This window comes from Equus przewalskii, chromosome 21 (genome assembly GCF_037783145.1).
Source record: "Equus przewalskii isolate Varuska chromosome 21, EquPr2, whole genome shotgun sequence".
Taxonomy (NCBI): Eukaryota; Metazoa; Chordata; class Mammalia; order Perissodactyla; family Equidae; genus Equus; species Equus przewalskii.
The window spans coordinates 12,029,576-12,101,664 of record NC_091851.1 but is presented as its reverse complement, the minus strand read 5'-3'; the positions used below and the strand labels follow the sequence as shown (position 1 = coordinate 12,101,664).

At 40.0% G+C, this 72,089-nt stretch overlaps 1 protein-coding gene across 2 annotated transcripts; it reads left to right on the top strand.

Annotated features, from left to right (window-relative positions):
* The first annotated feature begins 24,438 nt into the window (after nt 1–24,438).
* On the top strand, nt 24,439–58,848 carry BTBD3 (BTB domain containing 3). Of its 2 annotated transcripts, XM_070588819.1 has the most exons (5): nt 24,439–24,649; nt 50,215–50,485; nt 50,973–51,063; nt 51,626–51,744; nt 54,827–58,848. In XM_070588819.1, exons 2-5 carry the CDS (start codon nt 50,343–50,345, stop codon nt 55,857–55,859), a joined length of 1,386 nt encoding a protein of 461 aa, XP_070444920.1. In that variant the 5' UTR covers nt 24,439–24,649; nt 50,215–50,342; the 3' UTR covers nt 55,860–58,848. The 2 variants fall into 2 exon arrangements, with proteins under 2 accessions (XP_070444920.1, XP_008522861.1); XM_008524639.2 differs by lacking the exon at nt 24,439–24,649 and having other exon boundaries at nt 25,546–50,485.
* Nucleotides 58,849–72,089: the final 13,241 nt, after the last annotated feature.

Genomic DNA, 72,089 nt, shown 5'->3' with positions numbered 1-72,089 from the left:
GCTGTCACCACTTCTATGTAATATTATCCAGTAAAGTAAAGAAAGAAAGAAAACTAGAAAGCATAAGGGTTGGAAGGAAAGAAAATTAAGCTGCCATAATTTAGAGCTGACATGATTGTCTACAGAAAATTTCCCCAAAATCTATAGCGTATCATTATAATGAATAAGAAGATTTAGCAAGTTTGCTGGAACGAAATCAACATAGAGAATTTAATTGCATTTCTATAAACCATCAATAGTAGATAGAAAGCATGATTGGTCAAAAAAACATCTAAAATAAAAATTAGTACTAGCTTGTGACTTTTCACAAAACAGATAGCTGCAATATTGATTGAATTTTTTTTGAATATATAGATCTAACTGGGAAGAATTGATGTCTTAAGAATATTACATGCTCGGGGCCAGCCCCCTTGTGTAGTGGTTGACTTTTGCACAGTCTGTTCTGGTGGCCCACACTCGCAGGTTCGGATGCTGGGCATGAATCTACACCACTCGTCAGTGCTGCTGAGGCAGCAACCCACATATAATGTGGAGGAAGACTGACACAGATATTAGCTCAAAGCTAATCCCCCTCAAGCAAAAAAAGAGGAAGATTGGCAAAAATGGTATATCCCTTCTTTTATTTAGGTCTTCTCTGATTTCCCTCAGCAATGTTTAGAGATTTAATTGTACAGTTCGATCACATATTATCAAGTTAAAGTTGTCCTTAAGTATTTCATGTTTTTATGCTATTGTATATGGTAGATTTTCCATTTCATTTTCCAGTTGTTCATTACTAAATTCACTTATTTCCAGTAGCTTTTATTCTTTGGTTATTACAGAGATGACACTATACATCAGCAGAGAAAGATTAAGATTTTAACAATTGGTTATCCTTACGGGAAAAAATGCTTCACACACACACAATTCTCAAGGAATTAAAAATTCGAGTGTGAGAGGCAAAACTATAAAATTTTCAGGAGACAGTCCAGAAAACCATATGTATGATATCACGATAAGGAAGAATTTCTTAAATAAGATACAGAAAGTTCAATCAATGAAGAAAAAGATTAATAAACTTGGATACATTAAAATTTCCTCCTGATAGAATAGGGGTCAGGATCTCACACTCTAGAGACTAATTGCTCTACGTGTGAATCCTGGCTCTTCCACTTACTACCAGTGTGAACTTAGGCAAATTACTTATACTCTCTGCCTCTCCTTCCTCAAAAGAAAGTAAGGTTGATAACAATACCTACATCATAGAGTTGATACGAAGATTAAATGGGTTATGATAGGATTGTGTTATGTAATTATGTAAATGTCTATAAAATAAAATTTTTAAAAAGATGTCAATGAGAGTAAAAAGTCAATCAAAAAACTAGGAGAAGATACAGTCATGCATCACTTAACATCAGGAACAGTTCTAAGAAATGCATCGTTAGGTGATTTTGGCATTGTGCAAACATCATAGAGTATACTTACACAAGTTTTGATAGGATAGCCTACTGCACACCTAGACTATATGGTACTAATTTTATGGGACCATTGTTGTATATGTGGTCTATCATTGGCCAAAATGTCCTTATGCAGTGAGTGACTGTATTTGCAACACATGTAACTGACCCAAAGTGTTAGAATATCTATCTATCTATCTATCTATCTATCTATCTATCTATCTATCTATCTCTCTGTCTATCCATCTCCATTCATCCATCCATCCACCCATCCATCCTCTTCGTATAACTCAAAATTAAAAGACCATGAGCAAGAGAGATAACAGGCACTTCACATAGAAGGAAACAAAGACTTTGAGGACAATTAGTCATTGTTTAGGAAAGCCAAAGATGCTCATACCTTATAACCCAGCAACTTCACTCTTAGGAATATACCCTGGAGGAACCATTATCCCTGCACTTCAGGAGATTTTTACAAGAATGTTTATCAGCAGTGCCACACAAAACAAAACAAAACAAAAAAACAAGACAAATTTCCCTCAATAGTAGATTGGATAAATAAGTTCTATAGTTCAATTTTTAGTAAAAATGAACAGCTAAATATATCAACCTGGATGAATCTCAAAGCATAATATTAAGCCAAAAAAAGCAAGTCACAGAAATATACATGCAGTTTGATTCCATTGATCTAAAGTTAAAAATATGCAATATGAAACAACGTGCTGTTTAGACGTACAAACATATGCGATAAGATGAAAAATAAAAACAGAAGAATGATATAACACAACACTCAAGCCAGTTACCTCTGAGGAAAATGGGAGGAATGGGATTAGCACGGGGAATGGGGGACTTTACTTTTAATAGAAATGTTCTATCAATCAAATTGGGTGACTGGTACTAGGGTGAGCATTGCATTATTATTCTTTATCTCCTCATGTTTTATGTTATTTTTTTTGAGTCAACCAAATGTTTGATAAAAACAATGATAACCAAATGTTAAAGTCATCACTGATAGAAGAGAATTATGATGTATAACTTTCACATGATGATAGAAAGAAAAAAAGGAACAAATTTTGATCACCATAGCAAAGGGCAAGGAAAAGAAAATAGAGAAATCCCAAAAAACCTAGACGTTCTAAAGTTAAAATTGAAAGTGGCATAAACAAAATTAGACAAAACAATTATAACAACTACTTTTAGGTAAATTTGGTAATTATAAGGCAATGATTCTCAGATTGTTTCAAGAAACAAAATAAAACAAAATTCAGCTGTCTGGAGAAGTACCTTCCAGGAAAATACAAACCACAAACAAGCAAATGAACAAAACAAAACGAATAAAGAATAGCAATATAACCACTAGCCAAAATAGAATTTGAGACAGAAAGCTTTAATTTGGGCAAAGGGGTTCATTTTATTTTCCAAAATTATAAAAACATTGAAAATAACATAGTTATGAATCAGCCAATTAATAATCTCACAGTATACAATTGTTCCTTATTATTCACAGAGTCCAGATTTGTGAATTTGCCTACTGGCTAAAACATATTTATAACCCTAAAATCAGTACTCGGGGCACTTTTGCAGTCATTCACAGACATGGGCTGAGTGGCAAAAAATTTGAGTCACCTGATGTGCAATGACCAGCTGAGGTCAACCCAGGCAAAGCTCTGCCTTCCTGTTCAGCTCTCAGACTGCAAACAAGTGTTCTTGTCATGGTCCAGTGAGCACCATGTTTTTCACATTTTTGTGATTTTCGTCGGTGATTTCACTCTTTAAAATGGCTCCCAAGTGTAGTGCTGAAGTGCCACTAGTGTTCCAAAGTGCAAGAAGGCTGAATGTGCCTTGTGGAGAAAATCTGTGCTAAATAAGCTTAATTCAGACGTGAGTGTTCGTGCTGTTGGCCCTGAGCTCAGAGTTAATGAATCAACAATATATATTAAATAAGATGTGTTTAAACAGAAACACATATAAAGCAAGATTGTATATTGGTGGGTTGATGACAATGTTGTGACCAGAGGCTTGTAGGAACCTAACTTACCATTTCCCCTGGGTGCAATAACTCAGTATCTGCTAATTTAGTCTTCCAGGTGAGTTTTAGAACATAATTCCAGAAATAATGAGAATCAGCCGTGTAAAACACAACATCACAATCACAGTAGGAGAACTGAACATGTCTCTGAGAATTCAACAAATCAATTAGATTAAATTTAACTGAAATATAGAGGATCTGAATAATGTGTACAATAAGCTTGTTTGGGCCTCTAGTTCTCCTCTTTGCCCAAAGTCCTAAAGCAAACAACCAGTCATAGATGAACTTTCCAACACTCCAGACTCCTAGATACTTACCCCTTCACCACTATTGTCATCTTCTCCAGTCCAGCTTAACCACCCACTCCCCTGGTCACACTGTAGACACTGTCATCACCAAAAACTGCACTATCTCTGAAATCTTGAGTTTAAAAATCCCACTATTTGTCTGCCACCCTGGTCCTACCCAACTCACTAACTCACACACTCCCACTGCACACGTCTTAAGCTCTTTGGAGACTGCCAAAATACTGACCTGGTAACCTTCTGCCTGTTTATTCCTCCCTTCCCTGTCCAACTCTGGGTCCGTGAATTCTCGAAATAATCACTCGCTTGCAATTACCCCCAGCTCCCTTGTTTCTCTCTTAGTCTCACTCCAGGGAATGCTCTCCCTCCAACCTTTACTTGGCCGATAGTTTGTAATCCTTTCAGACTCTGCCTGAGTATGAGTTCCTCTGGGTAGCCTTTCCTGATCATATTTCCAAACTGAGGGCAGCCTGGAATCTCTCTCTCAATTCCTCGCTTTTTTCATAGCACTTATAGCAACTTATAACTCTTTCTATTTGATGTGTGGTGCCCTTCCCCCCCACCAACTCTTGCACTAGAACATAAGTTCCAACAGGACAGGAATCCTGACTATCTTGTTCTCCCTACATTCTCAGTACCTAATGCAATGCCTTCTACATGTTAGAAATTCGGTAAGTACTTGCCATACAAAAGATGGTTATCAAATCGCCTACCCTATCAACAATACACATTATTTTCAAATGTCTGTCTGTGGAGTGATTACAAATTTAATCACAGATAAGGACGTAACCTTAATTAATTCTATAACGTAGAAATTACACCACCTACATTCTTTTACCATAGTGTAATAAAACCAAAAATATAATAAGGCAAAAATAATTAAAATGGATCCTAACTGGTTGGAAATCTAAAAATTCCACTTTCAATAACTCTTGGGAGGAAAAAAAAGAGACAATTAAAGGTTACAATTACAGAGATTTTAGAAATTAAAGAACATTATATTTCAAAATCAATTGCACGGATCCAAAGCTAACCTCAGGAAAATGTATAGTCTTAAGTGCTTTCTAATTTTAAGCAAGAAAAATAAAAATAAATTAACTAGGTATTCACGAAAAGAAGCTGAGGGAAAAAAGCATTGAAATGACAAAAATAAATGAGAGTTAAACAAATTAATCAAGACAAAAACAGTATATTGGAGATAAGAAGGAAAGAAAAAATTATTTGAACATATCCATAAAATAGATAATCTTTTGTCAACAGCACTCAAGGAAAAGGAGATCAAACATGAGCAAGTATTAGAAATGAAATTGGGCACATCATACGCACAGGGAGGAAAATAAATTTAATTGTAAGAGTCTTTTTAGCTGAACCTTCCTCTTTGCTTTCTCTAGACCTCTGCCTGGGAGCCAAGCTCCACAGGAGAGAGTTGCATAACAGTTCACACAATGGTTTTCCCATAAAGGCATAGTATGTGTCAACTTCAAAAGGGCCTCAACAATGCCCCCAAACAGAGCAAGTTTCTATGTCTTGCCCTCAACGACAAGCTTACTGTACATAGTATCAGATGCTCTATATTCTAATGAAATTTAATCTAACTGATCTGTTGAATTCTCAGAGACATGTTAAATTCTCCAATATTCTCTAAAACTGTAAATTCTCTAAGATTGCTGGTTTTCCTTTGGGCCTCCCCAACTCCCTGCCAACTTCCTCATATCAATAGCCTGACCTTTGACTTCTCAAGAAAATTTCAGCCACATTACCCTTTAACGTGTAAACTCGTTAAGATCTTTGTCTGTGTCATTCACTGATGCATCTCAAGCACTAAGACAGCGCCTGGCTCAGGCTGTTGCTCCCATGGAGCAAATGTATGCCAGATATACATACCTACACCCATCTGCACTCATTTTCTCTCCACCCTCTTTCAGTTCCGTGGAAGGAGTATCCCTCTTCCCAAACAAAACCAAAGCTTCAACCCATGCTTGAATTCCAATGCCCTCTCAGCTTCTCTGGAGTCTTACATTATCAGTTACTCTTTTCCTCTTTCTGACTCATACTTTAAACCACTTTCTTCCCAACTGCTTTTACCAATGCTCAAGTCTGTCCCGTTCAAAACATAACTCTCCTTAAACCAACATCTCCCCTCCAGCTTCCATATCTCTCCCTTTTGTCTGCTTCTTAGAATTCTTTGAGAAATTGTTTATATTCGCCTCTGTATGCCTTGGAGAGTCTCCATCTTACTAGCATCTCGTTTTGAAGCCCACAGCCTTCACTCATTCCAATTTGGCTTTCTTCACGACTTCACTGAAATGGTTCTTGTGTCAGGGATGCCATACTTGAGCATAAACCCAATGATTATTTTTTTAACACCTCATCCAACATAACCCTAGAGCCATCCGGAGCTCTGGACTGTTCCCGCCTTCTTCAAATACTATGTCCTCCACGCTTTTCCGGGTTTCCAGCTACCTCTTCTGATTCTCCTTTTCTGACTTTGTGCAGGTTATTCTCTTTAACTCAGTCAGTAAATGTGGTGGTCTACAAGCTTCTGTCCTGTTCCACTTTAGTCCTACTCAAACCTTACACTCACAGTTTTAATGACTAACTACAAGCAAATGATTCACAGAGAGTTTTAGCACCACCTCAGGTCATCTCTCTGACACCCAGACGTAAATATGCAAGTGCCTTCCTCCTTCCTTGCATGCCTGCTTGAATATCTCCAAACCCCCTCAAACTCTAAAGTCTTTGAGAATTTTGTCTTAGTCAAGTCTGTTCTAAATTAAATAACTTACGGTGAAAGTAGACAAACCTAACCTTTCTCAGAGTACATTCAAATTTGCCTACAAAATGTTGCACAGGCCTTCAGGCAGATTGCACACTAGCAATCTTAGGGGAAATTGAACTGATATTAGCGGGATTGATAAATTAATAACAGCAGATTTCTTAGTAACAAAGCAGATCCCACTGACATCAAGTTTGGGAAGTATCTCCATCAGGAGCATGAAAAACTTGGTGGAAATCTATGTAACCTGCACTCCCATGTTTTATCCATCACCAAGTCCTATAGCCTATTCTACTTGCATCGGCTCCTTGCTCCTCAAATCTCCAGCACACAGCTCACTTCTTTCAGTTTCAAAATTGAAGGACCCTGAGGCACTCACCCCACCATATCAACGAATCTAGAAGCTAAGGGGCCTATGTATCCTGCTCTCCTTTCTGTTAATTGCGTATAATGTTTCTCTCACTTCTGCCGAAGGTAAACCCTCTGCTTACTCACCGGGTGCCCATAATTTTCACTCTCTCTCCTGTCTCCTGTCTTTCTTCTCCTCTCTATTGAATCACTCTTTTCGGCATTCAAACATGTTGTAATTTCTCCCATCTGAAAAACATTTTCTTAGCCCTATTTCCCTCCCTAGGTAGCACTTCGGTTTTGTTTCCCTTAACAGCAAAACTTTGTGAAAAAATTGTCTACTCTTCCTTTTCACTGCCTCCAATTTCTTTCTCTCTTGAACCATCGGAATTAGACACTCTCCCCCACCATGCCAACACCACTGATCTTATAAATGTCACCTCTGATGTGAAGTTTAGGAAGCAGAGCCACACACAGCAAAGGAGAATGAAAAGGACATGGCAATGAAGTAGGAAGAAAACTAGGATCATGTGCTGTCCTAGAAACTAAGGAAAGAAAGAATTCAAAAGGGAGAAAATGATGACTTGATTCAAAATCTGCGGAGAGGTAAAAATGACCTTTGGACTGCACAACTTGGAAGTCATGGGGGACGTTGACAAGAGTGGATTCCATGCAGACAGTTAAATGAAAACCTAATGGAGGGGGTTCAAAAGAGAATGGGAATGAGGCGAGTGATGGAGAGTCCCCCAAACCACCCCCAGGTTCAACAATTTGCTGAGAGTACTCATAGAACTCAGCATATAGTGTACTCACATCTATGATTTATTGCAGTGAAAGGATACAAAACAAAATCAGCAAAGGGAAAAGGTGCAAGGGGTGAAGTCTGAGGGAAACCAGGCCCAAGCATTCAAGGATCCTCGCCCAGTAGAGTCACATGGAATGTGTTTAATTCTGTGAGCACTGAGTTGTAACAACACGTGTGAAGTTGTGCCAACCAGAGAAGCTTATTAGAGACTCTGAACCCAAGGTTTTTGTTGGAGCCTGGACATGTAGGCAGCCTCTACTGGCATGTACCAAAATTCCAGATGCCCAGGTGAAAGCAGGTATTCAGCATAAACCACTTTGTTTATGCAAACAGTTTAGACACATTCAGTCAGTCTTATAACTAACAGTGGTGGGAGCCCTCCCAAAATCCAGGTTCCCTCGTAAGCAGGCCTTTCAAAGTCAGGCCTGCTTATATTAACTCTTTTCTTCGCAAGGAGAGAGAGTCAGGAAGCAGAGACTACTCCTGTCATGAATTTTGCTGTAAAGAGGATAAGAGAAATCAGATGGCAGCTGAGGGAATATAGGATGTCAAAGGGTTTTATTTTATCTTAGTTTTAATGGGTAAAATTATAGGATGTTTGAAGGCTAAAGAGAATGATCCAGTAAGGAGAGAAGATTTGATGATGTGGGAGACAGAGGAATACTTAAGTAGAAAAGAAGAATGGGATTCAGCACACAACTGAAACATAAGCCTTATAATGGAATATGGGAAGTTCACCCATCACTTGAGTGATTATGATAACAAATATATGTCTGTCTTAGTTATAAATTTTATTAACAAGAGAGGTCAGTATGATGACAACTTATATGACTAACTATACAAAATCAATAGCTGTCCTATATCAAAAAACTAATGAGGAAAGAAAATCCCCATTCACAGTCCCAAAAGAAAAATACATGTGGATAGAAACAGATACAATGTATGAAGGACTTTTATGAAAAACAGTATAAAATGTTACTGAAGGGCATAAAAACAGACAAGAAAAAATGGGGAGACATAATCAATGTTCTTGGAAAGAAAGACTAAATATTATAAGAGACTATTTTATCGTCAAATTAATTTAATCAGTTTTATTCATTCAAATCAAAACCAATTTCAGAGGGAAGAAATTTAAAAGAATAATTTAAAAACTTTTATGGACAAAATTATCCTCAAGTTATCTGAATCAAATTAATTTTGATTCACGTCAAAACTTAATTGGATTTTATAGGAGTAAAAAGTAAGTAGTACATTTTTTTCTTAATAATGTTTATTTTTGTATTATACAAATAATATATATTAAGTGTAGGAAAATTTAGAATACACATAAGGACATAGTCTTTAGAGTAAAATAAAACCATCTGCAAATGCAAGACCCAGAGACAGCCACTCTCTCTTTTTTCTTTTTTTTTAGATTGGCTCCTGAGCGTTAGCATCTGGCAACATCTGTTGCCAATCTTCTTTTTTTGCTTCTTCTTCTCCTCAAAGCTCCCCAGTACATAGTTGTATATTCTACTAGTCATAGGTCCTTCTGGTTCTGCTATGTGAGACATCATCTCAGCATGGTTTGATGAGCAATGCCATGTCCTCGCCCAGGATCTGAACTGGCAAAACGCTGGGCCACTGAAGTGGAGAGCATGAACTTAACCACTTGGCCACGGGGCTGGCCCTGCCACTCGCTCAACATTTTGTTGCATGCTCTTCCAGGCTTTTTCTGTTTGCAATCCTTGATTTGCATAGTACTAATATGCAAAAATTTCAGTTCAGTTATATCTCAGTCTCCCAACAAAAAGGTTTGAATTTCAGTTTCTTTGTTATATTAACTGTGAGTAACTGCACAAAGTACAAACTTTGCTTCTAGCTCTTCGGTCCACCAATCACTTCATAAATAACAGATGCACGTCAGGATGGGTGACCAATAGTATTATTTCTATCAAAGTCTGTCAGTGATTGGTCACTGCACATTTGTTATTCCATTTACACACAGACAGCAAAGATTGTAGCTGTGTTGCCTCCTTGTCTCCCAGTGATAAACCCACATGACATTTTAGAAAACTGAATAAATTGAAAGAGGAAATTGGCCAACAAAGTGAAAGCTCAGCAAAAAGTAGTAATGTTAGAAGTGAAATTTGAATAGAATGTAAATGGAGTTATAGAAGAAATGGCTGACTTTCAGAATGCTGACACTGCCCCTGGAGGGAAACTTAGTGAAGGCAAACCGACAGACACAAATGAGAAACACAGTTGTGACAAAATAATGAAGATGTCCCAGAGGAAGTGATGCTAGCAAAAGTCTTTCCATTAAAGAAACTCTCAGAGATATTTCCTGACTTTGACAGTGGAAAGGGTAAAATGTTGGAAAATGACCCAAACTGAAAAAGGAGTATGACAATTAGCCATAGCATAGAAAAGATGCTTGCTCCCTATTGTAAGTTGTAAAACAAGAAGGCAAGCACTATTCAAACTACTCTTGATAATTTTTTATTAAGAAATAAAACACTTTAATTCCCAATGCTTCTAATGTTTTATATTGTTTACTAAATAGATATTAATTTTACTATTTTTTCATTTCTCTATACACTTATTACAGATAGTAAAAAGGAGCTTGCAGTGTCAGTTTTACAGTTCCACCATGCAAAGCAAGTGCTGCCTGTATTTCTTTCTTGCATTCATTCTCTCTCTTTCTCTCTTCTCTATCTCTGTCTCATATCAGTACTTTAACAAAAATGGCACCATAATAGAAATGTTTTAAATTGTTTTTGCTTCACATATGTGATTTCCACGTCAACAAATATAAATATACACCATTTTGCATTTACTGAATGCAAACTATTCCACTGACTGGTTGTGCCAACATTTATACAACGATTCTCCTATTAAAAACATTTGAGTTGCTGCTTCTGCTTTCTGATTATCAACAGTGCTACAATACACTTCCTAAAAGCAGAATTGCTAAGTCAAAGGGTAGGTATGTCTATTTTTTAGTTGATAATATATAACTCAACTGAGTTTCCAAAACTTACACCAATTTACACTTCCTCCTGGAGTGAAAGAGAATCCAATACTCAGAATCCACATCAAAAGTGGGTGTTTTTAATCTTTCTAATCTTTGTTAATCCAAGAAGTAAAACACTTTATTGTTTTTTTTATTGAATTGTTGAACTGAATTGAACTTGTATTGGCACAAAATAAGAGATCATGGCAAATTTTATTTTACATTAGGAAGTGTAAATTTTTAGGTCAGATAGTTTAGAGGTAGTCATATGCAAAGAGGGTTTTCTTGTAGTTCTCCAAGGACTTTAACTGTTGTTGTATAGCAATCAATGTCACCTCCATCTTCACGGACTAGAAAATAGAGGTTACACAGAAACAGAATACAAGTTTTGGATTTTGTTTTGGTTCTTTTCATTGGCCCGCTGGCCACAGATGTTTAGATCTTCATAGTGGTCCTCATGGACATCTTCATATGCTAAAGATGCTTCTAACATTGGAATCCCAAGAAAATGGAGCAGGGATTAACAAATATTGGTTAAGGAATAGGTTTTATATCAAGAACATAAACAAAACACTGAGAAAGAAGAGAGCTGAGAAAAAAAGTAAATATGAGTTAAAGCTAAGCAATAAATCAAATTTATTTCAACATGAAAGGTTAATTATAAACTTTAAGTTAAGCAACAACTTCATGGTTTATTCTGTTGTGAAATGATGTCCTTGCTATTTATGAGATTTGGCTAGCATAGCAGTTTTTTAATAAATGACAAAATTTTAATACTGGAAATGTTCAAATTTCCAATTTTTCTTGAATCCTCAGAAGGGCTGATAACATGAGACCTCTCATTCCCACAAGGAAACTGTAGACAGACGCTGAAAAGTAAGCTGCTTCCTTTACAAAGGGGAAAATTTCATAGTCTCCAGCTCACCTTCTTTATTCGTTTATATTGCCTGCCTACCTTTTGCTCAAGAAAGTAAATCAATCTTGAATTTCCTTATAAATTTATATTACTAGGGGAAAGAAATGAAATCTTATTATGGACTCTGATTAACATATCAATTATACTTGAAAGGGACAGGAAATAAGTTTATTATTCTCTTTAGACATTTTATTTCAGAAAATGATTTTTTTTCTTTAATATTGTTCTGCTAAGTTCTTTCTGACTACCTGCCCGAACAGATGACCTAATGCTAAAACACTGTGAGTTAACTCACCATTTGGGGGTTACATAGATTTCCACTGAATTTTCCATGGTCCCAATGGAAGCACTTACAGGACTTGATGCCAGTGTGACCTGCTTTTTAGCTGAGAAACCTAGTCCTTTCATTTATCATCCCCATGATACTGGTCCACTTTTCTGTAAGAAAAGTGTATAATCCTCCTGAAGTCACTCTCAGTATTTTGTGGGCCATTTCAGCATCCTCCGAGATGGGTTATGCTTTTCTATTCCAACTGTAAATGATTCGCTTCAGAATTGACTTGGCTATGAAAAAAATTCTCAAAATATGTGTTTCAGATAAGTAAGTGAATTTACATACTTACTTATATGTCCTTTAAAACAACCAGCAAAGATAGGCACTGGGCTGGCTCAGCCATTCTATAAAAAAATTCTCCACTTTTGAGTCTTATTTATTGTCAAACATTAGAAAGAGAGAATGAACGGCATTTAGCTGGTTTGCCATGAAGGGAACAGAATCCATTATGGTAATGAACAGAGACACGAACAGTCAAGTCTTAGCATGGTACTTCCCAGCTCTCTAAAATTAGCTGATTAAGCTGGGTCATCCACCACTTTCTTGATGGTCTCATAGCACACTGACTCCTCCCTGATAGAAGCTCTTTTCTACTCCGTGACTTACTACAGCTGCTTGTTTACTATTTGTCAGAGGTCTGTATCCTCATCATTTTTATAGACATGCCAGTGACTAGCTCCTTGGTCTGCCCAAAGGAAGCGCTCAGTAAATGTCAGTCCATTGACTGACTCAGACAGTGCCTGACTGAATACTCTTCATACTCCTATTGTGGGCAGGTATATCTCTTTCGTCCATCACGTCAATCACAATGTCCCATTAGCACCAGTGACTTTATGTCATATCCATCCTTTTCTCTTCATCCCTTCTTCCAAGATCCAGTATCAGGGACAGGTTATCTCTTACTTGGACTCTTGCGGTATCATCCTATTGTCTTCCCTGCCTGTCTTTCTAACACTACGTTCTAAGCATACCAATCCTCTTTTAACTCTTTAGTGCCCTCCCCTCCTTACAAAATGAAAACTCTTGGGATAATACAAAAGGCCCGTCAGGAACGCTCTAACCCCTGCCCAGCTGTCTAACTTCATTTCCTATTACACCCAGGATCCTATTATAAATTCCAGTTATCACTGAATAATATGTTCAGAAGCCCTGGACTTTGGAAGCACTTGGAGTGCTGGGCAAAATCCCTCTTGGTGGAGACATAGTACTCACTAAGAGAATTTGGAATCCACAGTTCTGATTAAACCACTTGCCACCTACCTCGTGAGCACCAAACGCTAAAAAATGGTTAGAGACAAAATCCAGAAGAAGTTTTCTCTGGGCTAAATGGATAGTTAGAAATGGCTTTGAAGTGGATGTTAAGGCCCTGTATTTACGTAGGCAGGGACTAAGGACAACAAAGTAAATTTTAGTGCTGAAATCAGTGTTTAATCTAAAGGCTAACGATGACAAGAGGCTTGGTTTCTAACTGTTAAAATTAAAATTGAAATTTAGTATCTCCATGATGTGATACCACACCTAATAGAATGAATAAGATGGAAAAGACAAATAATATGAAGTGCTGGCAAGAATAAGACACAAGAACTCTCACGCAGTGCTGATGGCAGTGTAAATTTGTACAACCAATCTTGGGAGATGTCTACTAAAGCTGAATATATGCAAATCCTCTGACTCAACAATCCTACTTCTAGGCATAAGTCCAACAAAAATAAGTACCATGTTCACCAAAAGACACGTATAAGGATGTTCACAGCATCACTATTTGTAATTGGAAAAAAACTGGAAATGACCAAAATGCCCATCAATGATCATGTGGATGATTAAATTTTGAAATGTTCACACATGGGACACGATACAACAAGAATGAACAACCCACAACCACAATAATCTGAATGGAGCTCACGACCTTAATATTGCGCAAAGAAGACACAAAAGATACATACTGTATGATTTTATTCAGATAAAGATCGAAAATAGGCAAAATGAATCAATGCTGTCAGAAGTGAGGATAGCGTTATCCTGGAGGAATTGGGCAGTAGTGTCCAAAAGGGGCAAGAGGTGGGCTTTTGGGATTATGGTCATGCCCTCCTTCTTCATCTGAGTACTGGTTACATGGATGTTTTTAGATTGTGAGAAACCATTGAGTTGCACACTTACGATTTGTATACTTTTCTACGTATATTTTATACTTTGATAAAATTTTTTAAAATTGATATTAAACATCAAGTTGAAGTAATATAATGTGATAAAAAAGTTGGTTACCTTATAAATAACAGACACCCTGTCTTCATAGCTGAATCAATAAATTATGATCTGAGTTACAGCTTCCTCGTTTTAAAAATGGGGGAAATGATATCTGTTCTGTCTATTCATAGCATTGATTTGAAAATCAAGTAAGTTAATGGGCATAAAAAAAGAAACTTTGTAAACTGAAAATGCATACACATGGAAGGAACTGTTGGAACAAAGCAAGAGGGAGCTTTAATTTTAATTTTTAAATGATTTTGCACTGTTAAGAAATAACTCCCTTTGGCAAATGATAGTAATTGTAAGTGTTTTGGATCAAGTTTTAAAAAGCAGGTTTGTCAATTATATAATGGTCTTTAATGTACTCAGATTGTTGCTTTTGTTTCAGAAAACAGAAAATTACATGATAGCTTGTAAATGGCACATTCAATTTCACACACTGAGAATGCTTGAAAAGTGAAAGGTCCACATGTAATGCAGGAACTCAAATTTAATGGCATCAAATGATACATAATTTGATTCGTTCAACCACATTTCCAGAAATTAATCACCAAGGGTCAGTATCTTTCTGTCCTTCGTGACTTGGTTTGTCAAAAGAAAACTGCCCTCTGCCATAGCACTGCTAATCAGCAGTAGGTGGTTCTTTGGATTTAGCATTTTAATCCAGTGATCAGCATCTGGAAACATTTTAAAAGGTCAGGCTGCTACTCCCTTACTCAATTTAGTAAAGTTTCACAAAACATAATGAGCTTTCTTTCTGTGCCTCCAGATATGCTTTAGAAACACCTTTAGAAATCAATGGAAACTTTGTTAGAGTAAAAATTGGGAGTAAGGATTAGGAGAGGAAATTGGAACATACAACCTGTAGCTTCTTCCTCTCCCACTGATGTTTCTCTAGATCTGAGTGTCTGAACAGTGTCACAAGTGAACTTTCAGGATGGCTACTTCTCTGCGGGGTGGGAGGGTAGTGTCCTGCGCATTGTAAGATGTTCAGCAGCATCCCTGATCTCTAACCACCTGATGCCAATAGTACCTTCCCCCCAAGTTGTGACAGTCAAAAATGTCTCCAGCCATTGCCAAATATGTCCGAGGAGGGGAGAGAGGGTTAAAATTTCATCCAGTTGAGAACAACTGCTCTAGATGGTTATCTGCTAACATCTTTGTCTTCAGATCTTCTCTAAGACGTCTACACTTTTGTACAATATCTTCCAAACTTTCTGGAAACAGTCTGGATTGAAGGTGCCCCGCTCAGAGGGTGTGCAAGTAGCCTAGTGGTTTGGCAAAGTCATGTTGTCCTCTGGGCATAGTGGGTCACTCTCTGGTGTGTATATCTTTAGAGCATATCTCCACTGAGAGTATCGAATTTTGAAAGGATCAGAGAGAACAAGAATAGAAAACATGGGAAAAGAGGCAATCGCTGAGGGGAATGAAGATAAGATTCGGGTCTGCCTGGGAGGGGACTTCATGATGCCATTTCGTGTCCCCACGTCCCTGGCGCATACTAGTGCTGCCCTGCTCATATTCCCTTACACTTACTGGTGCGAGACTTCCAATTGCCAGCAACTGAGATTCTTTACCCTTTTTTCTGGCCACAGAACACCTTCAAGCTCGGAGCAAGGGCTGAATGAAAGAGCAGGGAAATTAGTTTCACCGGGAGCAGCCCTCAGTCTCTGATAGACTACATGGGAATTGGCGCATAATGATTCCAGCTGTCTTGTCCCTTGATGAATGGGAGTAGTGGATAATGATCCCAGCTCCCCCGACCCTCAATTGGGATATCCCTGAGGTGTGTGTTCTGTGCGGGCTCCCAGATATCCCCGCAGGATGGAACTCGGCCGGTAACTTGGCTGCCTCCCCTTCCCTGTTTCACTTCCCCCACTTCACCACCAGTGTTGCCTCAGATCACCTCCAAATAAACTACTTGCACTTGAATCCTGTTTGGAGGTTTGGTTCTGAGGAAAATCAGAGCAAGAGGGTCTGGTGGGATACAGCTTTATGCTGTCACATCAGGTTCTAGAATATTCCCACCCCACAAAGCTAACCTCGGGAGAATTAGAATGCACAGGGCTTCACCCGGTCCAAGTTATTTGATCAGAAAGAATGCCTTCTCCAGTTTAATGGGGAGTTTCATAGTAATAACCCTCTCTAAAAGGACAAACAGCACAACATAAGTGGGTGGTGTTTTCTTTGTCTATTTTTTGTCATCTACTCATGTAGGCACAAAATGTTCACAGTAATTCAAAGCTCTATGAACTGTAATTTACTCTTATAAGGTTATAATCTAGTAACAAACAATTTACAATGCCTGTTTAAAGGGGAAAAGAAAAAGGTTTCTGTAGGACCTCGAATCTCCACAGACGCCAAATGAGTAGCCCTAGAAAAGGAAATGTACTTGATTTATTTCTTAAAACATAGCTTATTCATATATCCAATTGATAAAATAGAATGCCTTTTACTTTAATGTCTGGGTTTAAAAATCTCTCCATATATAACTCTTCAGTATGTTTTCCTCAAAATTCAACTGGAATGGTTTTACATGATGAATTGAGCCATCTATCGTGAAGGAATGTAGTGAAAAACACAGGTGTGAACTACAAATGTTAAATGGACAGCGGACAAGCAGGAAGTGAGTGTTTATCAATATTGTGTGCATATGAGCGCTTATTTACTTAATCTTTTTGAAATCAGGTTTAGGATTTTGACATAATATATAGCATTTCAAACCTTTTTGAAACTCAAGACAATGCATGAAATCTTTTAAACACTTATCTGTTTACTGATTGATTAGTTGATCAAAAACTATATTGAATTTTATTATTTATCCATATAATCAAGTTTAAAAAGAGGTTTTAAAAGTGTAAAAATGAATAACCCACAAAGAAACTTTCTAAAATACAGAAGGATACTAATAAAACTTAAAGAGAGATCTCATTTGAAATATATTAAACACTGTAATAGCTAAGATAGATCAAAAATGATGCAGAGTAAGAACAAGTGGAAATGAACAGAATGAAACATAACAAGACTAATCAAATAAATCACTAGGCATGGCAGGTTGAATGTACCAATGCTGCATCCATGCCCTTTGGTAGTTCCCTCCCATACTGACTCTGGGCTTGCCCATGTAGCTTGCTTTGGCCAATGAAACAGTGCTAACTTGATACAATCAGAGGCTTGAAAATGTGCTTACATATTCTTACACCATCTTTGAAAGCCCACCACTTCTCCGAGAACAAACCTGGGCTAGCCTGCTAGAGAGACCACAAAGAGCAGCGCTGAGCTGTTCTGGTTAAGACCATCCTAGACCAAGCACCCTCCAGACACCCCACTGGCTAAATGTGGATGCTTGAGAGAGCTCAGGCAAGATTAGCCAAGCCTGGCCCAGAAGCAGAACTGTGCAGCAGACCCAAAGATTTGATGGAAATGATAAAGGTTGTTTTAACACCACTAAGTCTTAGAGCGTTTTGTTCCGAGTAATATTAGATATACCCTATATATTAGGTACAGATAATCAATAATCACTGGAGTAGAAAACAAGATGGGAAATATTTGTCATGAATGTGGGTTAGCTCTTACACTTGGGATAGGATATTGAACACAAGAGTTAAACATATCAAATAAATGTAGGCACCGTAGAAAGGTTTCATGACCCCATTGTCAAAGGTGATTTCTCTATTAGGAGATTTGCTAAACGATGTAAAGTAAAAATCCAGAGAACATATACAGAAGTGCCACCATTCAACAGTTCTCAACAAATACTAAGGTTAAACCATCTCCTGGACTGTTATATTTGAACTCATCGCTAGATTAATCAAAGCTTTGGAATTTTATTAGCAATTATTAAGTGTATTAAGAAATACTACTGATGTACGTATGCCATGTACACTATATATGCTACACCATTAGTATGTTTCAGCATGATTTTTTTCTTTTTTTGAGGAAGATTAGCCCTGAGCTAACATCTGCTGCCAATCCTCCTCTTTTTGCTGAGGAAGACTGGCCCTGAGCTAACATTCATGCCCATCTTCCTCTACTTTATATGTGAGATGCCTACCACAGCATGGCTTGCCAAGCGGTGCCATGTCCACACCCGGGATCTGAACCAGGCAACCCCAGGCTGCCAAAGCAGAATGTGCACACTTAACTGCTGCGCCACTGGGCTGGTCCCTCAGCATGATTTTTAAATGCTACTAGTCTGAAGTAAAGAACAATTGCTGCTGATTTCATAATAAAGTTTTAATAACAGTTTTTTAAAAAGAAAGTAAATGAGACTAGTGATTCTCAAACTTTGCTGCATATTAGAATCCCCTGTAGAGTTTTTAAAAAAATCCTAATGCCCAGGTGACAGCCGAGAGCAAATACACCAGAACCATGGGACTGTGACTCAGGCATCAACATTTTTTCAAGTTTCTAAGGTGATTCCAATGTGCAGCCAAGTTTGAGGACCAGTGATCTAGTCTGAGATCTGTGCCGTCCAATACCATAGCCAGTAGTCACATGTGGCTACTAATTATTTGAAATTTGGCTAAAGTGAGATGAGCTGTAAGTAGAAAATATACATCAGATTTTGAAGATGGAGTATTAAAACAAGTGTAAATATGTAATAGTTTTTATATTTATTACCTGTTGAAGCGATAATATTTGGGATATTTGGGTTAAGTAAAATACATTATTAAAGTTAATTTCAACTATTTTGTTTTGTTTTTTTAAATATGACCACTAGAAAATTTAAAATTACATATGTACCTTGCATTTGAGGCTAAAATTTCTTTCTATTAGAGAGCACTGACCTAGACTGTCCCATTAAACTAGAATATAAGGTATGGAAATAACTATTTTAATATTCATGTGACTTTACAAAACTTTGCTTACTGAAGTACAAGTTTACATTCTAGAAAACTGGATCTAATGTTCTGTAGGAGGTTCATTTTTAAATTAAAAAATCCTCTGTAACCCAATATTGAGTTTGTTGCACTGTTTTTGTCATTGCTTATACAAAAAATTTATATACATTTCTTTTTATGATTATACATACTCAATATTTTAAATGTCATACTGATGTAAAGTTTATTTAGGATTCAAAACTACAGGTATATGGGGGCCAGCCCCATGGCTGAGTGGTTAAGTTCATGTGCTCCACTGTGGCGGCCCAGGGTTTTACTGGTTCGGATCCTGGGTATGGACATGGCACCACTCCTCAAGCGATGCTGCAGTGGCATTTATTCCACATGCCAAAACTAGAAGGACCCAAAACTGAAAATATACAATTATGTACCAGGGGGCTTTGGGGAGAAAAAGGAAACATAAAATATTAAAAAAAATACAGGTATCATTATGGGGCCCGCCGGGTGGCATATCGGTTAAGTTTGCGTACTTCAGCAGTCCTGGGTTCGCTGGCTCAGATCGGATCCCAGGTGCGGACCTACGCACCATGTATGGAGCCATGCTGTGGCAAGTGTCCCACATATAAAGTAGAGGAAGACAGGCACGGATAGTAGTTTAGGCCAATCTTCCTCAAAAATAAAGTAAAATAAGATGTGTTAAAAATACAGGTATAATTAAAATGTACAAAAGTTAACTTATTGAAAAGTTGTGTCAATCAATCGCATTTTGTCAGTAGGATAAAATATTAAAAGGAAGAGAGAGGTAGAACCTATAAAGAATAACCAATATTGTGGCTATTAGCCATTTTATTAAATTTTGATTTTTCATGATTAAATATTCTTATAGTGAGAACCACTTATACTGCCATTCTCTTTACTGGGTGGGCAACATTCTGCTTGTGATACTGATCAGGTTGAATTCTTTTGAATAGCATTAATAAAACAAAAATGATGGAAAGGAGAGTAGTGCACATGAATAGTGTAGAGCTAATTGTGTTTTAAGTCTAATTTAAACCATTTAATGCTAACACATTGGTTAAATTTATAAGGCACCATTTCAGGGTTTGTAACTGCTAAAAAAATCCGACTCAGGATGTATTTTAACTTATTTCACATCTCCTATCATCATCATTATTATTCATCAGATGATAATTAACATCTATGGCCAGAGGCCATTCCTTTCAATTTTATTAAAACTCTTCCTTTTCTAGTATAGGGTTTCCTTTAATCCCAGATTAATTTATTTCTCATTCACTGTGGCAAAGCTCCTGAAATGAATATGTTCACTAATTCTCATAATAAAATAATATCCTAATTAAAGTATATAAATATATATTTTAAAAATATATAAATGTAAATTAATAAATTAGATAATAATTTGTAATTATTTATATAATTATTGATGAATAAATGACAAGCAATAGGATATATTGGAGTATATGAGGAAGCTATTTGGTTTAGAACTGATTTGGCCTGAACTTGTGTTTCCAGAAAGTTCTGATGTGTGCTGTTGAGCACGCATTCTACATCTGCTTTAAACATTTACAATGTCCCAAAGCTAAGAATGATGCCATTAAAGATAGGGATATGGTTTCCCCCATATCAGCATTTCTTTAAGGACAAGCATCTCTTCCCAGACACTAAGGATTAATTGCTGACTTGCTGTGTTCACCTTGTGACCACTGACCTGCTGACCATGGACATACTGTGCCAGCAAAAGTATCCCTTCACTATTGTAAAAGGGATATTCTTGTCACATGTGATGTATGCTCTTTGTCCCAAGATGGTATATGACCACTCTGTACACCCCACTTCTTTGGAGTATTTCCTTCCTTTGTGAAGGTACTCTCCCAGGTTATATGTCCTTAGGTTTGGCTCATAGTAAACTCACACCAATTTTGCTTTATAGATTGATTATGGATTATTTGCATTGACATTTCCTAAATAAATATAATTATTACTAAAATGCTGTATGTTTTCCCCAAATCACTTGCTTTTGCCAGTCCTGGAGTTGGTTTGCTCTCATCCACAGTGGAATATTTCATTCTCAGCCAAAAGGAAAAAAGAGGTCACATCATGACAGCACTTGTTACAGGACAAACATGATGGTCATCTCTGTCCACCTGGCTAATGATTTCCAATTCAGTCATTCCTCGTCCTTTTATGAATCCAAACCCCACCTTTTGTTATTTTCATGTTAGTTTTTATGTATTTTCCTCATAAATCTCCATTATGTTGGGGAAATTTATCTCAGTTTTTTGTTTTCATTTTTTTTAACTCGAAAGTTAAATTCTCCTTTAAATAAAACAATAGGCATGACAATAAAGACAGAGAAAACAAAGAGAAGAGGAGATTACATCTGAATGGGTTGTAAATACCTCTCCTGCCCCACACCTGCTTACTGTATCCTGTAAACTCTGAAGCAAGTGAGTTGGTGGAACAAGAATGTTGCTTTGATACTTTTGATATTTATCAACTTTGCTCAAAATATTTTTAAAAGATGTTGCTCTATCCCATTGGCTTGCACCATACTAAACTGTGCAAAGCTGGGGCCACAACGGAGGCAGGATTGGAGAGTGAGCCCCCAACATGACCTTCTTGAACAAAGCACAATTGGCCCAATCATTTATGTCCCTCCTAAGGCAACTGCCACCTTCTGCCTTAAATTATACTTATGGTTATTAGTTTTTTTCCTAGGATTTGACAAATTCCTAGAGGGCAGGGATGCTGCTTAGTACATAATAAATGGCAATATTTGTAGATTAAATGGAACATTTTACCCATTTTTGCATGCTCCCAATTGCTACAGGTGTGCCCCAGAAGGAATTCAATGAACACATTGATTGAGTGCTGTATCATGCACCTACTCTGAGACCGGGAATTACTTCAAAAGTAAGCTCTTCTTAGGTTTCTCCTTCCTAGTAGGAAGTAGAGTGACCTGAACAGGCACTTAAATTGCAATAAAATGTTCAGAGGTGAATTCATAGCTCTGCTTTACATCGTTGGTGTTTTAAGAGTACAGCTAGAGTTTCTTTTTACTTAAATGGCATTTATTTGCAAATAATTTAAATATTCATATGTATCACCTTTGTAGCATGTCAGAGCTAGGGAGACTAAAATCTTCTGTTACCTCTTAAATCTGTTTTAAATTTAATATTATTGCTCAGTGAACTGAGAAAATGCTTTCACAGTGCAAGTGTCTACCTTCGCTCTTCTTCTGGTTTTGTCTCTGATATTCACTCACAAGTAACAGCAGTTGTCATTTATTCGGCCCCTCCTACGTGCTGGGTGCTTTACTCACTTGTATTTAATTTTTTATAACCTCACAAGTTAAAGATTATAATCTCTGTTTTTCAGATTCAGATGATAATTAATTTACGTAATCTTCATAACCTTGCAAGGTATATTAGTCAGGGTTCTCCAGTGAAGCAGAACTAACATCTATCTATCTGTCTATCTATCGAGAGAGACACTCACGCGCTTGTGGAGGCTGGCAAGTCCAAAATCTGAAGGGTGGGCCTGCAAGGTGGAGACCCAGGGAAGAGCTGCAGTTCAAGTGCAAAGGCAGTCTGCTGGCAGAATTGATTGGATGAGGCCCGTCCCCATTACGGAGGGCCACCTGCTTCACTCAAAGTCTGCTGATTTAAGTGTTAGTCTCATCTGAAAAAAATATCTTCAGAGAAACATCTAGAACATGTTTGACCGAATACCTGAGTACTGTGGCCTGGCCAAACTGATACACAAAATTAACCATCCCACAGTAGATGAGCACAGTAAAGCTCAGAGATATTAAGTAACTTGCACAATTTCAGAGTTTGTTATGGAGATTCTGGACTTTATAAAAGAGATTTTTGTTTTCCAAAGCCCACGTGTCTTTCACTATATACTTGTTGTTCGTGTCGTTGAGTCCATTCAGACTCCTAGCAACCCTGTGTACAGCAGAGCAGAACCCTGTTTGGTCTTCTGTGCCATCCTCTCACATTCCAGCACTCTATCAGACAGTGCTCTGATGCTATTCATAGGGTTTTCATGGCCATTTCTTTTGGGAAGTGGGTGGCCAGGTCCTTCTTCCTAGTCTGTCTTAGTCTGAAATCTCTGCTGAAACCTGTCCACCAGGGGTGACCCTGCTAGTATTTGAAATACAGTGGCATAGCGTTCAGCATCACAGCAACACCCAGCTGCCACAGTATGATAATTGACAGATGGCTGGTGTGGTTCCCTGATGGGGAAACTGAACGTGGACTGTGGCAGTGAGGGCCTCAAATCTCAACCACCATCTCTCAAATTAACAGTTTTTCAGTTGAGTAGAAGTAAGTTCTTCCTGGGCCAAAGTCATGTTACAAGAAGCATTTAGTGACTGTAGCTGTATATTTTAGAAGTCTAATTTGTCCACTAATAAATATTTACCAAGGATGATAATTTAATCTAACGAAGTAGGTGTCCGTTGTTATCAACAGCTCTGTACACCCAAAGCAGCAGTGACAAAAGCTAGGGAATGCTCCTGTCCTTCACAATCTCTGAAAACTTTTCCATGCTTTCCCTTTCTGGTGCCAACACTTGAATTTAGGACTCTACTACTTCTTACTAGAATATATACTACATCATTTCACGTCTCTAGTCTTCATATTCCTAAATTCTGTATTTAATCAGATCACCATGGACCCCTCTCCTCCCATCTTTAGTATTTCTCAATTACCCATTGCAAAAAGCTTAAATTTTGAGGGTAAGCATTAAAAATCATTTCCAGACAAGCTTTGACTACCCTTCCACCCATGGTTTTTGCCTGTCACTATGAAGAATACACTCAGGTTAAACTTGTCCCCAACAGGGTTCATTAGCTGACATATTATTTTATTTTTTTTGCCACCTATGCCTTTGAATTCACCTTTCTGGCCAGGTGAACTTATCTTCTGACTCCAGCTCTTACTCCACCAGGCTTCTCAAAGAAGTTTTCCTCATCACCACAGCCAGCAGCAACTCTCCTTCTCCAATTTGCTGAAGAATGTAGTTAAGATCTGCAGTTTTAGGTACTGGGTGATCTTTATTTACGCACTCTCCTCATCTGTTCAAAGACTGGGCTCGAATCTGTGCCAGGGAAGATTCCCAAAGCCGAAAGCAATGGGTTCCGAAGGATGTCCTGCATCCTGCACACCGGCTCTACCAAAGTAGATGCTCAATAAATGTTTAACATATTAAATGATGAATGAACCAGAGAAGAAAACTGCAGTTTCTGGGACAAGGGACTCCTGGCACTTTTCCACTTTCCTCCCTTTCACTGGTCCTGGGTTACCGCCGCTCCGCAACCGGACCCTAGGAAGGGACACACAGTGCGCATGCCCCGTATCCAAGGCCGCCTCCGGGCGAGCCGCTCGCTCGGCCCCGCCCCCTCCCGGCGCTAGGGCACGCGCGCGCGGCCCCGCGGAGCGTGCCCTGCGTGCGGGTGCTCGCCGAGCCCGCCGGGCGCTGGATCCGGAGTGCCCGGGCCGGGGCCTGAGGAGCGGGCACCGGGGCCGGGGCGGCGAGCGGCGAGCCGTGCAGAAGGCGGCAGCTCCCAAAGCGACGAGGAGCGCGGGCGGTGAGTGAGGGCGCCGCGGGTGAGGGAGCGGGCGCCTCCGCGCGTGCGCAGCGCCCGACTGCCCGGCTAGGGGCGCGCTCCCGGCCGCGGGCCGGAGGGGCAGAGCGCGGCGCGGCTGGGACCGGGACCCCGGGGCCGGCATGGGACCCCGGGATGCAGGGGCGCCGGGCTACCACCCCCGGCCTCGAGAGGCTGTGGCCGCGCGGGCGAGCCTCGTTAGGGGTTCCAGGCGGGACGGTGCGGGGCCCGCGCGGGGGTCCCATTGCCCCAGGCCAAGGGGCAGGGCCAGCTGCAGCCCAGGGATCCGGTGGGGGAAGTGCTGCGGGGCGGGGGTGGGGGGGTGGGGGGCGGTGCGAGCCTCCCGCTCCCCCTCTGATCCAGCCGGCCGCACGGGCGCCCGCGGAGTTGCGCGACCCCCGGAGGGGACGGAGGTCAGGGGAGGGGGCGCGGCCGGGAGCCCTGGCGCCGAGCAGGTGGCGGGGCCGCGCTCCTCGCTCTGGGGGCGCACGGTTGGAAACCGGAGCAAACTTCCCCCAAGTAACTTTATTGAGGCGCTGCCAGCCGGATCCGGGGGGCGGGACCCGGACTGAGGGCTTCAGGGGCCGACACCCTGGCCTGGCCCAGCCCTGGGCGCAGCAGGGCCCCGGAGAATGACGGGGGGCTGCGGGGGTTCAGTTTCCTTCTGATCCTGGAGCTCGTCTTCCAAGTTCCGAGCGGCATTCACGGCCCATTCACTCTTAAAATAGATGTGTAAGTTTGATGTTTCAGTGAGAAGGATGTTTGGTCTCTTGGGAAGAAAAAGCTTATACTGCCCGGCCTTTTTATGTCAAAGAAAGTATTGTTAGGGCGTGCTGGGGATTCCTATTTATCAAGAAACCTATTGTCCTGTGTGTGCTTGGAGAAACCCAACTAATTCTATTATTAGCCTTAAAAAGACAAAGATAATTGTGCTTTCTTTTTCTTTTTCTTTTTTAATACTCTCCGCCACCTCGTCAAATCATGGAATACAGTAGTTCCCCAAATTCTCTGCACAAGAGAATGACTGGGGGATTTTAAAACTCTTAGGTTCAAATCGCACCCCTGACCAGTTAGAACAATGTGTGTTTTAAAGACCCCCCTAGGTGATTCCAATGTGCAGCAGAGTTTGGGAACCACTGGTTTAGTAGAAGAAACTCACGATTTGTTTTACGAAGTAGCATGCGGTTTGTAGCTTCGTTTTCCTTAGACGGGAACTCACAAAGTCTGGTCTGTCCCCCCCCCCCCCCCCCCGGGAGGGAGGGAGGGAAACGTCTCTAATGGCTCAAACTTTAGCTGAGCTATAGAATGACTCTGGCGTGTAGAACATTGTTCTAACTGGTCTTTTGAATTTCTCTTGGGCTTTGGAAGCCCATCTTCTCTCACCCCTGCCACGTTTTCATCTTTTAACCCTCTTTCAAACCCCCTCCCTTTACTCTCCCCGCGTCCGCTTTTTAACCATCCGCCAGCCTCTGGGAGGATCCGCCTCCCCCAGACCGTAGGGGCTCTGAAGGGTTCCTGCGGGTTCCCATAGCAGCGGGTCGTCCAGGGGAAGTGGGCGGGTCCTCTTACCTTCGGCTTTCTGAGTAGGACTCTTCCTTTCCTGCAGATGTTGAATTACCCTTTTCAGTTTTTGGCCTCCGAGCAGGTAAGGGTGAGCTCATCCGGTTCTAGTTTGTCTAAGTAATTACAGAGTTAGTTATTAATACCGTTGTATGGGGTCATACTTCTAGCAGCCGTGTCGTTCTCCCCTGAATATTCATTCTTTCCCAGTCTTTGCACTGAGAACTTGTTTTAACAAAGTTCCAAAATGAGTTGGAAACTATTTTTTTTTTTTAAGAATTTTCCTTTGGGGCGCACAAACCTAAAGATTGTATGCATAATTTCTCTAAAGTCCTCTGACTTATTTAAGAAATTTAAAAAGTGAGATAAAATCCTATATCCATGCCAGAAACCTTTGATAATTTGTGGCAAAAAATGTTTTATCAGCTTTTAAGTTGTTCGGTTCCTAGAAAGTGCTTTGCCATGATTCTTTACAAAAAGTAAAAACCACTTGTAATGTTATACTTAAACATAACAAAGAAAAGGCACAGTTTGTCCAGATTCGCCCACTCCTTTCCTTCCCCAACACACACATCCAAATAAAGATAATTTTTAAAAATTCAATCTTTTATGCTCATAGTAGATATTCTGTAGCCATCTAATTCCAAGTTGCCTTGCAAGGAACTCTTAAAACAAAATAGTGTGGAAGTATGTCATTTTTGTATCTCAGGCTTTTTGTTGTTTGAAACCTTTCAAACTTTACTGTGTGAATAAATCAGAATTCAGTCAGTCGGTTCCAAAATGCTTTTAGTAGTCCACTGACGGAGGATGTATTGGGAGTTGAAGAGATTTTTCTCTTGCTACTATCTCGTTTTATGTGCTGAATTTCAGTTGACTGGACCATCAGGCAAATTCTGTAAGGCTGATGTCCATTTCACTCTGAGAAAAGAGTAATGATGGGAAACCCTCTCATTTGATGGACTTTGTCTTTCCGTTTTCGTTGCGTATTTAAAAATTGAGGCCTTCCAGGGGCCAGCCTGGTGGTGCAGCCATTAGGTTCGCACGTTCCACTTCAGCGGTCCAGGGTTCGTGGGTTCGGATCCCGGATACGGACATGACACCTCTTGGCAAGCCATGCTGTGGCAGGCGTCCCACATAGAAAGCAGAGGAAGATGAGCACGGATGTTAGCTCAGGGCCAGTCTTCCTCAAAAAACCAAAACAACAACAACAACAAAAAATCGAGGCCTTCTAAGCAACTACAGTTGAGAATTTCTGTTGTTTTTAAACATTCTGTTAAAAAAGCAGTTATCCCTGTTGTAGGCATTTTGGGAATTACAAAAAATAAAATTAAGAAAATAAAAATCACATTATCCAGAAATACACAACTCTTCCTGGGATGATGTGCTTCCATTTGTCACTTTTTGTTCATCTGCATAGACATGTTTAAACAAAATTGGCATTTTAATGTCATCTGTAGTTTTAAATACTGTCCTTTCACTTAATAATCATGGACATTTCCTATGCCCTTAAATCTTCTTTGAAAATAAGCCTTTTTCTTTTGAGTAAGCTTAGCCCTGAGCTAACATCTGTCGCTAATCTTCCTCTTTTTGCTGAGGAAGACTGGCCCTGAGCTCGCATCTGTGCCCATCTTCCTCTACTTTATACGTGGGATGCTGGTCACAGCATGGCTTGGTAAGTGGTGTGTAGGTCTGTGCCCCGGATCTGAAGCCCCGAACACCAGGGAGCCAAAGTGGAATGTGCGAACTTAACTGCTGCACCACAGGGCTGGCCCCTTGAAAATAAGATTTTTAATGATGGATATGCCAGAGTTTAACTAGTTTTCTATATTTCCATTTTTAGTGGTTGAGAATATGATATTGAGCATTGGTTGCAAATCTTAGCTTGGCCGCTTCCATTCTAAGTGAACTTAATTACCTAATTCTTTAATTGCATGTCCTTTATCTGTACAAGGAGGGTAATAAGGGTCCCTGCAACATAGAGTTTTGGGAGATGGAGTGAACCATGTAGAGACAGGTTCTCAACAGCGTCTGGCAAAGGGAGCAGGCTCAGAAAGTACTAGCAGACAGGCGGGCAGAGCTGGGATAAAAGTCCTTGTCTGAAAGACTTGGTGTGTGACTTGCTTAGGGCTAGATTTATAGCAGAATTCCTGGGGCAGAGGTGAACGCTTTTATGACTCTCCAGGCCTGTTGCCAAATTGCTTATGCCAAGACACATTGATCCCCTTACGCGCTGAATGGTGTTGGCACGCCAGTGTTTAATCTTTCCTAATTTTCTATAAAAATGTGGTCGTATTTTAATTTAATTTATATTTTTTGTTAACTAGTAAAATTAGTCATTTGCTTTTTGTTTGTTTGTTTTACCTGTTGAGAATTGTCCCTTTATCTACTTTGCCCACTTTATTAATTGATGATTTTTTAAAAAAATGATTTTAAATACCTGTTTTAAATAAAGAGTATTGTGGCTTTATCGTATTGGTAGTGATTTTTTTCCCCCACGGCTCATTATTTGCCCTTTAATTTACTTTATGGTGTTTTCCGAACAATACAATATTTCACTTTTTTATGGTCAGCTCTATCTTGTCCTTTATGCTTTTCCTTATAAACGTTTATGTTTGGAAAGCCTGGAGGTCAGGTGAATGAAACAAACATTTTGGAACTATGTTAGATTTTTAATTCTATCTTATCCTGTGGATATGGATTGTCTTACACCACCTCCTCCTCCCCAGCTAGCCGGTTCTCCCAGCATCATTTCTTAAATAGTGCATCCTTTCCTCATTGGTTTGTGGTCTTCCCTTTGTTATGTTTTAAAATCTAGGCTAGCTTTTCGGTCTGCTTCTGTTTTAGGTCTTACTCATCGATGCATTGATCTCTAATCTTAATCAATGCCAAATCTTTTTATTGTAGATTTCGAATACATAGAAATATCTGGTAGAGCAAGTCACACTGTTCTTTAAAAAATCATAATTACGGGGGGCTGGCCCTGTGGCCGAGTGGTTAAGTTCGCGCTCTCCGCTGCAGGCGGCCCAGTGTTTCGTTGGTTTGAGTCTTGGGCGCAGACATGGCACTGCTCGTCGAGCCACGCTGGGGTGGCGTCCCACATGCCACAACTAGAAGGGCCCACAACAAAGAATATACAGCTATGTACTGGGGGGCTTTGGGGAGAAGAAGGAAAAAAAAATCATAATTACGTTCATCTGTCCTTTCAGATAAAGATTATCTTTTTATCTTTCATACATGCACATAATTTAAGTCTAAGAGTACTAAAAGCCATATTGTAAAGTAAGGGGTCCCCTTTCCGCCCCCAGTCTCCTTGGCAGCCTTTTGGTTGTTCACTGTTTCTCCTGGGTTTTTCACAGGGCCATTCATAGGGTCTTTCCTCTTGGGCTGGGCAGAGTGGTCTTCCAGCGTCTGTGCTGAGGAACGGGTCTAGCAGCCGGTGTTCGGGAGGCATCTGACTGGAGTCTTAGCGTCCTCTGTGCAGAGTCACTTTGGGGAAGGTTCCTCTGCTCTCACAGTCCAGAGACTTGCCTGTTTTCTCTGTTCTTCTGAGAGTCGGTCTCCAGTCTTGCCGGGCTCTGGAACTGTCAGCAGAGCTTTCTGGTGAAGTGGGAAGGGCTTCCAGGGATGGAGGGTTTCTCAGACAGCCTGTACTAACCTTATTTAGCCTACCACCTTTTCCCCTCCAGTTTGTGAGTAAACTGGAGCGCTTCTCAACCTTCCTCACTGATGGTGTAGCTTTTCACTCTTTTAGGTCTGCTAAGTTGCTACTTGTCCATCTGCTTTCCACTTTCATGATTTTGTTGTGGTTTCCACTACAGTTCTTTAAGTCCTTGGGCCTTTGTCTTCTAGAAAGATCTCTTTACTACCATTTTAGTGGAGTTTAGAGAGGGTATAATTGAATGTTTTGTTAAACCTGCCATCTTAATCTGGAAGACTGTGGATAAATCCTTAGAACTAAGAAATATCCAGTTATGTTGTATTATGGTTCTTTGTCAAGAACTGCCGTCTACATGTAGAATTTTCAGTGTTTCTATTAAGGGTTATGAAAGGTTATTCAGACCGTCTCTCTGTCCTAGCAGAGGTTTTGTTTGTTCGTTTGTTTTTTTTTTTTTCACATAAGCCCTAATATTTCTTTTAGGGTTCTCCTTAGATATTTATGTTTTTGTTGGTGTTGTGGTAGGTTCTTCAAATTGACTATTGCTGGTATAAGACGGTTGTTGATTTTGTATATTTATTTTATAGCTGGCTCTTATGCTAAGAGCTTTGCAGTTTATTCTCTTGGGTTTCCTAGTTATATAATCAATTGCATATAATGACACTTGTGTCTACTTCTTTCTAATAATTACACCTTTTATTTTGGTTTTATGGCATTAGTGTTAGCATTCTGGAACATTATAAAATGCTTCTGGAACATTATCAAATAGTAATGGTGATAATGTGGAAACTTGTGTTGTTCTTTATTTTAATAGGAAAAACAGTAGTACCGTAACAGCTTTTGGGTTATCATCGTTCCTTATCAGGACAAAGAAAATCTCTCCTTTTATTTCCAGTTTACCTTAAGGTATTTTTATTTTTTTAAGGGTAGAAATTGAATATTAGCAAATTACTGATAGCATCTGAAGTTTATCACTGTTATTTTCTTTTTTTTTTGAGGAACATTAGCCCTGAGCTAACTGCTCCCTCTGAGCTAAATCTTCCTCTTTTTTGCTGGGAAAGACTGGCCCTGAGCTAACATCCCTGCCCATCTTCCTCTACTTTATATGTGGGACGCCTACCACACCATGGCGTGCCAAGTGGTGCCATGTCCGTACCTGGGATCTGAACCAGCGAACCCCAGGCTGCTGAGAAGCAGAACGTGCACACTTAACCGCTGCTGCACTGGGCTGGCCCCTATCGCTGGTATTTTTTAACAAATCTATTCATTTGAATCTCAAATTTTAAATTGGAGTAATTCCTTCCTTTTGGATAATTCTTTAGAAAAACAAGTTCAATTCATGAGAAAGTTGAAAGATAACATATTCAATGTGTAATTGTGTCTTTTGGGGTGAAGGTGAGATAGGATACAGGGCTTTTTCAAAAGAAAATAATCCAAGGGGCTGGCCTGGTGGCCTAGTGGTTAAGTGTGCGTGCTCCACTTTGGCAGCCTGAGGTTTGCAGGTTTGGATCCTGAGTGTGGACCTACACACCACACATGAAGCCACGCTGTGGTGGCATCTTACATACAAAAAATAGAGGAAGATTGGCATGAATGTTAGCTAAGGGCCAATCTTCTTCACCAAAAAAAAGTGAAAAGAAAAGAAATCCAAACTGCTAACTCCAGCAGTCAATTCTCTTCTTTACCTATTGGTAAAATTTGGTTTGTCATTCCCTCTTTTTTGACGTACTCTCTTCATTTGATTTTGAGGATACCTCACTCTCTTGATTTTCCTTCTATACCATCAGCCCTCTGGTTTCTTCTTTTTCAGTTGTTTTTTTAAACTTTGTGCTGGTTTCCTCTTCCCACCAGCTTGTTATTTTGGAATGCCTCAGGGCTTAGTTCTTGTAGGACTCTTGTCACAAACACTTGTAAGACTTTAATAAAATACCATGTAGCTTCTTAAGCCTCCCAAATGTGTATTTCCAGCTCAGGCAGCTCTCGTAAACTCCTGATGCTCAGACCCAGCTACTTTCTTGACTTCTTCACTTGAATATGTAAAAGACACCTCAATTTTAAACAGGAGTAAAACTGGATTTCTGATCTTCTCTGCAAGCCTGCCCTCCCTGCAGCCTGCCCCATTTTGGTGGGTGACACCTCCATTGTTTTTGGGTTATTCAAGCCAGAAACCTTGGACTCATTCTGGCTCTGCTCTTCCTCTCCCACTCTACATCCAGGCTGTGAGCAAATCCTGCTGCTTTATCTTCCGAATGCATCCAGAATCCTGTCTTCCAAACAAATCCAGTTCAACCCGTTTTCCTACCTCTGCTGCTCGCTTCCTTGTCCAAATCTCCAGCACCTCTAGTCTGGATTATTGCAGTGGTCTCTCCTTTCTCCTTCCCTGGCTTCCCTTTAATTTGTTATCAGAATGATCTTTGTAAAGCCTAAATCAGATTACGCTTGAAACCTTCCAGCGGCCTTCCATCTCACTCAGAATAAAAGTCAGATTCCTCATAATGATTCGCAGAGCCCGCCACAACCTGGTTACCACTAACTGCCGTCTCCTCCACATCCCTTCCGCCGCCTGCCTCTCTTGTTCTCCGTTCCAGCCATCCTTGCCTCCTTGCTCATCCTGAGCACATTGAGGTCTTTGTGCTGGGTTTTTCCCCTGTCTGTAATATTTTCTCCCCAGAATTATTCATGGCCCGACTCCCTCACCCCTTCTGAGTCCTCACTGAAATATCACCTTGTAGGGTCTCCTTATTTGTAATTGCAAGCTATGCCCTGTATTCCTCTTGCAAGTGCTCTACTTTTTCTTTTCCGTAGCATTTATTACCTTCTAGACTGCTATATGACCTATTTGTTTGTTTATTTTTGGTGAATTGTCTCCTTCCCTGACCCCTGCTAGAGCAAACGTTCCATGTGGGCAAGTATTTTGTCTGTTCAGTAATGTGTCCCAAGTGTTGGTACATAGAACGTGCTCAGTAAATATTTTTTGAATACATGAATGAGTGTAGTCTGCCTTTTCTGTTTTTTTCCCAGTGAGTTTCTCATAAAGCAGCATAGTCCTTTGGCATCTGTGGATCCAACATTGATAATTTAGCATCCGACTAGCAAGGGGAAAGTTCCAGAAAATGTATAATTTATAATGGACATAATAATACATAGAGTGGTTGTGCGGATTAAATAGGATGCTGTCTGTAAAGTGCTAAACTGTGCCAATGTGTGGGACCAGGCGCTTAACTGTGTGAAAAGCCCAGCCACTGTCTTGATTCACATCTGAATGATGTGAATTGTGTTCTAGAAGCCATTCTCTTTGGATTTCAGTTTTTAACCAAGGGTGGTTAGTGACATCACCTTGGGAGCTTTTCAAAATACTCCATGCCTGGCGCTCCCTAGGAAATATCCGTGATGTATTGTTACTGTATCGGGTCTGTAACTGATCTGTTGAAGTGGAATGGAACCCATTGTTTTCTCCTTTTATGCTTTCTTGCTATTCAGGACATCTCTCATGTCCCCTTTAAACCTTTTTTCTTCTGAGGTTCTAGCTGAAATAAGTTCTTCTATAAGGAGATGTTGAAACCCTTCAAAGCCACGGAGAGACACATAATTGAGCATGATACTGAATTCACAAAATCAAAGGATCTCAGTCCTTTGCCTTCAGTTCCCAGACGAGAGCACACTGTAGTCATGCCTTCAGCAATCGTTATAGCAGTCATTTTAAAGTTTTGCTTACAGTGTTCCTAGAGTCTCCTTTTGTGTCCTTCAAATCCAAGAATATCTCAAAAACATGAGACTCCCTTTCCTTCTCTTTTAATAGAGCAAGAAATATTTGTATGGTTTCTACTGTCGCAATTGCTATGCAAATAGGTGGTGCCATGTACAAAAAAAGGATGATCATTTTAGAGATTGTGTAAGCAACCAAAGAATAGATAAACCAAAACCATAGTGTATGTAACTCTATAAATGCACAAACTCAAAAGCTGTTACTTAAACATAAAATGTGACAATTTTCAATTGCTACTTTTGTTTCCTCGAAGCATATCTAGTTCCTTATTTTGTTTACTTATTTTTTCTGTAATGTATATGAACAAGAGCAGTCCCTGTATTCAGTTAGAGAGTGTAAACGTTTTAGCCATGATCACTATACACATTAGAAATAAAATTTCACAACACTGAAGGTATGTTTGCTGGTTCTGGGTAGGCGAGATCACCATTTCCAAAAAACTGGATGAATAAAAGAAAAGATGGCAATTAACAAAAAAGTCTTCACTAAGAGAACAAATACATACACAGGTCTCAAAACCAGGTGTAGAACTATAAAAACAAGGTGTGTTTTCCAACTGGGCTGTGTGTTAATAGCCTAGACTGAGGGACATTTTGTGATTCAGCAGCAGAGAGGCAAGTCGATGCTTTCCATTCAGGCTTGGCCAATAGTACTGACTGTTTAGGGTTCAAAATAAAATAAATTGTAACAGTGATATTTGCAAAAGAATGAGTCTTCACAATAACAAAGCCCGGATACAATGCTAATTGGAGTTTCAAAGGCAAGGCAAATTCATTGAGTAGATGCCTTCAGAACAGTGGTGCTTGGTGAGGGAGAAATTTTGGCCTTCAACTGTGATTATGCTTTAGGTCTCTGGATAGACAAAGGCGTACATATAGACTGCCTCCTGTTTTCATACCCTTGTTCACGGAAAATGTAGTGGAATGTACAGTGTAGTAGGTAAACCACATTTACATATGTTATTGGAGACGTTATTAGGGAATGATCTACATTCCTAGGAAGTCTAGACAATAAAATTCTTAATTTCAGTTACAGCAGGCATCTCTTCCCAAAATAATCTTACTGTCAACGTTAAAAATGGTGAGAAGCTCCCCAGAAGCACCTCCTGCCCAAGGTGCAGGTTCAGGCTCCAAACAGCTGTTGCTTTCTTTTGGGCAGCCCTTCCCCATCCCCATGTGAGACCCATTCTGGCAGGGATGCATCCCAGAGTGCTCCCTCCCTTCCTTGGTTTTCCCCTCACCCTCTTCTGTGGCCTTAGGAGACAGGGTGAGTTAAGTGCTTGAAGCTGGCGCCCATCTGTTGGAGAGTGGCGGTCAGCAGTGGAGGGAGAGCGCAGTCACTTCTGATCCCCTAGTAGTTAGTCCCTCATGGCAGACTTCCCAGCCCTCCCCCAGATGGTTTCAGTACATATTTTAATGAGTGCTGTAGAACTTCTTTATGTGAATTAGTAGATTTTCTGGTTAACTTAATACTATTCAGCAAGTATTTCTGTGGAACCTAGTGGAATCAGCCCATGCTCGCCTGAAATTCTGTGTTAATTTACTTTTCTCTTGTCGGTGCCATGAAAGACTCTTTAAAATGCCAACATTGATCCTGAACTCTTGGCTTTCATTGAGCTCCATATACTCAGAATCATCGCCAGTAGTGGTGTCCTCTACCAGGTGGCTGTTGGTTAGGGATGTCAGTATATAGGGGTGTTTGGGTTGGGTTATAGGAAAATCAGATGCTCAAGATTTTTGATTTTCCAGCCTTTCTCTAGTAATATATAATTATTTAGTATAAAGTCATTATGTGGATCACAATCCTACTAACATACACAACCTCTAAAATCGTTTTAAGAATGAAGCTGAGAAAGTGTTTGAACATCAGCTCTTTAGTAAAAGGCTATTTTTAAAGGAAAAGGTACTGCTGGTAGATTAAATATTTCCTTTGTCTGGACTTCTGCAAAGTCCTAACCTGAACTTTATTTCCAACAAACTGTTTTCTACTGCTTAATACATGGAAAGATTTTGATATCAAATACTATATTGTATAGAAATGGTTTATAGGAAGGTATTAAAATGGTGTGGGAGGAGGCAGATTCTACCTAATGTGTCTCTTTAAATGTAGGAAAAAAGTGAACAACAAATGTTCTTAAATATTGGCAGCCATGGTTACCTTAGGGGAACAGCACAGCTTGCTACTTCTAATTCTTCTAAAGCAGTGTGCTATAGGAGAAAGCAGATTATCAGAGAAAGATGCACTTCTTTCTTGATTGTTTATGTGAAGTTTCTAGGGACAGTTGTCTACTCAAAGTCCATTTACATTTTTCTCTGAAGGTCCTCAAGGAAGGTTTCTCTTGATATATCTTGCAGCTTGTGTTCTGTGACGTTTCAGAGGTTGCGGCAAAGCTAAGGTGCCAAACAGTGTCATAGAACAAATAGAATATTAGCTCCTTGAGTACTATTAATTTTTGTGGCAGAGATTGTCACATTTCTCGTATCCTCCATTCTGTCTACCTAATGTGCAAAAAAACTTCTTTGGTGTGAGTGATTGAGAATTAGTTATTGTTTTCTAGAAGAGTAAAACCAAAAAGCAGGTATGTGTTGAAACCTGGCCCTGATCACTTAGGGCTTTTGTTTTTTTAAGAATCTTTGTTAAAAACCTAGTGCAACTTACCACCAGTCAGACTTAGAATAAAATCAAAACTCCTTATGGGCATCTGTGGTTCTCATACTTTTTGGCCTTGGGACTCTTTTTTTTTTTTTTTGGAGGAAGATTAGCCCTGAGCTAACTGCTGCCAATCCTCTTCTTTTCGCTGAGAAAGACTGGCCCTGAGCTAACATCCGTGCTCATCTTCCTCTACTTTATATCTGGGACACCTGCCACAGCATGGCTTGCCAAGCGGTGCCATGTCTGCACCCGGGATCCAAACTGGTGAACTCTGGGCCTCCGAAGTGGAACGTGCGAACTTAACTGCTGCGCCACCTGGCTGGCTCCAGCCTTGGGACTCTTATAATCTTAAATATTTTGAGAAGACCAGAGAGCTTTTGTTTATAGGCGTTATATCTATTGATATCCACTGGAGGAGAAATGAAAACGAAGATAAATTTTAAAGATTTTATTTTTTTCCCCCTTTTTCTCCCCAAAGCCCCACTGGTACATAGTTGTATATTTTTAGTTGTGGGTCCTTCTAGTTGTGGCATGTGGGATGCCGCCTCAGCATGGCTTCATGAGCGGTGCCATATCCTTGCCCAGGATCTGAACTGGTGAAACCCTGGGCCGCTGCTGTGGAGCATGCGAACCCAACCACTTGGCCACGGGGCCGGCCCCAAATTTTAAATATTTACTTATTTGTTTAAAAATAAATAAATGTTTTGGTTGGAGCACATGAAGAAAATCTGGCCACACAGATACATAGTTGGAAAAGGAAGGAGTATTTTAATAGCCTTTTCAGATAATTATGGATATTCTTTGATACCTCATCAAAATTTGAATGGTAGTTTCTTAAAGGTTAGTTGACATGGAATTCAGAACCATCAGTGAACTTTTGTGCTCCAAAACCCATTGGTCTGTCTGATACATTGAATGGACCTTTTACCCATGCATGATTCTGTAACGTAATTACGTTGTTACTAGAAAACATCAGTTCACTGAGTTATGCAAATTTTCAAATGTTGACATGTTTCATTATACAATATCAAAAAAAGTTACATTCATTTAATGTCATCACCAATCTCATCAGAAACAGTCTAAGTATTGGGAAGCTCATGATGGTATAATCAAGATTTCCAAAATTCTGATTTTTGCTTGAAGGTTTGACTTTTATCATTGACAATAAATAGTCAGTTTTCCTTCAAGTGACAGGCTCACTTCATTCATTTTTGAGAGAATGTCTGCTAAATACTTAAGTGTGAATAAGCGTGCTTTGCATATTTTCTCAATCACAGTGGTGTTTCATGGAAAAAGTGGCTGGTTCAGCTCTCACACAAACAGTTGCACAAGTATTTTTCCTCAAGGCAACCATTCTATTTCAGTTTCACCAAAGATCCTTTACGCATACTTCCCATTTCATCATATGGAATAGTAAAAAGATGTGTACTCAAGGGCCAAGGTTTAGTAAAATAAACAGTTTTTACTGCTGCATTTCCCAGAGATTCCCCATGAAGCAGTACATTGGTTCTGGCAGAAGAATGCACAGTAGCTAATCTGCATTCATCAAGGTGTTTCACCACCATTCCTAAGTCCGCCAGCCCCCAGGTGTGGGTGCAGAGGAATGGGGAACAAAAGGCATGTTCTCTTTGGCTGCTCAGGGTCCACTGATGTGACCTTCAAGTGGCTTAGGAACCAGCAGCCTCAATAGTGAAAAGAAAAAAAGAGTCCCAGAGCCAGGCTATGGACCAGTCCTTATAGTCTGAAGCTCCTGTAGTAAACCGTTCCTTTTCAGTTTGGAGCAGGTGGCTCCTCCCCTGAGGGCTTTTGGTTGTGCATCACCACTACTAGGTGACGTGGGGGGCGTCGGAGGGCTTCCGTCACTTGTACCTACTTCAGGTACTTTCTTAATCAGTGCAATTCAAAACTTCTTAAAGTGCTTCTTAATACTTTAGAATCAAACACAACTTTAAACAGCAGGCGCAAAACAGAATGTATTTACCTCATCCCATTTTCCAAAGAATACACTTTTATGACCAGTTGAACTCCTTATTTGGAAATAGAAGCTATTTTTTTTATTTTCCAACACACAGTTTAAACCACTACTTTGTAACAGTTTGTTTATATTGTCAACCCTACTAATGATTTTTAAAATCATTGCTGGTGGTAAAGTTTCCTGTCATAAACACAGGCTTTCCAGCCATGGCTGGGATAATCAGCTGTTCCACTACTGATATTACCATCTCCGTTTATTCTTACTACAGTGTTGTAAGAATATATAGATGAACATTGAGAATTTTGTATTTTTGGAAAAAAATCAAACACTTAATTACTTAACACTGTGGTGGTTCTTAGTAAAGTGAGGCACGGAAGCGCATGTGTATAAGAAGTGCACTTTTCTACTGTGCTGTGCTCTGCAGTCTTCTGAAAGTCATCCCTAGCTGCGTGGTTTGTTTGCAGGGTAGACGTGAGCTTCTAAACTGTTCGTATTCTCAGTCCTGAACACACAAGCCTGTTTCATGACTTTGTTTGAAGATTGGGTGTGTCTAATGTAGTGGAAATTCATCCATTCAATGTTAAGTATAGACAAAACACATTTCAAAGCCACATATAAAAGTCTTTTTAATTATCCATATTTTTAGGTTATTCATATGACTGCTTTTCTCCTTTCATGTGAATTGCTGAGAATTTTGTTATCCTTTCCGGTTCATTAAATCACTAAAATTCTCTGCTAGTGCTATAAATAAATATTGCCGGACCATGAATTGAGACTAGTTGATAAGGGCAGCTCTGTCCTGGTAACTGAGTCTTGCTCTTCGTTAAGCCACACTTTTCTTTGAATATGTGAATATCTACATCACGTTAAATTTTAGACTTCTCATGAAGCAAAGACTGGCTTTGAGCTCATGTGGGGACTTGCTTCAAGTTGAGCCTTAGTATTTTCGGTTGGCCTAGCTACAAGATGAATGCGATACTATAAAACCACGCTTGTGCTTAGACATGTTCAGAAGAGCCTCGGGACACATTTAATGGATGTCTAGGTTCTTTACCACTGTACCTCTTATAAACCTGCATCTCAGACAGCTAGAAATCTCGGAGACCACAGCTTCAGACCCTTTTAGCCCAGGACCAGCTGCTCTCTCCACAAATGCAATCTAGGTGGACTTGGAAGTGTTGGACTTCCTCCTTCCTCTTACATAATGATTGACAGCCGTTTGTGGATGTGGTGCCGGTAGCTCTTATTAGGAGTTATGGAGATGCAGGCCTCAGAGAACTCAGTCTAATCAGTCAACGTAAGGCAAGATGGAGTGTGGGAAGGTGCTGCATGGAGAGAGTCTGCAAGCACTGGGAAACCTTCCTTGTTGAGGTGTCTTGGGACTGCATTGTGCAGCTTGGATACGCTTCCGATGGGTGGGGTTGAGGGAAGAATGGGCAGTGAGGATGGCGGGAAGCAAGGGGCTCATTTGCAGTGCGGAATAGTCTTGTTTGCAAGGTGAGTGAATGAAGAGGACGAGTCAGAGAGCTTGGAGTCGCGTCATGGCATTGCAAACCATGTGGCTTCCTCTCCTGAGAAAGGTGAGACAGAATTTCTTCCCTTCTTCCTGGATAGATGCTTGGTCCACAGTCCTGGCCTGCTGATAGAACAGAGACCATCCTCTTTTCACATGGTAATCTCTTCAGGGAGAGCAGCCCAGAGTAGTTGGTTAAGACTTGGCCACATGCCACTTAATAAATATGCTTTTTTGTTTCCTTTTTGATGCTATGTTTTAAATTTTATGAGAGCATGTTACCTTAAGAAATACTGACATCAGCTAGGTCTTCTGTACTGAACTCTTAGTGGGTCATGGCATGCCTACAGCTGGCTAGTAAAATGTTTATGCCGAGCCCTGACTCCTGTAAATTTTGGTCCCTATTTTCAGACTGTTTGCTCTTCCTTGGTCTAGTTCCAGTCGTCATTGTTACCATGGATCCTGTATGAGTCCATGTAGCTCTTAACTGTGATGAAGTGATTTGCTTCTCTGTGTTATTAAAAAAATAATAAAAAGTAATTGTTAGGTTGCCACTTTTTGAAGACGTATTTTGACTTGAATGCTTTTGATCTGCTCATTATAGTTAAGGTACACATGTAAATAATGCCTACCTATTTTTATGTGCTGTAGAGATTGAGGAAACCCAAATTTAAGAACATATTTCCATGAATAGTCTTGACTTTCTAAGTGAGACTTATTTGAGCATTATTTTATGAGCAATTAAATTATTTTATTCTACACCTCTGGGCAGTTCAAGAACTGACCTACTTATATGGTAGCTCTTAATTAAAAAAAAAAAGACTTGCTGAATGTATTATTAGAATTGAATTTTTGTTTGAAATACCTTATTTTTTTAGTTCTGACATATGCAATGAAGTTAAGTATAGAACCCCCTGAGCTTTGATTCCGATTACAACAGCGTGAGAGATGGAAGCAACAAGGGAGTACTTTATCAGTGCCAAATAATTATTTCCTGCAGCAAATGGAAGCCGTCTCTGAATGGTGCTTGGTGTTTATATAGTTAAGGTTATGCCAACATTTACAGTACAGTGTGCCTTTATATTCTGTCCTTCACAACAGTCATGGGGAATTGTATACTTTAAAGCTAATTAAAAGTAGCATAAAACATATTTTTTGATTTGGACTTAGAACAGATTTTACTTTGAGTTTTTGCCAGAAGCTGGTTTCTATAATAATCCTCTGTCACAGGCTTCTAAATCTACTTGAATTTTTTGTTAGGCAATATTTTTGTGACTCAATTTAGAAGTGTATGTGCCTTTTTCCTTTTCACTTAGTGGTCCACTCCAGAAAAGATACGTTAGAAAGTGAGCGTGAAGGTTTCTTATAACTTCACATGTGTTCGTGTTGTCCCAAAGCGCACAATTTCTTAGTGTAGCGAATTTCTTATTTTTAGATCTTGTATTGTTTGCTTAAAATAACTATATTTCATTCTAGTCACATACATTGTAAAAATGAAGGGAGGCATTTCATTAAAAATTAATGGAGGCCCTTGTGAATGTGTGTCTTATGATGGTCAAAGTGCACAATTAGTAACTGGTCTATTCTTTTGCTAAAATAAGAAATGAAAGTTTGTTTTTCTGGCCTTGCCTTTACCAAACCTGTCCTTTTCATTTTACACTGATAAAAATTTAAAGTATAAGATCGGGGCCTGCCTGGTGGCATAGTGGTTAAGTTCGTGCCCTCTGCTTTGGTGGCCCAGGGTTTGCAGGTTTGGATCCTGGTCATGGACCTACTCACTGCTCGTCAAGCCATGCTGTGGCAGCATCCTCCTTACAAAATGAAGGAAGATTGGCACAGATGTAAGCTCAGGGCCAATCTTCCTTACCAAAAAAACTAAGATAATTTATGTCGTTATTTCAGGCATTTTAGCGGGTGGTAGTAAATTGAAGGATAGGAGCAATACTCGTTTCTAAGCACCCTTGAGTGACTTAAGGGCACAAGACACATTTAGGCCACTTGTATGTAGGAATCTTTTTTTATCTTACAGAACTTTTTCATTGAGAGTTGTGGATGTTGGGGAAATTGGTCTGTGACACATACCCCATTAATAATCAGGATTGATATAAAATATCTCTTGGTTTGAGGATTCTCTGGATTTTTTCTTCCCATCTCATGTGCTCATTGGAAAGGATGACTTTCCCAAATAGATCACGGCATTCTTTGGTTAAGGATATAAGTGAACAAGAGTTTTGGATTTTAATGACCTGATTGTGGAGATGTTTTCGGTTATTATCTTCCTAATCAGGAAAAAAAATGTCACTGGCAAAAGTAAAAAAATGATTATCTATGAAACAAATTTTTTTCTTTGACTAAAACACGTTATTTTTCTCCTCTGTCAACTAAAGCCAACAGACAACGTGGAGAAAGCTACAGCAATGGTTGGGCAAGGTTTTTTCCGTTCTACCATTTCCAGTAGGATTAATGCTCCTGTTAGATCAGAACCCTCTTCGGGCCTTCTCAGAGGAGACCTGATGCCTGATCTTACTTTTCTTTTGATAAATTGTTTTCAGGCACCTAGGAGAAAGTCATACGTATAATGGGATCATTGTAATATAATATTTTTACTTCCTAAACTAACATTTTAATATAGATTCAATTTTTTCTGAAAATAGTAATTTCTAAGGAGTCATTTAGCTCCTGGTTTAACCTGCGTATAACATTCTTGTAAGTTAATAAATCTTAGATTGATTGATAAAGTATCTTAAGCAAATATCACCCAGAGGGTTGATAGGCTTCTCCTAATCAGTTTTATGTACAGTCATGTGTCGCTTAACGATGGGGATATGTTCTCAGAAATGCGTTGTTAGGCGATTTTGTTGTTGTGTGAGCATCATAGAGTGTACTTAACACCAACTTAGATGGTATAGCCAGTACACACCTAGGTTATATGGTACTAATCTTATGGGACCACTGTCCTATACTTGGTCCATCGTTGACCAAAATGTGGTTATGCGGCACATGACTTTATGTGTATAGTTGTGTGCCATGAGAACATGTTAGAAATGTGTTAATACTAGAACTCCTACTAGACCCGGCACTGGGAATTCTCATTTTGGAATTTCCATGTAGACTTTGTACCATATCATCGGTTGTCATAGTAGCAGTCTCAGTTGAGAATTGTGATTATATACTTTATCAAATGACTACTCGATGAAAGCTCAATTATTCTAATGTAGTTCAGCCAGAATTCTGAGCCATCATCTTGCCTGGTTAGGGGAATAATTAACCAACCTAAAAAAGAGAGTCCTTTCTTTCTATTGAATTGTATATTTACTTTACTGACTGTAGGATGCTATCAGTGTAAGACACGCCATTATTTTATGTACCAAGAAGAAAGGGGAACAAAAGCCTAATAGGTATACTTATGAGATGCCATCAATTGTAAGATACAACCCAATTCCAGAGATGCTAAAATGGGGGGATGGGAGAGGAATCTTAGAATCAATAAAATATGGCACATATATATACACATAAGAGTTTGAGTTGGGCATTGATCGTAATCATAATATTAAAATGTATAAATAAATCACTATTTTTGCCACACATTATACAGATTCTTTAATAGAAGTGGAAAAGAGATTATGTAGTCAACACTTTTACACATGAGGAAACTTAGTATGAGATTGAGAGTATGTAAAATTAGCAGTTGGTTACCTTGTTTACCTTACCTTGTAAGTATCTTAAACTTTACGAAAGAATTCATAGTAGTATTCCTTTAAATAGCTATCTTTAGAGTATCTCATGATAAATTTTCTATATTCCTTTTCAAGATCATCTCATTTAACATATGATAGAGAATGATTTGGTATTTAGAGTTGTTTAGTATTCCAAACAAGGTACACATAGACACAGCTATAATCATCAAGTATCATGTTAAATGCCATATGGAATGTTACAAAGGATCATTGTTCCTGCCTTCAAAGAATTGTCACAGTCTACCTTTTGGCGTTTTTCCCCCCAAACCTAAAGTGTAATTTACGATTAATTGGAGCTCTGTGGTAAAAAGGAGACGACTTAGTGAGACTGTCCATGAGCGGTATCCTTCCAGGCAGTGCTGAGGTGTGCCTTGCTCAGATACTTGTCTTCGGTATCACCCTTGGTGCTAGAATTCAAACTGGGTCATTGTTGAGAGAGGCCAAATTGAGTTGCTAGTGTAGACATTGCTGGGTGGCTACCTTTGGCCTCTCTTTAGGAGCCGGGTACAGCAGGGCATCTGTCAACAGATGGTCTCACAGAGGTTCCAAGTCACTGCATGCATCCAGCCTGTATTGTGGGTTCCAGGCGCAGATTTGGGCATTGAGTGGGGACCTCATTGCAATCCACAACACAAATCTTGATTATTGAACCTCACCTACAAAATCCAACCAAGATCACAGCAACCTGGGACCTGCTTGGCTCGTGGTGAGGCTGGAGCAAGCCTGCAGATGGGATGAAATGTCAGGAGCTGTGAAGCCTGGAAGATTACAAGGGCAGGGAGCCAGATTAATCTCTGGGTTTTTGTGTTTTGGCAGATTGTATCACAAATGTTTCCTGCTTTGGGTACAGTTGCTACTAATAGTGGAAGTTTACCTTTGCAGAGTGTTTTCAACTTTTATCAAACACTTTCACAAGCCTGTAATCGTGCTTTCACAATATGTGGGAAAGGGATGAGAGCTGGATATAATTACCCCCTTTGGCAGATGAGGAAAATGGGGCACATAGATATGAAGTAACTAACCTTAAGGTCACTTGTTCCTGGCTCTTGCTTTTTTCACTATACCTTGCTGCCAATCCTTGACTCCCTATTTATTTCCAAATTTAGAAAGCATATAGTCTGTTTTGCAGCAGCTGCTGCTATCTTTAGGGACTACCAACATTTTGTTGCCCATTTTTTTTACCTCCTAAAATCGCAACCATAACTTTTGCTCGGTATTGAAGAGAAAAATAAGCAAACACAAAACACTCTTCCATCATGATTTACCAGGTTAAATTACTCTCCTCTGTTACATTCTGTGGATAATTTTTGTAAGTGATGTACATCTCTTCAGTCCACCCTACTGTATTTAATCCTCACTTAACCTCATTGCTATAGCTGTTTAGGTGTCTTGTAGTAAACCAAATACAAGCCCAGACAAGGAATCCAGAGTTAGAGCAAGTTAAACAAGAGTTGTCAGCATCATTAGTTGTTGACATAGAATTTGTTGGTGTTAACCATGAATGGCAGGTTTTCTAACTTTCATTTGACCTGGGGATCCTCTTCTGTTTATGAGCAGCTTCCTCGGGGCTGCTATGCTTTTATGTTCCTCCCTGTTACAGTTTCTCTCCATTTCTTGCCACAAAGTGTCCTTCCAGCTTTCCTCCTGCAGGGTGTGGAGTATCTATGTTTGTGGTTTTCATTTCTAAATTTTGCACATATATTTTCCTTTTAAAGTAGATTAGAAATATGTAGATAAAGCATTATGTAAGGATGTGGAGTAATTACTGTGGATGAAAATTAGAGTGAGTGGAACAGATAAAATTAGTCAAGCAGTCAGGAAATCTGCATTCTTGTCCAGACGTTGCCCCACTACTTAACTATGGACTTATCACAAATCCCTTAATCTTCTAGACACCTAGTTACCTTATCTGTGGGCCCAAGTTGCTTTAAATGATTTCTAGAGTCCCTTTCAGTTCCAAAGCTCATTCAGCTCCTCAAACTGAATAAACAAGATTCTACTAAATAAAGGTAGGATGTCTGGCACACCTTCCAGTGGTGAAGAGGATGGTCTAAATGAGTTTGGATTCTCTTGATAATTTTGTTACTATTGGGAATTGAATGAAAAGAGGTAAAGGTGGTTGAACTTTCTGACAATTATAAAGATCTTCTGAAACTCAGTATTATTAGCTGACCTTTTAAGCTTGGTTCCTAAACTTGCTCACAATCGCATGCCTGACACCTAATACACTGTATGATCAGCATGGTTTATTTTGGGAAAACTTTCGCAAAAGATTGATGGGCTTCTTGACCTATTTACTTCATTAGGGCAGATTAACTGTGTGTCATAGCAGCTTTAAAATTCAAGAGATGTAGGACCAAGTAACGGCAATACTAGTTGGAAAAAAATTTTAGAGATGAAATTTGACAATAGACATTGGGCTGGTACCCTTTATTATTCTTCAGCCCAGTGGGTGATGTTTCTGGGCTATAGATTCAACAGATGGGTTTTAACTATTTATATTTAATTTCAAGAGGAGGAAAGGAGCCATAATTTGTGTTCAATGAAATAGACATAGAAATGAAAGCAGAGAATAGAGTGATACAAATATTTTGTATATTCAAATTGATCTTAGATTTACATAGTCTTTTTATTGTGTTCCGAGTCATGAATTACTCTGAAAGATGGATGACAGCTATGGCTTCTCTTTCCAGAAAAATAAATGCAAACTCCCAATTTTGCCTGCAATTTGAGGGATTTCATGGGCTCCAATGGGTCAATGTAAACTTGCCTTCTTCCTCATTTGGTGGCTTCTGGTCCAAATTCTTGATGGAAAAGAACCCTGGAATGTTAAACCTTAAAAGCCCTTAGAAATAATCAATACCAGTGTTACTTAAACTGTAGTCATGAAATCAATGGAATGAATCAAGACCAGCATTAAAAAGAAAAGAAAAAAAGAATAAAATAGAAAATGTCAGAGTGTATCATAACATGCTAAGAGTAAGTTTTGTTTTGTGAACTCTTTCCGTTTGTATATGTGTGTGTGTTTATGTGTGTTGGTCCTGAGTCCGAATATAAAATGCATTTCTTACCGTAGATTGATGGTAATGTTTGAGAAACACCCATCTATTCTAGATGAACCTCTTCATTTTGTAGCTGAGGAAACTGAGGCCCTTAAAGGCTAAATGATTTCTTCAGACAAACACTGTTTCCCATCCTCCTGCACACAACCCCATTAATTTTTAGTGGCCAAGCCGGAACTGAACCAGATTACTTGATTGCTAATTTTGCTGTGCCACAGTGCTATTTTTTTTAAATAGAATTGTGAAGTAGATTATTTAAAAATACTAAGTGGTTCATCTGTTTTACATTTGGCATTTTTTAATCCTTTATTTTCCTCACTAAAATCGTCTCTCTTATTATCTTTTAAGATAATCTAGGCTTGAGCTTCTTCTTTCTAGAGAGTTGAGATATTTTGAGGCCTCTCACTTGGCTGTCTACACGCCTGAATTTTGAGATTTAGGGCCTGATCAGAAGAATTTCAGAATAAGATGTGAAGGTGTTAAGTTTTATGTCCAAGCCAAATTAAATTATTTTGAATTATTTGTCCATTCACTTGATAATTGAATGCAAAATGTGGCACCACATGTTGGTACTGGATCACTGGGGAAACGCTGTAACATTCGTTAGTTATCTACACGAGGTTCTCTCAAACCTGAATGTCATACAGATTACCTGGAGGGTCTTGTTAAAATGCAGATTCTGGCCCACAGTCTGGCTGAGATTCTGAGTTTCTAACAGGCTCCCAGGAGATGCTGCTGCTGCTCCTTGGACCACATTCTGAGTGGCAAGGACCTTATGTCACCTGCCCATTACCATGGTAAGGAAGATCTCAGTTGTCATTTTAACATTTCCATACTTTTCAGATGGCTGCAAAAATTCAAATATTCTTATTTTTTAAAAATTGGATTAGTTTTTGTAGTTACTAACATAACTTTAGAACAGCCATGCTTTCAGTCCCTACATCTGTGAGTTGTAATGCCCCCACTGCAGCACTGTTCTAGGTAACTCAGACTTAGCCCTGCTTCATTTTACTAGTATATTCAGGCTTTTCCACAAAACTTAATTTTCCAATTAACAGAAACGTTTAATTTCGGAAGGAACGTTTTCTAAAATATATAATATTCTTTCTTCAGCTATTACATGTGTTTTCCTTTTCTTTTTATTTTAGTGGTGTTAGAGCACTGTTTGTTTCAGGCTTTCTTGGTAAAGGATATTGAGCTGTATGTGAAATGAATAAAAACCACAAAGCCTCCTAAGGTCTTGTGCCTGCTTTTTTATGCTTTTTCTATTTTGTCTGTCCATCTGCCAGTTATGAGGATGTCTGTCTCAAATTAACTCGTATCCCTTTCCATTCTAGTTGATTATTCTCTCACCTGAAAAGCTGAAAAGCCGGCTACGGATGGGCTTCATCCCAGTCAGAAGGACCTCCCTGTCCTGGGGGCTTTCCTAGGAAGGTGGTGGTCAGCAAGTTCAGTAGAAGTTGGGAGGGAGAGAAAGCTTTTGGTTTTAACCATATCCTGAATAGTTAGCTCATATAGGAACTCATTTGTTTCTTCTTCATGCCTTTCTCCACGTGCTTTTTAAAACTAGTTTCGAGATCTCTCTCTTTCCAGCATTGTGTTAGTGTGTTTGAAGGCGATTTGGAAGTATGTGTATGTATGTGTGTGGTAGCCCTGTGATTGGGAACGTGATAATTGTGACAAATAAGCAGCACTTCAGGGTCCATCTAAAATGGGTGTGAATAACCTTGTGCTAAAGATCACGGTTCTCTTACACACAGTCTGTCTTGCTTTGCTTTGCAAACAGTTTTAACAATAATAATGATGACAAGAGGATATTCCTTGGTTCAGTTTAGTGATTTAGGATCCCAGGGATTTAAAGCCTGATTTCTGGTGTGTTGTGTTTAGTAGATTCTGAGTTATAATAGCAATCGAAGCTCCCGTTTGTGGGGCCCTCACTCAGCCAGGCATTCATCATTCAGATGAATGTTGTGCCACCAGCAGGGCTGTGGTCAGGAAGCGGGCATTAGATTGGGGGGCGGGCAGCACATGGCTGCTGCGTTCCAGCAAGTGAGAGGAATCCAGATATTGGGGGAGATTGAGCCTCTTCATTAGTCTCTCTCTAGAATAGATAAGCATGTGCGGAACCTACAGCAGGTGTTTTTGTTTTTTCTTAGCTCAACAAAGCTAGAAATTGTTAGATAATTCACATCTATGAAAACCGCATAGTACTTTATATCCTTCTGATTCAAAGCGGAGAGAACATGTTTGCATTTTAACTAGGCAGCGTCAGAACATTTATCATTTTGAATAGCCTTATTGTTGGTTTTGTGTTAGAAGTTGTGGATTATATTCTTTAATTTAAAATTATGACAAGGGTAAATGTAGCCATAACATTTAGGTTGGATTTTGAGATCCTGAACAGGGCCTCATCTGGCATATTTTTAGTCAGTTACAACCTTTAAACACTGATTACTGATATTACCGACGCTGGTGTTTTCTCATTTGAATCTTATTTTTACATCTAGAGTTTGTCTTATGTTTAGGTGCAGCTAAGCCTACTAGTGTAATCTTAGTCTAATTAACAGTATTTTGTGATCTGGGACTCTTGTCAAAGATCGTTATAGGAGCTAGAAAACATTGGGAGGCAAAGTGCACACATGACTTCTCTCCTTTTGCTGGAGACTGTAACTTGAATTCAAAGAGACTGAAAAAGAAGAAAAATAGCATTCTTTTCCATTAAGCTGTAGTACATATGTTTAGTATGGTTTTGCTATTAATAATCCCTTTTAGCTGGTAGAATGGAAGATTTTGTTTGATGTATTTGAAACTAAATGCTGCCGGGATAAAGATTTTAGTAGAAATATAGACTAGAAATCAGTCTCTACCCTTTGTTAATTCATCCTGCTTGTTTAACTGGAGAAATAAAAATGTACATCTACTGAAGAGAAATCTCTGGGCGTAAACTCTTCCTTTCCTGTTTTCAAATATATTTCATAGGTTTATCTTACGTAAATATACAGTAATACAGTACACAAGAGAAAGCAACTGCTGTTCCTTTAATATCAGAACTATGCACGTTACAATAGGTGTCACTGTTTTGCTTGGTCCAATCATGATTGGTGACTTCAGCTATTGGCTCCGAGCACTGGCTGTCTGACTCCATCTGCAGGGCTGTAATACCTACTCTCCTCCGATCCGTTCACCACACAACTTCGGCCGGCTGAACAGACTCGCGCGGCTCCAGCACATCTTGCTAACCTAATTCAGAAAACAAGTGCCACGGCTCTCTGCCTGTCATCTTTGCTCAGTGTAGCATTTTCAGGTGATCTAGGAAACTGGGTTATTTTTATGAGCAAATAAGAGAAACAGGAATCATGATGGGGATGTATTTAACAGACCCAGTACTGGATAAAACTTAAAGCCAGTTTCTATTCAACATAGTGAAAAGGTCACCTTGCCCAGCTGAGAAAAGAAGCAAAATATCAGCGTGTTGGTTTCTGTTAACATCTTAGCTCGTGCTGGCCTCTTTTCCTTGATGTTTGCACCAATTTGGGATATCTGGCTATAAAGAGAGACACACTGTACTCATGGTAGATGACAAGGAAAAGAACATGAAATGTCTCACCTTCTTCTTGATGCTTCCAGAGACGGTAAAGAACAGGTCCAAGAAAAGCTCGAAGAAAACAAATACCAGCAGCAGCAGCAGCAACAGCAGCAAGTTGCCTCCAGTTTGTTATGAAATCATTACCTTGAAGACTAAAAAGAAGAAGAAGATGGCTGCTGATATATTCCCCCGTAAAAAGCCAGCCCCCTCCAGCAGCACCACTGCCCAGCAGTACCACCAGCAGAATCTCAGCAACAATAACCTTATTCCGGCCCCCAATTGGCAGGGCCTTTATCCCACCATCAGAGAAAGGTAAGTGCCGACAGGGCCAGCATATTTACTTTAAAAGTTTTCCTGTGTTGAAGTTTCTGCTTTTGCGTAACCTGTAATGTATTTTAACGTAAATCTGTGTTTCCTCTTTTCCCAGAGCTTTATTGGTAATGGAAAACTGCCCTGTATCTTTTCCAAAACAGTACAGCTGTTTTCCTCTTAGATAAAAATGTTTTTGCAAGCTGTAACATTTAAGTGACAGGGTTGTGTCTATGGGCCATAGAAGATAGAAACCTTTTATTTGTCCTTAGTCTAATGAAAAGTTTGGGTAACTTTTTTTAACTTTAGTTACTTTCCATGTGTTTGCAATGATTACAAATAGTTGTTTAGTTGGAACCTTTATTTGTAGTTTTACCCTGAAGTTATTAAACTCTTGCTTAGCTTGCAGATCTTTTGTGGGTTTTGTGTGTTGGGGAGGGGGTATTAAAAACTCGGCTGCTGTGAATTAATGAATTGCCTCTGTTTATAGAAATGCGGTGATGTTCAATAATGATTTGATGGCAGATGTACATTTTGTGGTTGGGCCACCAGGTGGGACTCAGCGGTTGCCAGGACACAAAGTAAGCAACAGCTGCATTACCCATTTAGTTCTGAGATTTACAAAGAGGGACCCTCTCTGAGCCTGGAACTTGGGGTGGGCAGCTTGCCGATGGCAGGCAGTGCATGTTGTACCCGACCACAGAGACGCAACAGCCTCTCCAAAAGGCCTTGGCCACGCTGAATTTTTTTCTTTGTTTCCTTCTACCCTGCTTTATATCCCGAATAAAAACATCCCCTCTTAACTCTCTGGTCATGGGAAGTTGTGACAGGTTGGGAAAGTCATGTGTTTACTCTTCCCCTAGAAATCAGTTAGATAAGCTTTTATTTTATTTATTTATTTTGTAATGAGGGAACTTGTGCATTAATCTGGTTAATCCTTGAGATAATTAGCATAGAGACAGTTTTGCATGAACAGCTACCTTATGCTTTCACAGCAAGATACCCTGTACCTTGACTTTCTCAAAAGAGCAGGTTTAGGTCTCTATGCCCACTAAACCTGATTGCTTAGAGTTGTTATTTGGGATTGATTTGAGAAAATGCTTTCAATTTAGTGCATGAAATAAGATTTCCCTTTCTCTACAGTATGTTTTAGCTGTTGGGAGCTCTGTGTTCCATGCAATGTTTTATGGAGAACTTGCTGAGGACAAAGATGAAATCCGTATACCAGATGTTGAACCTGCTGCTTTTCTTGCTATGTTGAAGTAAGCATCGTTCGTCTGTTGGGAAAGAGTTTGTTTATGCTGTATTTGTACTCTGCTGGTTTCACAGTTAAATGTAAGTTGTGTGTCACAGAAAAGGGAGGCTGATGAAGAAAGAGGGTGCTGCTTACCTTGTAAAGGTTTTGGAGAAAACTGCTGTGCATCCCTCAGTAGGAAGCGTGTGGAATGGTGCAGGCATTTATGTCACACCATGGCGTGGGATTTGGGGGCAAGTGGCACATATAGTGATTTGATTTTTAACAACTTATAATTAAAGAAAAATAACTTCCTGGTATAGGTACTACCTGATCGAGTGTGTTCTCTCTGGAAGCATTTTGTGTGAAGAAGTCTTTAAGGATGTAAATTAGATTTTTGTTTCACAATTCCAGAAATTATATACCTTGTTTAAATACCACCAGTTAGGAAATTTTTTAGTTTTCTAGGAGTTATTATTTCTTTTTAGCAAATGTAAAACATTTTTTGTTGAAGTAATCTGATCTTTATGCACATGTACTTACGCATACTCTTACATAAAGTCAGATAACGTTTCTTAAGGATAAGCATTTGCATTTGATAGTAGAGGAAAAGTTTTTGAGCGAGATGAATGGTTTTCTATGGATTTATACAGAAAAACTTTAATTGGTAACATAGCAATGTAAAGCTGTAAGATATATTTATTAAAAAATAGTTTTATGTTGCATGAGTCTTTTTCAGAATCCAGTACATATTAACCAGGTGAATAGAATTCACTTCTTTGACATGTGCTGGTGCTAGACAATGTGATAGTCCAGTCCAGCAAGTGATTAAAATCCAGTAATTGTTCTAAATAATATTTATATGATTTTTGTTAAATCTTTATTCTAGCACACCAAGTATATCAGAGTTCAAGGTTATCTGCTACTGTAGGGATTTCACTTCACTGGAATAAATATGTTTATTGAACAAATTACTCAGGGGGTCAAGTTGGACAGTAATCCCACAAATGGTTAAAATGTTGCTATGTATTGTCTGCTGCCTCCTGAAAAATAAGTATTATAGTTAATTCTAGAAGTTAAGCATTATAGTTATTTAATAACTTATAAGTATTTAATTCTTTGTTCGTGTTATAGTTTTGAAATCTAATTGCTGCTGACTAGAACTTTCGCAGTGGGAGATAGGGAAATTAAAGGCCAGTGAGCATGTGAGGTACCAAACGTAAACTAATCCACCGCTTTTAACCAACCAACACTGTGACCTTTATAATCTTTTAGAAATATACGTACAGAAACCAATTTTACCTGTCAGAGTTTTTGCTTTGTCTTGCTTTTTCCCGTCAAGTCGGCCTGGCGTATTTGACATTATCTGTTGTGGAGGAGAATGCTTACACTAGTTCAGCATTTTGGCTTCACTGCAGTTGAGTAGTGTTATGTTGTTCCAGATATATACGTAATTAGGAAACATGAGTAAGAAACACAGAGAGTTTTGGTTCAGCTAAGTCATTTGATTCATCATTTGACAAGCATCTTTTCTCACAAATACATTGCCTAGAAGATATCTTGATACAGCTTTTTAAAATTCTCCGTGCAGTGCATGTGAAGTGGTAAGAATCAGAAACGTAGTAAGGTGCCATTTGCTGCTGTGCCATAGTGGATCAGTACAGTGTTGTCACTGGGGATAGTGGAGGCCAGGTTTGCCTCACTCCTGCATCGTGGGTGAGTAGCAAGTACACCTGGAAAGGGGTTTGTCAAGAAAAAGGGACGATTGCTCACTTGACACTTCTAGGGTCAGAGCTATAAAGTGCTGACTGTGCTGGAGTCCTCCCTGCAGTCCTGATTCTCGGGTCAGAGCATCACCAGCAGCAGGAGTTTTGTCAAGTGCTCTCGCTGGTCATAGGTGGCTTAAGGAGAGAAAGGGCTTCTGGGAAACAGAAATACAGGTTCCGTTTGTGATTGTGGACATTTTTCTTACTGCCATCATTGTGGTTTTTTAATTTTTTACGGAAGCCCTTGCAAATTTCTTATTATGTGTGGAAGGAAAACTATGACTTACTATGTGAAAGGAAAACTTCACAGCAGGTAGCCAAACACCTTAGCTGGAGACATTTAGAAATGAAGTATCAGTCTGTATTTTTCACCTGTATGTAGTTCTCACTGACTGTGCTAGTCAACCGCAGAATCTCATAGAGGCAGACGGTTTCTTCCTTCACGTACCATTTTGATCAACTGCCATCATCCCCCAAAACATCAAGAAGTGTTTTATCTGCTAGTTGAAGGACACTTCACAGGAACACAGAGATAGTGCACATTTGGGTTTTCTTACTTTGTCTTTTAATTAAATATATCTGAAAACAAGAATTCTTTAATTTTGAAAGGGGAATGAATATGTGGGGGAGAAGAGTTTTTTTTTTTTTTAAAAGCCAGATGCAAAGCCTATGTTGGAGTCTTTGTAAAGGTAACTGGAAGATTGTTTTGAAGTCCATATTTGATAATATATTGAATTTGGAGCTACTTGAAAATATCTTATTTAATCTCAGGTTTTATTTTGTGGTTAGGAGAAATCCAAGTCATACTGAGTTAAAAGCATTAAGATATAGTCATTGCTGACATTACAGTATTAAAGGCATTTGTTTCTATCTGAATGTGCAGAAAAATTTTAAAGTAAAACTCTCTCTCTCTCTCTCTCTATATATATGTATATTTTGCTCCTAAAACATAGGGGATTATACTTTGATTAGATATAATACAGGATATGTAATAGGTTTTGCTATTTTTTTCTTAATATTAACTATCTCTGATATGCAGTTCTTTCTCTAACAGTTCTAGTATCTTCTGATTTTGTTGAGAAGACATTGAATACAGCTTATAAAATAAAGGCTAGAATGGGTAACAAAAAGTTAATGTCTTTGGTTATACAAACTTACTACTGGGTTGAAGTATTAATAGTTTATGAATATATTTTAGATTTTTCTTTAATCCCTAATCATTTTTGTAACAACTATCACATAAGATGATTTTCTTGGAACTCAGTTGAAAATAGTTGCATCTTTTCTTGCTCGATGTGCTTGTTTTGTGAGAATTCCGTTTACATGCTCTGTGCTTCCTTTCAGATATATCTATTGTGATGAAATTGATTTGGCTGCTGACACAGTGCTGGCTACTCTTTATGCTGCCAAAAAGTACATTGTCCCTCATCTTGCCAGAGCCTGCGTTAATTTTCTGGAGACCAGCCTGAGCGCCAAGAACGCCTGCGTGCTCCTCTCCCAGAGCTGCCTGTTTGAGGAGCCAGACCTGACCCAACGTTGCTGGGAGGTCATTGACGCCCAGGCTGAGTTAGCTCTCAAGTCTGAGGGATTCTGTGATATTGACTTCCAGACACTAGAAAGTATCCTTCGCAGGGAAACTCTGAATGCCAAAGAAATTGTGGTTTTTGAGGCAGCTCTCAACTGGGCTGAAGTAGAATGCCAGCGACAAGATCTAGCTTTGAGCATTGAAAATAAGCGCAAGGTCCTTGGAAAGGCACTTTACTTGATCCGCATACCCACAATGGCCCTGGATGATTTTGCAAATGGTGCTGCACAGTCCGGAGTTTTAACTCTCAATGAGACCAACGACATCTTCCTCTGGTACACTGCAGCCAAGAAGCCCGAGTTGCAGTTTGTGAGTAAAGCCCGCAAGGGCCTTGTCCCCCAGCGCTGTCACCGTTTCCAGTCGTGTGCCTATCGGAGCAACCAGTGGCGCTATCGGGGCCGCTGTGACAGCATCCAGTTTGCAGTTGATAAGAGAGTGTTCATCGCTGGCTTTGGGCTCTATGGGTCCAGCTGTGGCTCTGCGGAGTACAGCGCCAAGATTGAACTCAAGCGGCAGGGCGTTGTCCTAGGGCAGAACTTGAGCAAGTACTTCTCAGACGGCTCCAGTAATACCTTCCCTGTGTGGTTTGAGTACCCAGTGCAGATTGAGCCAGACACCTTCTACACAGCCAGCGTGATACTGGACGGCAACGAACTCAGCTACTTCGGACAAGAAGGCATGACGGAAGTTCAGTGTGGGAAAGTGACAGTCCAGTTTCAGTGCTCATCGGATAGCACCAATGGCACTGGGGTACAGGGAGGGCAGATCCCTGAACTTATATTCTATGCTTGAACACTCCCCGAAGCAGTGTGAGCCCTGAGGAGCACATCTGGTTCCTCCTTGCTTGATGCTTAGCTCGTCCGCAGATACGTGATAAGCGCAGGGAATTTGTGATGAATGAAGCTGTAGGCAGTTTCTTATTTTTTTCAGCCTTTTAATTATGTACAGGCAAAAGTGCAGCATTCAGCTTTTAACTAGATGCTTAAAAGAGCCAAGTTCTTACTAAGACTCTGTGGGGTTTAGAGTGTGTCTGTATGCCTGGGGAGATTTTGTGCTCTTTTCTAACTGCCCCATTGACCTCTCAGTTTTGTCCCCCTAAAGAAAATTTTTGGATCACCTTGAATTTCCTTTTGGGCTTCATTTTGACAAATAGAAATAAATAGTCTAAAATAATAATGACAAGAGTTATTTTTAAACAGAACCCCTCTTCCCCAAAAAACAGATAGACCTCAGTGTACAATTTTGAAAGAAGTTTTGCTTCATAGTAAGTAATAATTTAGAAAGTAGGCAACAGTCATGTTTAGCTCTTACGTTATTTCCTTTTAAATATTTTACTTCTGGGCATTGCTTTTTCTTAAACCCTAAATTCATGAGATTGTTATATATTAAATACTGCAGAGTGTCAATGTAAAATAGGAAAATAAGAAATCAGATGTTTGTTTAGACCGTGACTTCTGCTACAAGCAGATTTATATTCTTTTAGTTTAGAAGACAGAATATTGCAGTACAGACACTTCTTTTAGAAGTAACTCAATTATAGAACTTTATTGTCTTTAGAAAAAAGTTGCAGGCCTATTAATTTAAACTAAAACAGTTTAAAAAGAAAGCCTGAAAATGTCCCATACTACAAATAGTTTAATTGGTGGCGCATTTGAATACACAGTTTGGAAAAGTCAAACTCTTTTCTTCTCCCCGCTTAACTTCTGATCCCCACCATTTACTTGTTTTCATAAGTCATACTGTATAGAATTCCTATTCCCCTTTTCCCATTAAAAGAGGACCAAACAATTGTTTAGATGAATGGAATAAGAGTTTTGTAGCACTAGATGTTAATGTCATAAGATACTTTTATTCATTGATTTTTTTTTTTTAATTTGAGATGTACTTTACCTGATCTTTGACCACATACTGTCTTCTTAGTTCATTATAATTCTGTCCTGTTTCTGGACTGCTAGAATCTGTCTGGCCTCTGGCCATCTTAAAGTGCCAATATATGCCTGCAGGGTTTTAAAAAAATGTTCGGGGGAGATGCACTTGATTATACCTAATTTTAATGCATCAGCATCACATCCAGCTCTCTTATTTGTCCATGGATGATAGAAACAAAGGAGGGAAAAGCTCATCAAAAAGTTCTCCTCCAGTGATGGCTTGTGATGTTTAGTGCCTGTGACCCTGGTAGTGTCCAGTGTGTCCACTTCCAGTTGAAGTATCCATGTGTTTCTGGGCAGCTTTTCTGCTCAGTGATCCTGAGATGGCTTCCCCCGCCACCCAGAGTGTGGTCCCTGGCCGCCTCCTTCTCCTGCTCTACGAGCCCAAAGCTGGCTTGTTTGGAGCCAGGGGTTAGTCCTGGGGTGGGTACGTGTGCGTGGGCCCCTGTGCGCATGCAAGTGCGTTTACTGACTCAGGAATTGCCTCCTCCCTGCCTGGCCAGTGAGAGGTGGGACAGAAACGGTCCCCCTGCTGGCCCCAGCAAAGCCCCAGTGAGTGACTGTCCTTATCTTATCACTGTGCTTCTGGGCCACTTCTTCCCCTGTAGACACAGGCTTGTTGCTTTTGGCCAGCTTCCCTGATGGAGGAGAACACTGGATTATGGAAACGTTCTAATCCCCTTTGCCATCACCTATGTCTGTTGGCATGGACGATCAAAGCTGTTACCGGTGATTATAGATGAGTATTCCCAGGACAGCTTTCTAAAATTATCAAACGATTATTTCTTATTAGGGACATGACAGATAGGAGTGTTGGCAAAACATTGATGAAATAAAGGTACATTTTTAGTTAAAAAATACTTCTGCAAAGGATTTTGTTTTTAAATTATGGTTAAACCTTTCAGTAACTCATAGCTACCATGCAAATTGGTAGACTATGTACCTGATTAGAAGGCACTCGTTTTTAGGCCAGAGGAGAAGAAACGTTATTTAGCACTAATTTCATCATATGAGGTTTTGTTGGGGTGGGTGCGATAACCTTACAGTGAAGATTGTTCATTCAGTAACACTCACTGTCAGTGCTTCTGTGAGCTCAGCTGCCCTCCGTGTGGTGAAAGCCGCGTGAGATCCTGTACACTGGGTATAGAAGAACTTAATTTTGTGTTAATTACTAGGACTTTAAATTTTTTTCAAAAAGACAGTTCCACCGTTTAATTGGCTGGTGCCGAGAGCTGTGGGTTAAATTTGAAAATTGTATTTAGAATAAGAAATTTTCTATTGTAAATCCTATTCTCCCTTCTGCATTTTTAACAACATGGCATGAAGGCTAGTGTGCTTGCTTTATTTTCTTTGGTAATCTCGAATTTTGTAGCTTTTAAAACTAGAGAACATTGTTCTGACAAGGCGGGCAACTCTAGTGTATAAACACAACTTTATTAAACAGAATACTCTGTAGATGCTTTTCCCGATGTATCTGGCAGTCCTTGTCATTGTTCGTATTGGGGATAAGGGGAACTAGGCTAGCGGTTCTAATGTAACATTCTTTAAGCATATCTTAATATAGTATTTAAGTAAATGGTCTAATTTCTACATAATTATTGCACTGAAATGTCTTTTTTGTTTTTTAAGGTGTTTAAATAAGCTCAGCTAATTCAAGACACTAGCCCCTTGTGCATCAGAGTGCTTGAATTTAGTAGCTTACAGCATTATTTATGAAGGAAAAATCTATAAATATGAAGTACCTCATGTTGAATGTTATTGTACTGTATTTTTAATGTAACAGTGCAGATCTTGTTAGACACATGAATGTGTATAATCATGTTAAATGCAAATAAAAATAAAACTGGTTCATAGATTTGTTTTCCTTAGTATTTTTGTAGGTCCCTTGAAGTAGTAAAAAAATCATTCTGGCACTTTTGGTGCCACTGCCTTTTACAGAGATGGTTTTGCAGGACCATTTGTTTGCTAAGTATTCAGATATCTTTGATTCCTAAGAAGTGAAAATTTGAGGCAAAAGCATAAGAGAACAATGAATATGTTAATCAATTACATTGTTCGCAATTTGACTGTTGAGGTAATGAGAGGGAGTGAATGGATGCATTTATATTCCCCTTATGGCATTTGTGTTTGGCTGGCGTTCTGCCGCTGTAGTTGCTCAAACGTCTGTGGATCTCACTGGATGTAAGGGGGTATTGATACATCTAGCTTTAGATGTGACCAGTGCCCCTTCTTCCTGCTGTGTTACAATAGCTTAAGTCTAGGAATAAAAAAAATAAATGACATATGAGACTTCTGAATATAATTTTTATGTGCTCAACTAGTTTTCCATTGCATTGCCCTGTATCAATTATGTATATACACAAATACATTCATGCATAGTCATATACACACACAGAAATATTTTTTCTCTTCAGCTTTCTGTTGCTTTTATCCTAGAGTTTATTGTGAAACCGTGTATTTGCTTAACCACTTCATCTACTCAGAGTTCAGTTTCTATAGCATACCTGCTCAAAGGATTTTTGGAATTATTCCAAAGAATAAGGGAATTGGAAATACCCATTCTCATCAGCTTAATTACAAATACCCCTTGAACTGCAAAGCCTGGGAAGAAAGCAGGAAGGAGGAAAGCTTTCTTGAGGAACTAAGCAGTATGAAACTTGGGGGCCCAAACAAGCAAGTGGCCCTGAAAACCTGTGGTCATCCTAAGTGTTCATTAGATTTAGGGCTTTGTGTGCCTTTGAGGTGCTTCAGGAGAAGCTGACTACACTTTTTTTTTTTAGCCCTGAGCTAACTGCTGCCAATCCTCCTCTTTTTGCTGAGGAAGGCTGGCCCTGAGCTAACATCTATGCCTATCTTCCTCTACTTTATACGTGGGATGCCTACCACAGCATGGCGTGCCAAGTGATGCCATGTCCGCACCCAGGATCCGAACCCTGGGCCGCTGAAGGAACATGCGTACTTAACCGCTGTGCCACCGGGCCGGCCCCTGACTACACTTTTTGATTTCTAATTAGTACATTTCAACATTCTTTCTGAGCCATTTGCATTTATTGACCAACTACTCCCTTTGCTCAAAACTTCATGTTTTCTTCCCCTTTTTAAGACTGTATCATCTAACAAAACTAAAAGTGGGAAATTTTTCAAATATAGAATTTCCTCATTTATTCCATAACCAACATAAGCACTGGTGAGAAGAGCTTTTCAACCAAGACATTGTCAGGTGAGATGAAAATATTTGTTAGGAAGAAGAGGTGAAGACGCTAGTGACCTTGTCACATACCAAGCAGTGTAAGACACTAGCAGCTGTAGATGGGTTGCTGAAGAATCTGAGTACGCTTTCCCAACGTGGGCATCTCCCCCTGTTGCTTCTTCTGAACCATTTTTGAGGGAGGGTGTAATTCCTATTTATGCAGACCCTAACTGTTGTTATGGTCGTTTTCTATTTGCCCGTTTACTTAAATGTCCATTGGACAGTAATTTTACCAGCAGATGCTGCTGTCTCATATTTTGCCGTCTAAAAAGTCCCTAATCTTAAGATAACATAGTTAAACAAAACACCCACTCTTTACTTTGTCAACTCTGTAGTTTAAATAAATCAGGTCATAATTAAAGTTACCTATTAGACTACTGGTACTTAAACAGTGGTTTACTCCTACTGAGTTCTCTTTAAGCTGTTCTGGGTAGTAACCAGTCTAAGTGGTATGAAGGAGGGGCTGTTGACTTCCAGAATGATGTCCTTTTTTACTTCGTGTAACAACAGTAACAAAATTATTTCAAAATTAAGGTATCTGTTTTGTTTTTATGACTTTGGTGAGTAGTTTAATAGACTCTCTCTTTTTTTTTTTTTTGTGGAATTTTTTTTTTTATTTATTTTTTTTTTATTAATGTTATGATAGATTACAAGCTTGTGAGATTTCAGTTGTACATTTTTGTTAGTCATGTTGTGGGTACACCACTTCCCCCTTCGTACCCTCCCCCCACCCCCCCTTTTCCCTGGTAACCACCGATCAGATCTCCTTCTCAATATACTAATTTCCACCTATGAGTGGAGTCATATAGAGATCGTCTTTCTCTGACTGACTTATTTCGCTTAACATAATGCCCTCGAGGTCCATCCACGTTGTTGTGAATGGGCCAATTTCGAATAGACTCTCTTTTACATCAGTTTTAGAGGATTGAAATTATACCTGAAAAAATTTAGAAATAAGGCATACGAGTGGCCTTGTTAATTTTAGCATGAAATGTTGCATTAAATCTTTATGAACAGCATATAGCATGAAGACCATTTTGTGAGAAACCAGAAAGGTCTATGAGATAATATTTTGATATGTAGCAGTTTTTACTCTGGGGCTGTACAATTTGCATTTTCCTTCCTAAACTACTATGTTCAAAAAGTCAAAAGATAATGACTAAGGAAGCTGCAAAATAATCTTTCAAAGCTTGAAGCAGAGGGTCCCACGTTCTGCTATACAGTAGAATACATAAAAAATGTACTTTCGAGAAACATTCTATGCATCTTACAGAATTTTCGTTTTTGTGGTTGTCTTAACCAGTTCTAAACTTTATTTCGGCACCACTTTATAATAGTGCTGAAACAAACTCAGGACATCTGAGACAACAATTCAAAATTAAAGAAAAATTCCAATTCTAAGAATGTTTGGAGGCATTAATGGACTGATGGATACTTATTGTTTCCTGGATAATTTAGCTCCTGAGGAAAGAGATAAGATCTAATAAATCATTCAAAGGATTAACCCAACGTTTATTCATTCATTAATTATTTATTGATCCTTTGCCTCATCCCAAGCAAGAGGAGAGGTGCTGGGGAGTCAGAGACCAGTAAGACATGGTGTGTGCTTTCAGAAGCTTCTGGTCCAGTGTAGTGCTGGTGTGCTGTTAGCACACAGAATCATGGATTGCTGGCCTCCCTCCCCAGAAATTCTAATTTGGTGTATCTTGGATGGAACCTAAGAAACTGCTTAACCAATGAGCTTCCATACCGTCCACAGGTCACTCTGAGTGGCGCCGGTCTAAGTGAGTGGTGGGTAGGGAAGGGTCCTGTACACGAATAAACCAGTAGTGCTGAGGGGTGCTGGAGAAAACCTTTGGCTGCTAGGAACCCTGACAGGGCATCTAGGTTAGCCTCGGAGTGGAAGAGAAAGTATTGCTTAAGCTGGGTTTTGAAGGGTGCATTAGAGTTATCTAGCAAAGACTGGTGATGCTAGTTGGAGGGAGGGGAGAGGAATGAAGAGAATTCCAGAAGAGAAGCAGCAGGGGCGTAGATTGGCAAACAGCTCAATATGGCTCGAGTGGAGGGTACATGTGGAAGAACAAGGCCTCTACTGTGTGCCAGGTATGGAGCAAGATCATGAACTGCGCAGGAACATGAAGCCTTCGTCTGTTAGGCTAAACTAGCTGGCTTTTATCCACAGAATAAGGCAGTGACATTGAAGGGATTTGAGACAGAGGAGAGGACAGTTTTGTGTTTTAGAAACGTCTCTCTGAACTCCGGGAAGGAGAGACTGGATCGGATGGGAGGCAGGAGGAGCAGTTAGGACTGAATAATGCAAATGAAGACCAAAGAGGGCCAGGGAATGAAGAGAAGGATGATGATTCTAGAAAATGGAGGGGAGATCTGCAGGGCGCAGTGGCCGTAACATCCAGTTTAAAAGGGGCTGGCTGAAGCTGGAATGAAATTTGCCTTACATTTATCCTTACGGAGAGGAAAAGAAAACAGTTTTTTTACTGTGCTGTCGTCTGTAGATAATTGGTTTATGGATACCCACCCTTGATTCTAAAATTCTTTTAGGAAGAAGGGAAACGAGGATCTACATAACTAGTTAATAACTGAGATTCTGGAACAAGACTGCCTGGATTTGAAGCTTGGCTCTAGCTACATGTGACTTCAGGCAAGTTACTTAACCTCTCTGAGCCTCCGTTCCCTCTAAAAAGCTGCCAGTAGTAATAGTGCCCTCCCACAGGGTTCTTATGATGATTAAATAAATTAATATTTCCAAAGCACTTTTAACAGTACCTGGCAGACAGGAAGTGCCACGTGACTGTTGATTAAGTGAAGCAAAAAATAACAGGCCGTGAATTAAAACCGTGCCCTTTCCCCATCTGCCTCTATGAGAACCAGTTTACTTTTAGTTTGGACACACTTTTAATAAGTTGTCAATGCTGACAATTAAGAGTCAATTTGTTGCTGTTCTTTTAAATCACTGTGGTCAATAGCCAGGGAGTATATGAAGCTACAACGAGCTGTATGTTGAGGAGTTCTAATATTTTAACCAGATTTCCAAGAAGTATTTCAGTTTTGTCGTATTAATGAGAGACAAATGATGTAGAGGATTCTAGCACAGCAGATGCCTTGTATGCTAGGGAATTGTGTAGGATTCCTGAAAATTACTCTCTAAAAGCTGACCATGAGAGTACATAGTGAGTTTTTGGGAGAGCTTTGGAAGACATGTTCCAAGAGAGGTGTATTTGCAGGTAAGAGAATATCCCCTTTACTAGTTCTGTTAGAGTCAAGATAAGCTCCTTTTTCTTGGCCTACAGTGTTAGACAATTTTGGATATAACCCTTTCTCCAAATATTTTGGGATTAAAATCAGTTTTAGCGTTGAAATTATTTGTTGTGTGTTGACAGCTCGTTTGACCTTTATTATGAGTGATATGAATATTACAGGGAATATTTGAATGTTTTTATTCAAGCAAACATAGGTGTGCCAGAAGTACTGGCAACTGTGAGTTTGCATGTCCCCATTGCTGTTGGCACTTTGCCTCGCTTCTGTTGCTTTCCCCGTGAAGGGCCTCCATCTTCAGGCCCACCTAGTCCTGAGCCATGCCCAGGCCTCATTTGGCAATGATCCTGATATCCTGGAAGTTAATTCCTGGTCCCTTGTTCAGGGCTGGATTCTCTGTTTTGCAAAGTAAGCCTTCAGAAGCCTCAGACCCCAGAGATTCTCCTTCAGGGGCCAGTCACCTTATGCAGCTCAGAGCAGGTGTGTGGGGATTCTGATGCACAAGAACCGTTGAGAACCCCTGGAGTCGACAAACCTCCTGGAACCTTTGCTCCCACTCACTGGACATCTAGCTTCAGCACCCTGTTCCCCGCTGGAGACTCTGGCACCATAACTCCCAGAAATCAGTCTGGTGCTTGGCCTTGAGCCCCTGAAACCCTAGAGCTGACCCTAAACAAAACCACAGTCTGCGTTAGTGGATGAAATAAACCAGGGGTATCAGAAGGCCAAGCCTCTGACTCCCTGACTTCTTGAGCCTGACTTCTGCTGGATGATCTCACTCCCGTCAGTCTTCCTGTACCCCCAGCCCTCCATCTGCACCTCAAAAGCCCATAGATCCAGTCCTTTCAGCAGTGTTCTGGTCCCAACTCTAGTCCACTTGAACATATACTTGCTTGAGTTCTGATCACCATTAACTGGTCTCAGTGCCTGCCCATGTTTGGGACTCTAGTTCTGAGCCCTGTTTCTGTAACCATTCCACTTCCTTGAGAGATGTGCTGGCCGTATGCACGTCCACTCAGCCCGCAGCGTGTCCTATCCCAGCCTCCAAACCCAGGCTGGTATTCCTGCCCACTGCTCTTGACAGAGCTCCTTGCCCAGCCTGTTCTGTAGCCCCTCCCTGTTCTTTTCCTCTTACTTCTGACCTGACTCCCAGAATGGCAGACTTGAAATACATTTGTGACAGCTTTCTGTTGCCCAAATAATGCATAACAAACACACAAAACCTCACTAGCACACAGTAATACATCTATACTCTCATGTCTAGGAACAGCTGTGGGTTATCTGGCAGCTCTGTGGGCTTGAGTGGCCTCACTCACATGTGGGGGTTGGCTGCCTTCAGCTGGGGCGACTTTGCTCCACTTGTCTCATCTTCCAGCAAGCTAGCCGGGCATGGTCTCATGGCGATGGCAGAGGCACAAGAAAATCACCTGCAACGGGAAGAAATGTGTGAGGCCTCTTGAGACTGGGCTCAGAACTCGTATACCGTCTCTGATGCTATGTTCTACTGGCTAAAACAGGTCACAAGGCCACCCAGATCCAAGGGGTGGAGAGTTAGACTCTTTCTTTACTGAGAAGCACTGCAAAGTCATGTGTCAAGAGCTCAGGATAAAGAGAGGGGTGTCCTATTGGGCCATGTATGCCATAAGTTGGCCACAGCATTTCACCTGAGTGTTAGAGGTGCCCACATGTAGACACTGTGCTCCTTTCCAACCTAAACCCCAGGCTCAGTGCCACTTGAAGCTATCCGCAGAGAATCTACTTGCCCAAACAGCATTAGTGAACATGAGGATTTTACTGAAGATTTTATAGGAGGGAGGAGGAGGAATCTCTCTCATACTCACATAAACTGCCCAAACATCCATTTGTTCGGTCTCCTCCCCATGTTACCAGTTGGATCTGCTAACCAGAGTTGCTTGCTGGTGCCAAGGCCCCAGGCACGGATGTATCTTCTCATCAGGCCACATCTCACCCCCTAGCTCCAGCTCCTCAAAGTGGAGCCCTCACCTGGAGTGAGACTACACCTCATTAGATGGAATATTTTTGTCTTGTCACTTACAACATCACTTCCACTCTTGTGTACTTCCCAGTGAGCATTGCTGTACAATTTTACTGGGAAGACCAGGCCCTAGTGAAGCAAGAAAAGGTTGTGGATAGGAAGGAGTCTTTCCCTCTCTGTTTCTAGCAACACCCCACGGAAACCTTAGATGATCCAAGAGCTTCTTCTAGGTACAAGAAGATGGGGAGAGAGGAAGTGTTGGCCCTCAGAGGGTCGGGAAGGAAAGAGGGACTTGTACTTTGCTATGAAAGCTCCGCCAACCCTTGGGACCAGGGAGAACTGAAGAGAGAGGGTTGGCTGGAGGAGGGAGAAAGGATGGGGTCTCAGATACACAGGGAGCCTCACACTGCTTCTCCACCTGGAGCTTCTCTCCATTTCTTCATCTCTTCAGGAACCTCCGACCTGGACCAACTTATAGTGTTTGACCTGGGGAAGCTCAGCAGGTGGAAAAGTTTAGGATGAATCCACGAGCCAGTGGCCTGGGCACATCACCTGTACTCCTAAGGCAAGGACTGTTTGGCAAGGACTTGCTTAATCTGCTCTGCATTTTGTGACCATATCATCAAGTCTTCATCAATAGAACAGGTTTCTCACGTGGCCATTCCTACACTGCTTTGTCACATCATGTGCATATTTGCAAGTCAGCTCTATTCTCTGGTCTTTGGGGAAATAGTGCCCTTGATCCTGCTTCCATTCCCTTCTTCTCTGAAGAACTCCTGCCTCACCAGTGCCCCTGGAGGAAAGCCCTGGCTGCTTTCTCTCTGTTGCTTTCCCACAGTACAGAAAGTTTTAACTGTTGCAGTGGCCAAGAACCTGCGTTCCTTACTGAGGAACTGTGCTTGGTTACCATCAGTAACCAGTCAGAAACCTGGTTGCTGGAAAGAGTTGTTAAATCACTCCACTCCTTCCCCAAAATTCAGATTTATTTGCCGCATGGGTTTATCAGAAATCAAGAGAGAAGCAGCTTATGCCGTTTCACTTGTTTACACTTCTAACATCTATTTTCCTTAAATAAAGAAATACCCAAGTAGGACAATTATAATATACTTTAAAAATTTTCATGTTCACCAATTAGTGTTGTTACCCCTTATAAAAGTTCCATGACTGTAGGTATAGTTTGGGTTGGAGGTAACATTCGGGGTGAATGGGAACCACGTGACATGGCTTCCCAGAGACTGGCTCTGTCATCCATCCCAATCAGGAAATTGGGGCTGCAGAAATAAACCCAAATGTATGCAATCGACTAATATTTGACAAGGGAGCCAAGAATACTCAAAGGAGAAAAGACAGTCCCTTCAATAAAGGGTGTTGGGATAATTGGACAGCCACACGCCAAAGAGTGGAACTAGACCCCTATCTTACACCATACACAAAAATTAACTCAAAAGGGATTAAAGACTTAAATGTAAGCCTGAAATCATGAAACTCCTAGAAGTAAACATTGGAAAAAAAATTCTCGATATGGGTCTTGGCAATGATCTTTTGGATGTGACACCCAAAGCACAAGCAACAAAATGAAAAATAAATAAGTGGTACTACATCAGACTAAAAAGCTTCTGCACGGCAACAGAAGCAGTCAACAAAGTGAAAAGATAACCTGTGGAATGGGAAAAAAATTTGCAAACCATGTATGTGATAAAAGGTTGATATCCAAAATATGTAAAGAACTCATACAACTCAATGGCAAAAAACAAATAATCCAATTAAAAATGAGCAAATGACCTGATAGACAGTTTTCTAAAGAAGATAAAACAATGGCCAAGAGGTACATGACACAGTTCTCGACACTATTAATCATTAGGGAAGTGCAAATCAAAACCATAATGATCTATCACCTCATGTCTGTTAGAGTGGCCATCATCAAGAAGATAAGTGATAACAAATGCTGGTGTGGGCGTGGAGAAAAAGGAATCCTTGTGCACTGTTGGTAGAATTGTAAATTGGTGCATCCACTATGGAAAACAGTATGGAGGTTCCTCAAAAAATTAAAAATAGAACTACCATATGATCCAGCATTCTACTTCTGGGAATAGATCCAAAGAAAACAAAAACATTAACTCGAAAAGATGTCTGCACTCTCATGTTCATAGCAGCATTATTCACAATTGCCAAGACGTGGAAACAACCTGTGTCCATCAAGAGATGAAGGGATAAAGAAAATGTGGTGGGTATATATATATACACACACACACAATGGAATATTATTTAGCCATAAAAAACGAGGAAATCCCACCATTTGCAACAACATGGATGGACCTTGAGGGCCTTATGCTAAGTGAAATTAGTCAGATAGAGAAAGACAAATACTGTATGATCTCACTTACATGTGGAATCTTAAACAACAAACATGCAAACTCATAGGCAAAGAATCAGATTTGTAGTTACTAGAGGTAGGAGGTCGGGGGAGGAGGAACTGGATGAAGGTGGTCAAAAGGTACAAACTTCCGGTTATAAAATAAATAAGTACTGGGGACGTACTGCACAGCATGATGACTGTAGTTAACTGTGACGTAAAATACATATGAAAGTTATTAAGAGAGTAAATCTTAAGCGTTTTCCCATAAGGAAAACAAATTTTCTTTCTTCTTTTGCTTTCTCTTTTTATTGTATCTATAGGAGATGATGGATGCTAACTGACATATTGTGCTAATCATTTCCCAATATATTAAGTCAAACCATTATACTGACACCTTAAACTTATACATTGAAGTATGTCAATTATATCTCAATAAAACTGGAAGAAAAAAGAATCCTGGGGCTGGATTTGCACACCTTGCAGGCCACACCTCTTTCCAGGCACAGAACATTAGAGCTTCTCATCCCCATTTTCTGCCTCCTCCCACTGCATTCGGGGGAATGCACTTCTCCATAAACACAACTCCCCAAGAAAGCAGAACCAAGCAGAGTGAACTGCTTCCATTTCTAATAAGATTTCAGTGTACAGGTTTACTATATGTGCAAGAAAACTTTATTTGGGGATGTTTGGGGGGATGTTTGTGGTGGGTTTTATTGCCATTCATTAATATTTCATTTATTCAGCCAGAGTTAAGAAGTTAGGTGGGAAATGAACTAAACTCTTCCGTGTAATTGCAAAGAAACACCCACTTTTTCGGGTAAACAGTTATTAGATTGATAAAACCAAATCTTCCATATATGCGAGTCGCCTTGGCCTCCAACTTAAAGCTTCAGAAACGAGTATGGATGTGACTAGAAACAGGATCCTGCAAGCAAAATAAATCAGAGATCAGGGAGAGGGAGAGTGCGTGAGTGCCTCACCATTTCCTCTGAGATGTGAGTCTTTGGAAGAAGGATGGAGGAAAGGAGTCACTTCCTTTGGGTGGAAGGAGTGATGTCAGAGTAGTGACAAGCTGCTGGGGATAGGGGAGGTGGCTCTGTTGGATCTCCCTGGTCTGCCACCCACACCCTGTCAGAAGCCTTTGTAGGTTTGCCAAGTCTTTTGCTAGAGTCCCATGAATGACCTTCTCAGGTCTGTTCCTCTGGGGCTTTTCAGCTCCTGGGCCAAATAGAGCCCAGAGTGCAGGCCAGACCTGCCAGCCATTCAGAGTTGAGGAGTGAGGTGAGAAACCAGGCCATCCCCATCTCTCCATGAAGTACTGCACTTAGGCCTTGTAGCAGCTGAAAATATGTATGAGCTTTGTCCTTCACCAGAAAGAACCCAGTCTCGCTCATGGCCACCTCAGATGTATCTGGAGTCCAGAGGATGGTGTCGAAGCTTCCTTACTGCTCTGCTCTGCCCAGCCCTCAGGCTGAGTGAAGTCAGCCTCACATGGGGAGCCTCACAGAGGTCCTCTTGGCTTGCATGCATCCCTCCTTCCTTTTCTACTCTTCTTGCCTCAATGGCATCATCCCACTGCTGCTCATTGGCCTCCAGCTATAGCCCTTGGACTTTGCAATCCATCCCATTTCCTGACCACCTCCATCCTCACATTCATCAGAGAAGATGTTGAAGGTGAGAGAGATTTTCTGTCGTGGAACTGCGTTCACCTCTCACAGCTAAAAGACCATTTCACAGCAGATGAGAGAATAGGGAGGGACAAAGCAGGTGAAGAGCTGGGGGATGCCATGTCATCACAGTGATGAAGAAGAGTGTGAACAAAGGTAAATGTAGCCAGACACCTGATCCCTGAACCATTGACGAGAAAAGACTAGACAAGTGGCTTCTTACAGCCTAAATAAATAAAATGAGCCAGTTGTCAGGCTTTGCCATGTGACTGCCATTTACACAGGGACTGTGCAGTCTTCCCAAATTCCCACTAAGATTCCCTGGTTAGAAAAACAAATTACTGTGTGTGGCCAGAATGCAGTCTTTCATAGGTCATTATCAGAACAGGTCTCTTGTCAATACCAGGCCTGATTGGGACCAGCTCTCAGAATCATTTAGTTTGTCTTGTCAGGGGAGGCTTTTTAACTGCTTCCTGCTGTCCTTTCATTTTGTGCTAACCCCAAAAGGCAGTGTTAAATTGATGTCATCTTTCCAATTTCTTCTGAGAAGCATTTTCCCTTCTGGTTAACAATGGAAACATTTGCGCAATAATCGGAGGAGAGTAGTGGCCAAACATGAATGCTATGACAACCCCTCACTGGGATGAATGCATGTATTTATCTGCAGGTTCCCATCGTTCTGGAGGACACAAAGAAGGATGCATCTCATTCAGGTAGCAAAATAAAGAAAGAAAAATAAAGAAGTAAAATAAAAGCAAGCCCAAACCAAGAAGAAACCCATTGCGCCAGTCAAGAAGAGGATTCAATTTGAGAGATTACTGTAAAATTACCACCAAACAAAAAAACTGAAGAGAATTTTGATAATTGTTGAGCTGGGAAACATGAGTTTCATTGGACAATCTGTGTTTGTGTATCTTTGAAAATTTCCCTAATAAAAAATTATTTTAAATTGTGGTAGGAATTGGATCAAAAAGCTCATATGTGGCACATGATTCCTAGGTGGAGACCATTTTCCCCCTCACTTTAATTTGCAAGTGCAGCAGGACCCATTCCAGTATCTTACAGCAGACAGCAGGTTTGAAAGTGAACCTGGCTCGTTTTAGACACATGTGTGGACAAAGCGTTCTCTGTGATCAGCCCACCTCTGGCATCATGTGACGTATGCTAAGATTTTCACAGCTGCTGGACTTCTGAATTTTAAAACCTAAATTATGCATCCCCTCAAATGCAGGATTTGACATTTATATTTAGCTGCTTAAATGAAGACTCCTGCTTCATAAAAATTCCTAATTAAATGGGAAAGCATTCTAAATTCTTGATCTTTGTTAATCATATCTGGGCGAAGCCTGGAAGTTTAGATCATGATTTCATTAGGGCATTCTTACAGTTCCCTTGGTGGCAACATAATCTAATTTTAGCAAATTTTAATTGCAAGTGCAGCGAGGGTTTTTGTGGATGGGAGTTGAGTCTCAGATATTCTGGCTTCTGGAAGTAACACCACCATCCCCTCCACCTCAGACCCTCCATCTAGCCATGCCCAGCCCTAACAGTTATAGGGCCCAGGGCAACTGTACAAATGGCTGCCTAGATAGTATATGTATAAATACTAAAAGTTATAAATCAAGCTAAAAAACTGCTAAATAAAATATATTCTGGCATTCTACCTTGAGAAATACGACTTCATAGCAACCTGGAAGGCCAGGTTCAAATTTTGAATTCTTGGCCCTGCAGAGTTCTGCAATGGGCAATATAATAGTTGAGGAGAAGTAGTCCCTGGCTCCTGGGTTCCTACCAGTAGCCCACATGCTTTCTCTTACAACCCCTGACTTTATGTCTTCTCAGCCCAGACAAATTTATCCATCCCAACCCAACACCAAAGAGCTACCACTTGGCCACCCTGGGGCCTGGGGGTGTACACACTGTTGGCATGGCCTATGCTCATGAGGAAGTGGGCTTGAGGCCATGAGGACAGAGGATTCCAGGATCCCATATACTATGTGATGCAGAGATTGGAGTATGGGTTCTAGGCACACATGTCCCCTTGACTGATTTGCAAGGGGTTCAGGGGACCCATGGGAAAGAATTTGGCCCCTCATCCTCTATCAGGTCCTAAATGTTAGAGTGTCCCCCAGGGCTCAGCTTTGAGCCCTATAATCTTTCCTTTCATACTTTCTTTCTAAATGATCTCATCTGGTTCCATGGTTTTATATCCCTCATTCATTCATTCAATAGATATTTGTATTTCTAAGTACTGAGGATACAATAGTGGACAAAAGGGCCAGAAATCCCTGTGTCATAGAGCTTACACTCTAGTGGGGAGACTGATGATGAGTAAGATGTGCCAGTTTTAAGCATGAGTCTAAATTCTTTGTTAGTCCATCCAATGCAAGGCAGGGTCAATGTCTATTCTCTTGAACTTGGGTGATCTATAGATACCAGTGGAAGTGATGCTGTGTGACTAACAAGGCTAGGTCATCAAAGGCCATGACCTTGGTCACTGGAAATGCTCACTCCTGGAACCTTGCATGGTCACGTAAGAAATAGACCACCAT

Coding starts and splice junctions, on each gene's coding strand:
- BTBD3 (XM_008524639.2), top strand. CDS start 50,157: ATGGTAGATGACAAGGAAAAGAACATGAAATGTCTCACCTTCTTCTTG. Junction 51,064..51,625: donor AGCGGTTGCCAGGACACAAA/GTAAGCAACAGC, acceptor CTTTCTCTACAG/TATGTTTTAGCTGTTGGGAG. Junction 51,745..54,826: donor GCTTTTCTTGCTATGTTGAA/GTAAGCATCGTT, acceptor GCTTCCTTTCAG/ATATATCTATTGTGATGAAA.